This window comes from Stegodyphus dumicola, chromosome 4, assembly GCF_044657685.1.
Source record: "Stegodyphus dumicola isolate Sdum_Otavi_A_Nest chromosome 4, ASM4465768v1".
Classification (NCBI taxonomy): Eukaryota; Metazoa; Arthropoda; class Arachnida; order Araneae; family Eresidae; genus Stegodyphus; species Stegodyphus dumicola.
In genome coordinates, this window is record NC_140771.1 from 259757340 (window position 1) to 259829428 (window position 72089).

The 72089-nt window shown below is 33.6% G+C and overlaps 1 protein-coding gene across 2 annotated transcripts; it reads left to right on the forward strand.

Moving 5' to 3' along the window:
• Window positions 1-5721: 5721 nt before the first annotated feature.
• On the forward strand, window positions 5722-40977 carry LOC146997872 (uncharacterized). Of its 2 annotated transcripts, none has more exons than XM_085816240.1 (2): window positions 5722-5910; window positions 36928-40977. In XM_085816240.1, exons 1-2 carry the CDS (start codon window positions 5763-5765, stop codon window positions 36954-36956), a joined length of 177 nt encoding a protein of 58 aa, XP_085672366.1. In that variant the 5' UTR covers window positions 5722-5762; the 3' UTR covers window positions 36957-40977. The 2 variants fall into 2 exon arrangements, with proteins under 2 accessions (XP_085672366.1, XP_085672365.1); XM_085816239.1 differs by lacking the exon at window positions 5722-5910 and adding an exon at window positions 26319-29664 and having other exon boundaries at window positions 36928-40967.
• The last annotated feature ends 31112 nt before the right edge of the window (window positions 40978-72089 follow it).

The following is a 72089-nucleotide window of genomic DNA, read 5'->3' on the forward strand; positions in this document are numbered from 1 at the left end:
TAGTCGAAATTAGAAAATTGCAACCAGAAAACTATTTGTGTATTTGTGATATTTATAATGACGAGGAATTTGATTTAAATCATACGAAAGACAGAGTACATAGAGATGAAATACTACATTTAGTAAGGAATTATAAGCCGAATAAAATAAAAACATCTGCCCTGAAGATAAGGATAGTGCTGACAGATCAATTTCCAGTACATTGCATGCCGTGGTCCCCCCCCCCAGAGCAGCGTGAAATTGATAAACAGATTTCGGAATGGTTAGAGAAACAAAGGATATGCCTTTATCCATTTTTTGCAGCAATTCCACTTTTTGTTTGATGGACATTGAAACATGCTTTCGCTTTGTAGATCCTTTGGCAGCTCCAGAATCGGAAATTCTTTTTGACATAATCGAAAGTTCAAGCTTACTTTTATAAAATTGCTCTAACAGTCTGCAAAAAATAATAAGCCGGATCCAATTAGAAGATTAAGGAACAACACAATCTGCAACATTAACTGAAATAGATAATTAGATAATTTTAGCCTAGCTTATACCGTCCATTATACATTAAACACGCATGCGTAAACGTATTATGCGCATGCGTAAAGGTATTATGCACATGCGTAGATACATTATGCGTTTACGCATGCGCAGAAAGTTTGTAGGCTTTGAGGTACGGATTAAAGACTTGACTGTATATGAGTTTAGGTAATTCAGTGTAATTTTATTTCTTAAATGAAAATATTAAACATTTTTTAAAATTTCATTTAATTAAATGGAACTCAAGAGTTATTCAAAATCTTATTCATTAGTCTTTTTTAAATGTTCTATTTCAGCTTCTTTTTCTTATTGGATTCATTTTTAATCTATTTACAGAGTTGCCAACTTTCCCGATTTAGGCGGGAGACTCCCGATTTTCGACCGCTCTCTGGCCAGCACAATTTACAATAATTTTCTCCTGACTTTTTCTTATTCTTAAAATTTCTCACGATTTTTATGGAACTTGGCTTTATACTTCGTTATATGAACAAAAAAAAAAGTGATTTTTGACGTCTGAAAGCAATTGAATCATGGAGATAGGAAGTAAGATGGAGTAGACCTAAACAGGTTTCTCCCGTACCCTGCTGTGAAGCACCGGCGATCCCTACGTGGTGACCGAAACATTGGGTCATTTACCATTAAGTTCAATGGGTTTTGACGTAATCGGATGTAAATATTTTGTAATTAAATCGTAAATATACATATAAATGAATATATTTTCTTTTTCTACAACACTTCAGAGTCCTAAGTATATGAAAACAACATATTTTTAAACAACATTTCATTCTGAACGGAATTAAATGCTATACTTTTCGCAGAACAGTTTTCTCAGAATGGTTTAATTTGAATGAAATATTTTCACAAGTTTTTGTTAATTACATTAGAAAAAAAATTTAAGGTAATTCGATTTTATTCAGTTAAGGTACAAAAATTAAGATCAATGTTTATTGTATTATTAATATTAAAATTATGCATTATTTCTTTTCTATTTATAGAGTTTCTTCCTAAAATACTTTCTTAAATATGACATGATTTTTTGGCTTCTGAGGCATCTTTTAAATCAAAAAATATTTATAATTAATGCTCTATTCGGTTCATTTGAAATTAGAGAATTATTAAAAATTAGTGAAATACTTTAACCCGGCGGAAGGCACACCAAGAAAAGTTACTAGAACGGGCGTGTGGGGTATCACATACCCCAATATTTAAAATACAATAAAAATAGTATTATTTACTTTTAAAACTTTTTTTTTTTTTTTTTTTTTTTTGTTCTCGTGTATTATAAATAAGTGAATAATAATTGGGTTTCAAAAAATTAATTTCCGAAATAATCTTATAGTTAAAATTAAGATAAATGAAAATAATAAACATCATGCCTCTAAGTTTCATTGCATCTCTAGTACACCATGCTTTTTTTATTTCTTCACACTTTGAACGAAATACATTCATGTGTTCTTGGCACAGAATGCTTTCACATTTTAAACATTGCATTCATGTTCTTCTGTCCTTGGCGCGAGGGCAAAAAATTTAACACATTTTTCATACTTAGTTGTTTCTAATTTCATGTATTCGTTTTAATTCTTCATCGAAACTTCTGCTTTTGTTTCGCATGCAGTACGTCAATTTCTTGGAAAAGTATTAATCTCTGATCTTTGTTCCATTCTTTTTTTCATTAATTGTAATGCTAAGTCCTTCAAAAACGGACTTCTGTTTCTTGTTGGTGGATTAGCAATTGAATGTAATATAATTCAAGCATTTATTACAGCAACATTCAGTGCAGGAAAGAAAATTACCATTGGCCACCTCCTCGTTATTCTGGCAATTGAATAATTGGCTGACATTTTATCCCCCATATCCACTGCTCCTTTAGTCATATTATTAAAACATATAATTCCTAACGTTTTATTTTCCTCCAATAGTATCATCTATAGTACGATCATTATATAATGTTGAAAGCATAAGAACAGTCTTTCCTTTTTTAGGAACATTATGAATTAATGTTTTATCTCTTGCGAAACCAAAAACAGTGTAGAAAATATTCCTAGTTTCATCTTCAGTTTCCGAAATGCAATCTTCATCGCTTTCAAATATTTCTAATAAATCTCGCATGTGTTGCATCTCCAGTTCATAGGGACTCATTTTTTTTATCATAGTGCAGTTAGAAATTTTTAAGAATTTAATGTCAAGTACTTTACAATCACTTGCGAGTAGAAATATTTTTTGTTACACTCTAGAAATAAATTTCTGAACTAAATATTCAGTCAGAAAAACACTTACACGGACAGGCGCGTGGGTTGTGTCATACCCCAGTTCCAACAAAATACAGATAAATCTTTTTCTGAAACACACAGGCAAAGAAAAAGCGGTTCTGAAAGTCAACCACAACTAGAAACTCAGCTACTGAAAGCAGCACAGAATTTCAGTTTCACAAGTTAGGAATATTCCACTTTTATGTAGGGTTGGGGTATGATACACCCCACGCGCCTTCCTGCGGGTTAAATACAGTTAAAAGTCGTTAATTCGGGCACCCATGATCCGGAATGATCTATAATCCGGACCTCAAAGCTACAAACTTTCTGCGCATGCGCGTAAGACCTTTACGGCTGCGAATATGCGTGTGCGCATGCGCAAAATATGTCTACGAATGGGCGTTTAATGTATAACGGACTGTATAAGCTAAGCTAAAATGATATAATTCAGTTAATGTTGCAGATTGCGTTGTTCCTTAATCTTCGAATTGGATCCGGCTTATTATTTTTTTCAGACTGTTAGAGCAATTTTATAAAAGTAAGGTTGAACTTTCGATTATGTCAAATAGAATTTCCGATATACAATTACTAATATGTAAAGGATCTACAAAGCGAAAGTATGTTTCGAAGTCCATTAAACAAAAAGTGGAATTGCTGCAAAAAATGGATAAAGGCATATCCTTTATCTAAACTTTAACGTTTGTTTACCTAAACTTTGTTTATCTTTAACGCCGCGGCACGCAATGAATTGGAAGTTGATCTGTCAGCACTATCCTTATCTTCATCACATATGTTTTTATTTTATTTGGCTTATAATTCCTTACTAAATGTAGTATTTCATCTCGATGTACTCCGTCTTTGATATGATTTAAATGAAATTCCTCGTCATTATAATTCGCTTTCCGATAGCGAAGAAAGTGACACAGAGGTCACTTTCTTCGAAAACGAAAAAATTTCGATTGACAAATTAGTCGGTATTCTCGACACAGCAATTATAGGACTTGAACAGCGGAACTTTGTATTTGAACAAGAAATTATGTCTGATTATAAAATTAAAGAGAAAGTATTATCACATAAAAAACGAAGCAACTTAAACAACTTATATTGAAAGAAATGTTTAATAAAGTAAACAAATGAATATTAAGCTTTTTTTGTAAATTTTGATACCCTTTAGATCATAATTGTTCTTTATTTCATAAATTTCGGTTTCATATTTTTAATTTTATAATTTCTGCATGCCTTCTTATCGGATTTAAATTGAAGATCTATAATCCAGAATCGCCAAAGTCCCGACGAGTCCGGATTAACGACTTTTGACTGTAGTACTTAACTTTCTCTGAACATTTCTGAGAGGGAATAAAATAAGGATTTTTTTAATTATTTAAAACTTGTAACTGAGTTATTATAAAATGTAGGGGGAATAATTCTTTTAATTATCAGATTTTTTTTTCTCATTAATTTCAACAATACATATTTCAAAACTCTTTATTACTTTCTTAAGTGCGCATCTCATAGCATTTGCTTTACAATGTCTTTTAACAGATTGCTTTCCAGTACGAACAATTCTTGCTTAAATAGTTTTATAACGTATTTGTCAACAGGATTTCAATTTATGTTTACAAATTCAATATTAAGGTTATTATATATTTAGATAACATTTGTAATCATTATAAATTAGATACATTTAATAATTAGATTTCTTCACAGATGTTTATAAATGAATAAATTCTTCATTTCAAATACATTTATAAATAATTTAATGATGATTTATGTATTTTGTTAAAGGCAGATACATGCTTTTTGAAAGCACATGCATAAATACCCGTACATATTTCATATTTCTCATTTCTGGCATGTGCAAATCTTTAATTTCTGTGCATTCACTATATTTTATTTTTAATTAACCCAAATAAGTAAAACGTGTAAGCCCAAAGGGATTATTTTTCAGATATATAAAGTTAAAATGAGGAACAGTAAAGCCTCTCCTCTAAAAAATTTTAAAAGGTACATGTTACAATAATATATGGATGTGAAAAAAAATTATTTTATTTAAAACATTTTGGCGTTTGGAACATAAAATAAAAGTAGCGAATACTCTATCAAAGGTATCGAAAGACGTATACAATTTTAAAGGTACCGTAAGGTATTTTTCATTCTTTATGCATAACATTTTTGCTAAAATTTGTATTTTTGTAGTTCAACAGCTTAGAATTTTATAAAACAAATTCATAATCAAAATCGCTGTTGTTAGTTATCGAAAAATAACCAAGATGTGATTTTTGCGTAAATGTCACTAAACTATACAAATTGCTATTATCTATCACTCTATGAATGTTTCTGTCATGTGAAAATGTCCCTTTTTCTATTTGTATGGAACTGTCGTGTGTCGAAATACTATCAGATATATACACTGTTAAGCGAGCTTCTGAATGTAATCAAAGAACACCCCATCTGGTGACCGAAGCTTTGAAGCAGTGCTTCACTTTTAGTGCCCGGTTGGCCACTCCTTCCTTTCTTACCTCCATGGAAAGGACACTCACAAACAACTATGCTTTCCTGGATTTTAGACTCAGCTTATGGTAGCCAGGATACCGTTGAGATCGATCAGAGAGATAATTTTAATCGTAAATTTACTGTGATCTTTACAAAAGTAATTTGACTCAATTTATTATTTTTTTTTACCTCTTTTGTTTCATGAATAATTCACCTTTACAGTGAATACTGGTTATTACATTTATTAAGTTTTCTAATAAGTAATGAAAATTTGTAAACATTTTTTTATGCAGAAGAAAGCATGTAGAGATTCATATTGCTATATAATGCATTTTTCAATGAATATGCTTTTTTAAATTTTCACTGAAACTTGTATAACTTTACATTAATTTAAATGTTTTAACTTTATTTAATTACTTTTATTACATATTTTAAAATTTATTTTTAGCATTGGATGCCCATGTTACAAGGGGCACCATTATTGATATAGCTGAAATGGAAGAAATTAAAGCAGTCTACATCGCAGTGAGGTCTTCAGAACGTGTATACGTCCAATTTTGTTTAAGTCTAGGTTTAGATCCTGTCAGCGTGGACTCAGAAGGCCAGACTGCTTTGCACATAGCTTGCACAAAGGAGTCCTTGGGTAATATTAAAATTCCTATTCATATATTTGATTTCGCTGAATTATGAATTTAGTAAGTTCCAGTTAGAAACCAAATCTAATGTTATTTCTCATTAGATTTGAATTCTAACAGGAATTATTGCACATTACACTTGGTTTCTTACAGGAATTGTTTCATATTAGATCTGACTTCCATCTATGCAGTCAAAAGGATAAATACATCTACTGTTCTTGTCATAAAATATTGTTAGGTCAAATCTAAATTTATGCTGAACATGTTTGAGTATTCTTTCACATTGTGCAGTGAAACTGAGCTGAATGCACTGAGATTTTACTGGGCATCTTATGCACAGTATTTACTTTCGATTCCTCCCCTTTCAATCAATATTACTACTTAAAAATTGAAAGAGAAAAACGACGCAGTGTATGCAGTTTTTGAGAAAAGCAGCAGTGGCGGCTCATAGCTAAAATGAGTGGGGTGCTGTTCCAAAAAAAAAAAAAAAAATTAACATTTGTTTTAAAATTGTGTAAAAGGAAACTAACATGTATAAAAATAAAATTTATTTTGAAACTGCATGAAATCTTACAAGGAAAAAATAAAACCTTTTTTAATTACGTTAACCTAAATTGTTACAGTTCAAACTTTATCTAGTCATATAAAATTGTAATCCATTCTTCTTATTTTAATTTGCGCAAAAAGATGAATAATTTTCTCCTTGATATCTCGATCACAACTGAGGAAATTTTGCTTTATTGAAAGCAATACTAGGGCATTTAGTCTTCCTGAATTCCTACTGCTTCTTAGAAAAGTTTTCTTTTTTTTTTTTTTTTTTTTTTTTTTTTTTCAGTGTTGAAAAGCAGCATTCTGCCTCTGATGTAGTCATGGGAACTCTCAAGAGAATTTTTATCAGTTTCGTAATTTCACTAAAAACTAGATTGTTTTCGAAGATAAATTTCAGCAGCTCAATTAATTTGCAGTATTCATGGATATCAGACCTACCATAAAATACTTTTAGCTCAGTTTCAAGCTTTTCTTTGTCAGTCATTGGATATGTTTCAGTGGTCAGTACTATTTCTTCTACAGGATGTTCATTCCTAAAACTAGCAAAGCATTTCTTGTTAAACAATTTAGCAGCGTCTAAGTGTTTAGTGGAAGAATATTAGTGCATTATATCAGTACATAGTATAAAGTCACATATTTCCTTAGCTTCTGCCATCAGTGTTTGAAAAATTCTCACAGTACTTTGAGTTTCTTAATTCTAAAATAGCAGTTTTGAAATTTGTTATATATTCATTAACTTTAAACACACTAATTTCTCTGGATTGCATTTAGTTGTATATTATTTAAACATGAGGCATAATTTGATAAAAAAAGCTTTGATCATCACTTCAAATTATCATCATTTAGATATTTTAAAATTCCTGTTGCTTTTGCAATAGTTAGATCTGCATTTGATGTTGATTAAATTTCAGCAAGGTAATTTTTTTAAGGTTGCAAATTTTCATGAACTCTGTTTATGGTCCGTATGATGAAGGAATACTACACGCGCGGAGTAAAAAGAAATCAGATTTCCACCAACACGCCAGAATTTCGGCACTGCAAGAGCGACAGTGCTCTTCTCTCTCCCTTGGCTCGCGTACCTGCTTTCTGTGTGCGCATGCGCAGAACAGCCAAACACTACGTCACTGGAACTGTGAAACGCGCAGTTCCAAACAAAGACTTTCGTACCTTTTTTACATTCTGGGGATTGCTACTGACATTAAGCTTAAAGATTCTGTATTGTAAAAGTGAAAAGAAAGAATTAAAGACTAAAAGGGCTCACTATATTAAATATTAAAGATAATAATAAGTGGAATAGGGGGTGCTGCAGTTCCACAGTGCTTTTTACGAGCTGCCACTGAAAAACAGTAAAAGAATTTATCTGCTTGAAAAAACGTCTTTGAACAGTTGCGCTATTGCTATTACTGAATTGCTGTCTTTTCGGGAGTTCGGTTCTACTCATTTTGGCATATTTTAGCACTTGTAATTTAAATTTTGGTGGATAGCTGCAGCTACTATTTTTCCCAAAATGTTTTGCTGATTGGTCTTATATTAAATTAACAATCATATTTTGACAAAAATTAACCCCTTAACTGCCGCAGGCGTATATATACGCCTTGCTCAGCCGATGCGTTAACTGCCCGATGCGCAGCCGATGCGTTAACTTTGCGAATAATTTTAGGTGTAGCAGCGCAAAGCAAATGATAGCAGTTTGGAAGGACGTATATATACGCCTGGGGCAGTTAACGCATCGGCTGAGCAAGGCGTATATATACGCCCGCGGCAGTTAAGGGGTTAAATTTGGTTAACTTAAAAAATCCTGTTTTAAAAAAAAGGAGACGCGGATAACTAGGATTATTTCTAAATGTAGTTTTAAGGCAAATTCAAAACTTTTAAAAGCCAGTTCGCTGCTTAAATAAAATTTTAGTTTTTATCATACGGTTCGTTACACTAAAAATACAGGGTGTTTATAAAGTCCCGGACCCATTTTGATGTTTAATAACTCATAAAATAATAAAGATAGATTAAAATTAATAACATAAATGCTTAGATAGACTAAGAAAGTTTCATGACCCTTGTCAATGAACTTCAACGTGTGCCCCCTTCGTCGCACGGAGAATATCAAGTCGATATTCAATTTCACGCCAGGTACCGGCAAGCATGTCGGCATCCACAGAGGCTATTGTGGTTGTAATTCTGGCTTTTAGATCATCAATGTTCGACACTCTTCTCCTGTAAATGTTGTCCTTTACAAATCCCCAAAGGAAGAAGTCCATATATCAGGTGATCTGGGTAGCCAAGGAATTGCACCTCCTCGCCCAATCCATCTTCCTGTAAAATGGTCATTCAAAGAACGACTAACGATGGTACCCCAATGAGGTGGTGCACCATCTTGTTGCAAAAAGACGTGGCTGAAGTTCTTCTAGTTGTGGAAATACGAAGTTTTCCAACATGTCTAAGTATACAACTGATGAGACCGTCTTTTCTGCAAAAAAGAAAAGCCCAATGACTCGGTCGTGCCTTAGTCCACACCACACATTAACCTTTGGGGAATCCCTTTGTGCCTCACAGTATTCATGGGGGTTTTCAGATCTCCATATGTGCACATTATGGCGATTAACAATTCCGGAAACAAAAGAAAAATGCAATTAATAAGCAGACGATATTTAGAAAAGTACAGATATATAGACTGGAAAATGAAATTATCTGAAATTAACCACATGCGCAGATGATATTTACAAAAGTAAAGATATTCAAACCTGAAAAGGAAAATATATAAGTTATTCCATCAATACATGATATAAGTTTGTTTATATCTTTATTATTTTATAAGTTATTAAACATCAAAATAGGTCCAGAACTTTATACACACCCTGTATTTTAGGAACCGGCTGAATCTGCCCACTGTTTTAAAATCCATAGCATATAATTTTAACCAGTGGCTGGAAATGTTCTGTAGAGAGAAAAGACAGTGAGCTAAAATTCAACTTTTATTATTGTTTTTCTTTTTTGAGAGAAATACATTCATTCGTTTCGTGTATAAAGCTCTCTTATATACCGGTCTTTACGAATGCCTCCTGGATATATCATTTGTGTTGCTTCAGATGGCCAAACATTTATAACTTTTATACATTCGTCAGGTGTAACCAAAGTTCATTGGCCATTTAGCCGTTTTTTCACTGAGAACATTGCCGAGGGTGTACCAAGGGGCGACCAAATTATACCCGCGAGAATGAGAAAGCCTCGTGCTGGTTTTGATGACGTCTCAGAAGGGTCCAAGGGTCTCTCATCGATCTTCTACATCAAACCTCTTCAGAGGACTTCTCGTGCTAATAGTATTTTAAGTGCCTCCATGTCGAAAATATACTTACAAACACTCAAACCTTCTCCAGAACTCGAATCCATGTCCAATTATTATTTTATTTTGAAGAAATTTTGTTTTTGTAAAAAGAAAATACTTATTTCGATAGGTAAATTGAGATTCACATGAAAAAATGAATAATGATTTTTAAATTGTTAGTTAAGTTATTTTGAAGCAAGAAACGTGAAAAATGAGCAATGTCCTCACCAAGACCATGACCTTCGAGAAACAAGACCGTCCAGTTCTCTCGTGACGTCACGATGAGGAGTGTGAAGAAACCTCTCTTCTGCATTCCAAGCGAGTGAACCACAGCGTGCTAATTTATCAGTAAAAGCTAATTTTATGTTATTCTAATGCAAAGTAAATAGGAGATTATTAAATAAATGATACTATCTTAACATTTATTATATATCATGCTTTAAGACTTCAGATATCTGAGCTTATTTTTCTTAATGCTTGATAAAAATTTTCACTTGGATGATCAATAATTATTTATATTAGTCTCATTTTATTTTCCATAGTTTGGATAAACTTTAAAACACGTGAAAATGTTAAGCTTTGGAACTGCAAACAAAACATTACATATTATTTTTCATTCATATGTGAACATGAAAAATAGGAATAAAAAGAGTAAGACAAGAAACAACTTTTATTTACAGACTTTTTAAAATAATATATAATTTTCTTCAGTGTGGCGATAAAATAAAAGAACTAGCATTTTCGGTTATTTCTTTATTTTTTTAAAATTTAGTGTAGAAGATCTTTTACGAGGGCAATCCCCAAAAAAAGGTCTCCTATTTTTTGGGGACGTAGAGAAAGTTTTAATACGTTTGTTGGCAACACTGTTGTGAGTGATGCCTTCTCCGCTACCACATAAGCACGCAGGCGCTTCGCTCGGATGCTCAGTCTTGGCTTGGCAGCCATTCAAAATGGAGCTCCCGATAAACGTTACCGCCAAGTGCGAAGTGCGCGCAGTTATTCGATTTTTGAACGCAAAAGGTGTTAAACCGGTTGAAATTCACCGCCTATTGACGGAAATGTGTGGACAGTTGTCATGGATGTCGAAAACGTTCGCAAGTTGTGTATAGAGTTTACAGCCGGTCATACTGAAATTCATGACGAAGAAAGGAGTGGGAGGCCGTCAATTGCCGACGAGACAATCGCAAAAGTTGAGAAACTCATGCGTAAAGGTCGGAGGATCACTCTGGATGCTCTCTGCATTTTGGTTCCTGAGGTTTCCAGAAGCACCATCCACAGGATTTTAACGGAAAAGTTGCAATATTGGAAGGTTTGTGCAAGATGGCTGCCGTGTATGCTGACAGAAGACCACAAACGGCAACGGGTTGATTCTTCCCGCGAATTTCTTTGCCGCTATGGTTCTGCTCCGATGATGAGGTGAAAGATGAGGTTCAACTCTTCCTGAAGGGCATGGCGGCAAGCTGGTATGACATGGGCATTGTAAAACTGCCACAGCGTCTACAAAAATGCATTGACCGAAATGGCGATTATGTTGAAAAATAAAGCATTCTTCAATCTTTAAAGTGATGTAGCAATTATAGAAAATAAACAGTTCTTTGTATATCTAAAAATATAGGAGACCTTTTTTTTGGGATTGCCCTCGTATAATAAACTAAATATTAAAAAGAAATATTTCATCATTTATTTATCGATATAAATACATTAAAATTTATTTTTAATGATAATTTTTTATGTCAACATTGTTTTAAATTGTCAAATGGGGTTATGTAAATAACTCTGTTATTATTAAACTTGCAGTGATCCAGAGCAGAATAAAAACCAAAGATCTATTTTTAAACTGTCACAGAAAATCATTTTACTTTAATTTTGCCGGCTGTCTTTATTAAATAATTTTTTAATTGCGATATGAGTTCTTACTATTCTATATTACTCTTTAGCGAAATCTTGATATGTTCACGTTAGAGTTAATGAACACAATATAATAGTTAATTTCGTAGCTCTCTAGATCAAAAGTTGTGCCTGTAACTATGAGTTTTGATTCTTATGTTTTGGCACTTATTTGTATCCTTAAGGAATGGTAAAGGGGAAAAATAATAATTCTCTGAAAATTTAATAGCTATAACATTTTGAAAGGAACACACTGCATAATTATACTTTAAATTTTAAAATATGCGAGGTAGTTAGCCTAGGTTCCCACATCTCGTTACCGAAGTGCACGTGGTAGAGCCTATATCATATCAAGAAATTGCAAAGATAGGTATAGGATACCGGACGTTCCTAGCGAAAGCACTTCATTCTCCCAGTATAATCTTTTTTAATTGCTTATTCTACTGCATCCATTTAAAATATCATATACTCTATAGCTCTTCAAAAATTTAGCATTTTGCTAATGTATGAAGTTTAATTTTAAAAACGTAACAGCAAAATTTTAGGGGGGGGAAAATCTAAGCTTTATAAGCAACTGGTGTAACAATATTGTTTTCAAATTTTGATTATATATTTTTAAAAATATAATATTAATTACAAGTTTCACAATAATTTTGAAAATATGACTAAAAAAGTTTAAAAAAAGGGTAATGTGAAACAAACAAATTTGAATTTTTAAATGAGAAACATTATTACTTTTAAATCGTTAAAAATATAATGACAAAAGTAAAACTGAAATAAATTAGATATTACAAATCATTTAATGCTATATGATTAATATTGCACAGGGTTTCAGCAGTACATGAAACAAAATTTGCTATACATTAAATAATCCTATAGTATTTTTGACTTAATTAATTTATTGTTTACTTTTACATTTTACAATAGTTATTGTTTACTTTTTTTTTTATATTTTACACTAGTTTTTCAGTAGAAATCATTTTGGCTTAAAAAACAGACATATTAAACATATCGAATATTTAATCCATTTAAGTTTTCTTTAAATATCAATAAAGTCATAGTAATGAAAGTTCACCCTGCTGGTTTTAGTCGGAATGAAATCCTTCCGTTTTATTGCACGTATCCACTTTCACATCTGCATCAACAGGAAAAGCGAAAATATTTATTGTAATTTCAATTACATCGTGGCACTGAACACATGTAAGACATTATATTGTTTCTAGAACAACCCACAAATTGCAAAAAAACTCAAATTTAAAATGTCCAACTACGAAAAAAGCACGGTGTATACCAAGATTTTAGGTCAATAATTGCAGTTCAACCACTTCTTTCGTAGCAATGGCGACTAACAATAACCTTTGACCCAACGCTGCCCTTAAACCCAAAGAAGGGGTGCACTGTCTGTACTGACGTCACGCACTGTACGTCACTGAGCTGTAGGGCCTTGTTCTCTAAGGCCACGTAGAGACTCGAACATGGACCTCTCGAAAACACGTCTAATGTGCTACAGTTACACCACGAAGGCATGCGGAAAGGAGCGAAAAAATACCTTATAATGGAAGGATAATTTAATGATTTTTATGTTTTTCACTGATTTTAATAAATTATTAAATATTTTTTTCCCCAGAATGAAACTTAATTAACTGAAATTTCAATTTACATTATTTTTTTTGTTTGTTTTTACTACACAGCATAATGGTTCCGAAAATTGCTCATAAGCATAAAATTTTTTTATATTTTCTACATGCAAGTTTAATAAATATAATTTTTTGTAAACAGTAAATGAAAGTAAAAGATGTGTGCCAGTTTTTCAGATTGCTGCGGAAATGGGCAGTGTTGAGGCCCGTTTCCACTACTGCGTACGAACGCATTGCGTCAATTGAAGACACGCCTACAGCATCTGTACAAGCGTTTCCACTGCCGCGTATCCGTAGATTATTTTTATTTTCCGCCGCTAGGTGTCACTGTAATATTTTGGCACCAAATAACCAGTTTCCGAGTTACGACGCTGAACATCTGAATTTTTCCCGCTTAAGCGAGTATGGATCCTGACGTACAACGCAGAAAAGTTTTCTTTACTAAATTCCATGTTATTGGAAATTTTTATTTCTGCTTATGAACTGCGAAATAAAGTACGCTAGCACTTTTTAGATAAGTAAGGTTATAAAGCATATTATGAACATCACTAATTGCATAGAAGCTGAAGAAAATTTTAAAATTTTTTGCGTTTCTAGAATATGCGTTAAATATTAATGAAATAATATATATATATTAATAAAACTAAAATGTACTGTTACTGAAAAAATAAATAAATAAAATAAAAAAAGTTAAACAAATTAAAAAATAGGGTTAGAGTTGACTTTAAGGTACCCCCTTGTATTATCGCGAAGTTGTTGTATCATTTATGATAACCTGAGTAGTTGAATGTTATGGAAACCCTATTATGACGTAATCATTTGCATTATTCTGGGAAATTTTGAATCATGGGAAGTTTTGCAAGGGCTTTTGCGGTGTGTGTTGTTTAGAAGGTATATTGCTTGTTTCATTGTTTAGACGGCGCAATGGCTGAATGTAGTAGGATTAATTTGAAGTTTCTGTGCGATTTGGAATGAAAGGGCAAAAGTGCATTGACTGGTGTGTAAATGAAGGTTTACTCATTTACGCACCAGTCACTTAGTACACTACACACCAGTCAGTAGCCATACTCCGGATCCACGTAGTATATTTATTCTTCTTATTTTTGTGAATTTCTGTGGCGATGCCGATATATGGATTGTAGTTCAGATAATTTTAGGAAGTTTTTGGATGCTGTTAAGGAATTTTGTGTGCCACAGACTGCAGACGAACGAATTTCTAAATAAGGTAAGGAGATATTTGCTTTGTGTAGTGCTAAAATACATGGTGAAAGTGCAGAATCGCCCACTGCTTGGCGCGTTTTTCAAAATCGGCACGCTCTCGCGTCTTGTCTCCTGGATTTGCAACCCCTTCAGAAGACACTACGCAAGGCGCGACATTTACAATGGCGAACAGTTAAAATGAAAGTTGAAGCAAAATTTTGGAAACTGAAAAATCCTTTAAAAACAGCTTAATAATTTTAAAAAACAAACATGGTTAAGAAAACATAGTAAGCTTCAAAAAGTTAAAATCGTTACAAAACACTGAAGAATTAAAATACATTCACCTATAAAAAGTGCAGAATAACCCACTGCTTGACACATTTTTAAGCATTGCACAAACTCGGTATCCATGTACACATGGATCTATCTTCACTTAAAAAAACATCCTAGAACTGAACAAAAATGACATTGCGAACTGTCTTGATTTTACCCATGTACACATCGACTTATTGTCACTTAAAAAGCATCCCAGAATTGCACAAAAATGGCATTGCGCACTGTCTTGATTTTATCCATGTACACATCAACCTATTTTCACTACCCAAAAATGGCATTGCGCACTGTCTTGATTTTATCCATGTACACATCAACCTATTTTCACTTAAAAAGTAAAAGAAAATTGACAAGAATCCAATTCTTCTTACTCTTGTAAAAAGCGCCAAACAAATAAGTGGGAAATTTTTAAAACTGCAAATCCTTTCAAAAAGAAAAAAAACCTAATAACTTAAATCATTTCAAAAACATAGTAAATTTAAAGAACATAAAATCCTTATAAACCCTGAAAAATTAATACTTTCACTTTCAAAAAATTTTAAAATATGAAAATCCAGTCCTTACAAAAACATAATTTTAAAAACTAAAAATCGTTACATAATACTGAAAAATAAAAATACTTTCACTTACCTGAAAAGGGGTAATCTACTCTGCTCAGCCGAAGAACAAAAAGTAACGAATTCTCGAAATATTCTCGAATTATTTAGCAATCAAAACTTCTAAATTTTAAGCACGCACAAAAATCCTCCGAATTTTGCGCTCACAAGAAATTCTCAATTCAAAATACATACTGGGCATGCCCGAAAATGCGTTGAAATTCGCCTTCCAGAACGGCAAAATCGACTTGGATACCATTTGGCGCATTTATCAATCTCGTAAAAAGCGCCAAACACAACGCGCCAAATAAGTGGGCGATTCTGCACTTTTGCGCTCACAAGAAATTCTCAATTCAAAATACATACTGGGCATGCCCGAAAATGCGTTGAAATTCGCCTTCCAGAACGGCAAAATCGACTTGGATACCATTTGGCGCATTTATCAATCTCGTAAAAAGCGCCAAACACAACGCGCCAAATAAGTGGGCGATTCTGCACTTTAGCCAAATACATAATGGGTTTTTCCTTTTTTGTGTTATTTTATTGTTTGGTTTAAAATGCAGTTTATTAAGATTATGCATTTTTTGTTTGCCTCTACTGTAGAAATGTGTGCTCCTTTGACTTTTTAAGTGAAAATATATCAATGTGTACATGAACAAACTCAAGGGAGTGCGTAAAGCATAGTTTGTGCAATTCTTTGATGTTTTTTTATGTGAAAATAGGTCGATGTGTTCATGGATAAAGTCAAGGGTATATATATGTACAGGTTATGCTTCAAATTCGTATTATATAATTTTCAAAATTTTTTGCGAGGAAAATTTAAATAAATGAGATCATAAATAAAACATTATATTTAATGCATATAATAATAGAAATAAATTATAAAACACGAATATAGATCAAATTTGAACAAAAAGCTAAGAAAGTTGCAGACAGGGTGGAAAAAGTGCATGGGATTCGAACTCACGACCCCAAAAGTTAAGTGTTGTTACCGATCAGCCTTTACCACTAAGCTAGCATCACACGGGAACGATATGAATATTTTGGCTTATATACATCATCAAGTAAATCAATTTTTAAAACTAAATTCTTTGGTCCTATTTCAGTGTGCTATCGTCTAAAAAATTCACCAGAGTTTGTTCTTCAGCTTCTAGTACATTTCTTACAAAAAACATTATCTTTTAAAGTGGCGTTCTGATTGAAGTTAAACGGGCTGCTAAAAATATATTCCATGTGCTTACAAATATATGTTAGACAGAAATGTATATTTATAAATAGAGAAATACAAATTTAACATACTCTTTAATGCAGCGGAATGTTTAAAAGGCTATCAAATTTAATTTATAATTAATGTTTTTAGCTTTTACCTGTTTCAAAAGAAAAAATAACAAATCTTTTAATATCCGATTTGCTATAGAAGAAAAAATAACAAATCTTTTAATATCTGATTTGATATAGTCAGGCATTCATTTTCATTAAAGGTAAATATGTATGCAGAACTAGGAAATAATTTTCAGGACAAATTTTGCTATTTCATGGACTTGGAATAATAATTTTTGCACCTGATTTTCTTGAACTGAATTTCTTGAACGCCTGATTTTATCTGCGGACAAGTACTATAGTTGCAGTTTTCTTATTTTTCTTATCTTTTTACTTCCTTGTATGAAGTAAAAAGGAAGTATTGTAATCGCAAAAAGTTTCAGGCAGCATATTTCAACGAAAATATCCATTTTGACCGCTATCGAATGCAATTTAACGATGTTTTTGCGTGATATCTGTACATAACAGAATAAAATACTTTTTTTCCTTCAAAAAAATTATAAAACTGCTTTAAAATTAATTCTGAAGAGAATTTTTCGCGGCGTCTGTACGAACGTATGTACGTACGTATCTCGCATAACTCGAAAACGAGTAGCCTCGGAACGTTGAAATTTTGTATATAGGACTGCTATAACATGTAGATGTGCACCTCGTATATGTTTGTAAATTGTACATTTTTTGCTTTAAAATGATTGTATTATGTTGTTTTTATGCCTTTAATAAATCTGTATGCAATATTTTTAGAATTATCAACAATTTTAACCCATTTATGCCGAAGGTTTAAAAATTGGAATTTTTGCATGAAATTTCTATATGTTAAGTAAAAAAATATAATAAATAATGATTTGAAGAAGAAATTTTTTTATTTTAATTAGTTTACAAGTTATATGGTGTTCCAAAAATGGAACACTAGGCAAAACCATTGCTATAATGTTACAATGTATAAAATCATGGGTTTCCTCGAAAAATGTGGTTATTCCCATTATTCGGTATGGTAATTGGAAGAACACTTAACATGTAAAGCCATTTTCCACATCGAAAAGTGGTGTTTTTATGACATTGAGCACAGCGAGTTTGCTTTCCTTGCTTTACGATCCTATGATTTATGCCATCATAGCGTGAATCAATGTTTCGCTTCTGAGAGGGTTTTCCTTTCCTGCCAGGTTCTGCAGGATGACCATGAGTCTCAAGATAATGGCATGCTACATGACGACGGAATTCTAAAAGATCCATTGGTTTTGCATCATAAGTTTTGTGTAATTGCCAAGCATTTTGTAAGGCCAATTCGAAACAGAACAACAATGGACTTGATTACCATTTCTTTCCACGAATTGATGCTCTATATTTGTCAATGTTTTCGTCTGCTCTATCCACACCTCCCATAAATTGGTTATATACTTTTATCATGTTTGGCTGCTGAACTTGGATTTTCTTTTTTTGTTCTTGTGAATAACGATTTACAAGACACAGTGGATTTACACCAGCACCAGATGATGCAACAGTCACAACACTGTTGTCATGCCATCTACAGACAATATTGCCTTTGCCATCAACTCGATAACCGAATGATCCTCTTTCCATTTTCTTTAGGGCAATATCCGATTGCAATGGTGGTTTATCAATACGACCTTTTCTAACTGTGGCCTATTGCCTGATGACCCATTGAACCAAGTTTATCAAGCAGGGCAATACTTGTGAAAAAATTATCAAAATTAAATGATATTGCCCAGGGTGCTCCTCTGTTAGTGCATCCGTAAACCATAAGACAACAGAAGCATCAACATCATACTCCTTATATTTGTTTGCCAGATTTTTACCTTGATAGGGTTCGAACCAACAAATGTAACCTAGACGAGTTGCCGCACACCAAAACTTGTATCCAAAACGAATAGGCTTTCCTCTTATAAATTGTTTGCATCCGTGTCGACCAAAGTAAGGAACCATGGATTCATCAATGCTGAAATGTGTTTCATTTGGAACAAATTTCATGCACAGCTCATTTAGTTGTGTATAAGAGGTCGTAATTTAGCAAACTTGTCAAGTGGGTCTAAATTTGCATTGTCTGCAACATGGAGATTTGAAAATATTGTTTCAAAGCAGTCACGTCTCATGGCAATACTAACAAAGGCTTTTTGTGAATCGGTTCTTTGTTCCCAGAATATGCGCCATCTAGGAAAGACATATCCACTCAGAAATATAATCTCCAGGAAACATTTCAATTCAGCGTTTGTCAAGCTTGGTTTACACCCTTAGTTGAAGCATATAAATTTGAGTATGTTACAATGAGTTCCATGACATCGTCATTACCAACTGAGTAATTCTTCCTGATATGGGTTACACATTTAGATCTGCTTTTTCCCATTTTCATACAACTTTTTCGAGCTTTTTCTTCTTTGTTAGAGGTGATTGCTGCAAAGTAGAAGAAGTCGATGTAACCCCATCTGCAGGAGAATCAAATTTAGGGAAATATGAAGGATCATCTGGGTCAGACACAGCATCAAAAGAACCATGCCGAACAAGATAAGCAGGTGCGCGCAGCAAAGAACTAGGCAGATTATTTATTGTTCCCCCATCTTCCTCACCGGAGTCCTCATCAGAAACAGACGCTGTAGCATTTTCAGGTGGTTCTATGATTATGACACTTGCTTCTATGTTGTCACACGTCTCTAAAAGATCAGTTAACTCATGTAAGGCTATTTCGGACATCTTGTGTCTTGGAAAATTATTTTTAATTATTAAATTATTTTTATTATTTCAACTAAAAAAATATGAAGAGAAAATATATGCATTCTTGTGGTAGTGGTTTTGCCTAGTGTTTCAAAATGGAAATTTCAAGCCTATAACTAATTCATTTTCTTTTTACAGTAATAAAGTGTAACTAATTGAAAAATAACACAATTTTTTTTTTTTACAATTTTAAAGTATAATGCAACAGAGTTATAGTTATCTGTTTATAGATGAATCTACAAAAACCTTGACGAAAATGAAGACCAAAATTTCACAACATCACAGCAGCCAAATATCTGCAGGAGTAACAAACTCTGTGTTCTAAGCAAAACCATATGCCCTTACAAACTGGCTGACATCACAAATCAAACCATGTGTGCGACCTTGAACCCGTGGGCTAAAAATAACTTTTATGTGAGGGATGTTCCAAAAATGGAACAGTAGGCATAAATGGGTTAAAGTTGTCTAAGTGCCGCTGAGCCTTTTTTTAATGGCGGCCATTGATGTTTACATTTGAAACAGGAGACTAGTGGATTTGTTGCCAATCTAGAGAAACTTAGCTTCGCAACAACAAAGATAACGCATTCATTTATTATTGCCAATTAAATCATGCTTAATTCTTTCTAGAATTTTTTCGAGGAAATAAGTGTTTAAGATTTACTTTGTAATTTTTAATATAGATATTTTGAGTTTTTATTTATTTTTGCCTACTCGCGAAGCGAGAACTGAATTAATTAAATGAGAAATACTCAATCGTCTGTAAAAAACTGTTTCTTTTTTGTTTTGTTTGCTTAATTTCTTTTATAAATCATTCTAGCTTTATTATGGTATTTGAATAGAACATGTGGCAATGATTAGATAATTTTATTCTTTAAATGATATAAATTTTGTGCATTATGAGTTATAATATGAACGAAATATATAAGTTAACTGTTATATAATTATTGGATTATATAACAGTTAACTTAGTTTCCATTATATAATTATTATATAAGTTAACTGTTATATAATTATTAATACTGTTAAGTGAATCTAGCGCCAGAGTGTCGCTATGGTAAACAAATACTATAGTGAATTTTAAAGAATGCATTTATTCTATTGTAGTTTATGCGCTGTCGGCGAAGTAGATTTCATTCAATCCAATAAGTTTAAATGAAATGCAAGAAAAAATGCGTATAATTTAATATTCCAATACAAGGAAGTCATGTGGTGTACACATCAGATTTTTTAAACTAAATTCAGCTGATTGCTGTCTTTTTCCGCTCGCAGATTTCTCGCTATAATGTTAATTCAGAAATAAGTATTTTTTAGCAAAACATTCTTTCCTTAAGCCAGCGTTTATCGCTACTTCTGCCGCCATTAATTTTTGGTGATAACACCTGATTGCTCCTTTTTTACCACGTGACTCCAACGCATCCGCAGACATACGGATAGAAGTTGAACATTGTTGAACTCCATCTGTACGTCATCCGTCACCGCACATCGACCGGATTGCAGATGTCAATCAAAGTGAATTCGCTCGCTGATTGGAGAAACGCATACGCAGCAGTGGAAATGGGCCTAGATTGGAAAGATGGGCAGTGGTTGGAAAACAAATCCTGTGTGAAAAGTTGGGGATGTCGAAGTTCCGCGCTATGTGGTGTCCAGAACGTTGAAGCCAGAAAGAAGAAGCATTAAGTCCGAGAATAGCTCTGCATGATAAACGCCGATAAAAAGCTTTTATTGTTTGTTAGCTGGGAAGAGGGAAATGAAGTATGGTTCCACCACTATGACCAACAAAAGAAACAAGGAAGCGGGGTGTGGAAACATTAAGAATCCTCGACCCTATATGTATAGAATCTGGAAATCTGCCTGAGAGTTTTTAAGATGTCAATTTTGGGATAAAAAATTATCACTGTTTATTATTAATAACATGCCTTTTTGATACAATGAGAATAGGTTTTCATTATGCTAACCAGGCCCGCGCCGACAGCTCTACCCAACGAGATGGCTCCTGACCTAAGCTGTCCTGCAGGACAATGAGCAGGATGATGCCATTCCACAGAAGGAAGAAACCACTATCAGCGCACCACAGCGAAGGGCCGGGTGGCGGATCAGATGTGGTAAATTGAACGATAGTTGAAATGAAAGTTTATGTTATGAAGTCTATTGTGCCTTGTGCAGTAGGTGCTTCGTCCAATTAGAAAAAGAAAAATGATTTGGGATGAAAACGATGTCTTGAAGGGAAAATGTAAAAAGCATTGATATGAAAGTTGGTCATGGTTACTGGAAATTCGGACTTTGAGAATTTTGATTTAAAGAACTAGCATACACACAATAATAATCACGTTGATATGAAACACGTGTCAAGATGCAGAGAAGCATTTCACACACAAGATACAATTTATTGTGCACATGAAAATCTTTAAGAAACGGGAAAAAATCACATTTGTCACAGAGATAAAAGAAGCACGTCCCTCCACTATGACGGCTATGAGCTCACTGGCTTGCGCCGACAATAGGTGGAAGTCGCACGACGGCGCCGATTCGAAAAGGCGCAAAAATAGAATATGCAGAGGTAAAGATATTCCTTACTCCCTCTTGAGCTCACAAATTTTTATGCAAATATACATTTACAACTTTTAAAGCTTATGTCTGACCTAAAAAACTAATGTCAGGTATGTTCTCATTATTTTTTCCAATGACACAAACCGTCCTACTACTAAGGCCAAAAGTGGTGGTCATTTTATTATGGAGGCACCTAAGAGGTGGGCCATCTCCGCCTCCTATGAAAGGACGAATATACATACGCCCATCGATTCGAACCCGGGCCCTTTGGTATTTCAGTTGGCTTCCCTAGCCACTATACCGTCTAGGCGTCTGATGTTATCATTATATGATGATTTGTAGGTGCTTTCCCATAATCGAAAATTTGGATGTTGATTCCTTAACTATGACTTTTTACCACAATATTTTCTACTATTATGTTTAAAATTGATACGTTTTTAAACTGTTTAAAGCTGCGATGCTTCTTGCTGTTTTTTTGTCTCACGTAGACGACGTTTTCGCCTTGCGTTTTTCCCTTCTAGATGTGTTCATCTGTGATGTTTTTGTCATGATCATGTTTCCGGTAGGTGCCGCTTCAAATAGCGATAAAATAGCCTAGCATTTAAATACTTTATTGATTTTTGCCGTGTAGCTCACGCAACCAAGGGAATCCATTTCCCTTAGAAAGTCTTTCATGAAAGCATGCAAAAACTATCTCCACGCAAACCGGCAAATAATCTTCTGTGATTTTACTTAGTTAAACCAACGCTTTGTTTGGAGAAAACTTGAAATGAAGATAAAAGTTTGGTTCTTTGAAGTGCACATTTCTTTGTATTTATTTTTAAGGATTTTCTGAGATACTGTAGCTACGTTTTAAGGTTTTTAATTAAATGTTTTTAAATAAATTTTTAGTTTAAATCATTTATAATTTGAACTGTCTATGTGCGTTTGTCATGAAACACAATGAAAATGTGGAATTAAATTAGAAAAGTTATGCAGAAAATCCTGGAATATATTGAATGCTATTTTAATAGTAAATAAATATGTAGAGTCATTAAGTTAATTTTTGAAGGAGAAGATAAAAAATGAGCAATGGCCTCGTTGAGACTCGAATCTGGACCTCTCGAATATGTTACCGTTACACCAAAAAGGCATGCTGGAAGAAGGGAGAAAATACCTTATATACTTCCCCTTTTAAAGGGTGAGTGAGGAATCCAGTCTTCAAATTCTGGTTGTGACGAATTATTGTCTACCACCTTTTAGTTCGGGCGCCACTTGTAGAGTCATTAGGGTTTCTTCGATGCTGGAGACATGAAAAATGAGCAACGCCTTCGCCGGGACACGAATCTGGACTTCTCGAATACTTGCGAAGTTTGTTACTGTTACACCAAGAAGGCACACGGAAATTAGAGAGAAAATACCTTATATATATTGATATAGTAACAGAAGTTCATACTTAGGTTTCAGTTATTAATTTCTCCATAGAAACTTCATCTTGTAATTTATGAACTATTTAACAGACTCAGATGAATAAATTATTAATGAGTACAAAATATCAATATATTTGTTTGAAAACAGTATAAATGAAATTTAATCAGGTGGATGATGTTGCAACTTTTGATCTTTTTTCGTATTCTTATTATTTACATTTAACAACATCGATAAGTAAATTTTTGCTTATCTTTCTTGATAAATATCCACAGGAACGCTTGGAATTCCTTTTAATTTTTATCACACAGAAGCTTTATTTACAGCTATGTACAACAATTGTATGCTTACATTAGAACATTCAACATGTTTTTCGGGTTGCCACTACATCTATCTCAAAAATTCGCAATGCGGTAAGAAAAATATAACAAGTTTAAAGTAAAAAACGCTGCGCCTTCTCGTGGCCAACTACATAAACTGTAACAGATGATGCTTGATAAATATTTAATATTCACTCAGTTTCAGAAAATTTCTAGTTCTGAAATCGAGCCTTCATTTGTAATTACGCATAATAATTAAAAACAGGAAAAATTTGATCCTATACTGATAAAGAATATAACTTAAAAATTTTATGCATTTCATAGAAATCGGAAAGGGTCGCTCTTTAACAAGCTGCAAAGGTAGTGCGAATTTTCTACAGAAACATGTATCAATTTCCGAACACATTTTCTCCTGCAAAAAGAGGATCTCGCGTAAATCTACCTCAAAAACCTAATGGAAATCTGAGACAGCTTTCCTGAAAAATTCCTCCCTCGCGGATAGTTCTAGTCTGCTTTGCGTTCACTAAAATAAACCATCCAAATCTTCCTTGAGGTATGCAACGTTTTTCAGCAAACCTTTTTTACCTTTTTTTAAATTTCATTTTGACTAGCTTCACTTCCATAAGTTGTTCTACCAAAATGTAATCATTTATTATTTGCTCTAAGTAGCTCATTCATTTCCGTTACAATGTTTATATCTGCTTGGAATTTAAAAATATATATATATACATTCATTTACCTCTTCAATACCATTTGCTATTGAGTTTCAAAATAGGCTGTTTCTGCCTGCCTTAAAAATATAATTTCAAAAGAATGATAGTTTTCTTTCCTATGAATATTTTAAGGAATATGAGCTGCATAATCGCCCAATTGGCAATGTGCTTGGATAAGCTGCACGTGATAGGGATGCTTTTTTTTTTTTTTTTTTTTTTTTTTTTTTTTTTGCTGAGAAGCCTCCAGATACAGGAATGGAAAACTTCGACTGTGTGCACTTATGGAGGTAGGAAGTAAGGTGTAGTGAACGCAATGGTAGGAAGTAAGGTGTAGTGAATGCAATTCTAGAAACCTTTCCTACCTCCATGCGTGCACTACACTTTGCGTACTTAAACGTGGAGTTCCCTGTACCTGATTTAGGACATTCTGTTTGATGTCCGGAGTCTATGCTGATCGTGCCGATTCATGACAGCTCTTAGAAAGGAACCTGTTTCAGCTAACCTCCTGTGCAGCATTGCAAACAAATTATGGCTAGGTATACACCTCATAGCCTGTCGTTGTGCGTACAAGCGCTGTGTGGCTGGCCCACTACAGTTTGTAGCACATATACCAAATGCATATTGGCTAACTTCCCATTTGTATAATTATTCATTCTACTAACTATCTGTCCTGGTGCGAAGTGACGATTCCCTGCAAGAACTCCTGCGGAACTTTCCCGGAACGCCATCTACAGCGTCAAAAAAGCATTTCAGACCCTGCATTGGTATATGATTCAGAGTCATTGAGGCAAAGAATGTGTTCTTTGGCTCTACCCTTCCTAGAAGTTCTGAAACGTGGTACTGAGACCCCCTGTGTACATATGGAATAGAAATATTTAATAAACTATAACAACTTATACGAAATACTATTTCAAACGATACTTGATGATACAGTACAAAGTCTGTAATCCGGACGTCCATAATCCGGACCTCAAAGCTACAAACTTTATACGCATGCGCATTTAATGTATAACCCACGCTATAAGCTAGGCTAAAATTATCTAAGGCATTTCAGTTAATGTTGCAGATTGCGCTGTTCTTTAATCTTCTAATTGGATCCGGCTTATTATTTTTTGCAGACTGTTAGAACAATTTTATAAAAATTAAGCTTGAACTTTCGATTATGCCAAAAAGAGTTTCCAATTCTGGAGCTGCAAGAGGATCTACAAAGCGAAAACATGTTTCGATGTCCATTAAACAAAAAGTGAAATTGCTGCAAAAAATGGATAAAGGCTTATCCGTCTCAAAATTATGTGTGAAGTATGGCATTGGAAAGTCTACTATATATGACACAAGAAAAAGGAACTTTTTGAATTTTTTGTGGAAGAATCTTAAACAACTTACATTGAAAGATATGTTTAATAAAGTAAACAAATAAATATTAAGCTTTTTTTGTAAATTTTGATACCCTTTAGATCATAATTGTTTTTTATTTCATAAATTATGATTTCATATTTTTAATTGTATAATTTCTCCATGCCATCTTACCAGATTTAAATTGATGATCTATTATCCGGAAAACCCCGTAATCCATAATCGCTGAAGTCCCGACGAGTCTGGATTACGGTCTGGATTATTAATGTAAAGATTTTTTAGATTTAAAACATTTCTTCAAAACGGACATACTTGCTGAAAAGTATATGAAACTTTATGATTCATCGCATAGTTTTTTCTCTTTTATTGCTTTTGTTTTTGTTAAAGTATTTTAGTTAGCATTTAATACTAAAACTGGTTTTAATTTTTAGGTGAACCAGTGTTCAAGTCGTGGAACGACCCCTCTGTTGATGGCGGTGGAACGTGCTTCCTATACGAAACAATCCTCTTTTTTTTTTTTTTTTAAATATGTGAACAATTAAGGAAGAAAGGAGCGGATGTGAACGTAACCAACTCAAATGGACAATCCCCTCTTCACATGGCAGTAATTTCGAATCAAGAAAATTTGGTCAAAATGTTCTTGATTGGAAATAACTACATCGACATCTGTGGATCACAGGGGATTTGTTGCATTGTTTTATACCTGTCGGAATGGTAATCTAAATCTGGCAGAGTTGCTAATAGATTGTGCAAACCTTCACGCTCACAGCTGGGAGGATTGCATCATTATCTATGGCAATGTAAACAACGCTTCAGTTTTTAAAACAATGTCCAGAAAATCAAAGAATTGCGTTCAACTAAATAAATTATGTTTGAACGCAATTCGGAAGAACATTCGAAATACTAAAGGCATCAGCAGTTTGCCGTTGCCTACATACTTAGTCATTAAAATAACGTTTAAATAATATTTGAGGGATGAAAAGATTGCGGGCAGCGCAGCGAAAAAGCGTAGTGTAGGAGATAAGCTAAATAAATTCCTTTTAGACCGTGGACTTCGTTTATAGTTTATGTATTTAAAACGCGTGTTTGAAGTATTGTATCATACATTAAGGTTTTAATATTATTCTTAAATATATATATGTGATATTTCGGCAGGCGTGGTGAAGCTTAGCATCAAAGTTCGTGCATTTCTTTAGCAGAATGGTAGCTTTTAATCACCCATTTTTATTTAACTCACCGCCCGGCTCGCATTCGATTCTATTTACGTGTCGAAAACTGCAGTAAAAATTAATAATGTTTACAATTTTTTTTTCATTTAGAGTGAACTAAAATTGTCCTGAAAACGACCTTTGTTAGATTTTCTTCCCCTCTCCTTGTAGCATGGAGGTAGGAAGTAAGATGGAGTAGCCCTAAGCAAGTTTCTCCCGTACCCTGCTCTGAAGCACCGGCGATCCCTACGTGGTGACCAAAATATTGGGTCATTTACCATTGAGTTCAATGGGATTTGACGCGTTCGGATGTAAATATTTTGTAATTACGTCTTAAATATACATATAAATGTATATATTTTCTTTTTCTACAGCACTTCAGAGTCCTAAGTATATGAAAACAACATATTTTTAAACAACATTTCATTCTGAACGGAATTAAATGCTATACTTTTCACAGGACATTTTTCTCAGAATGTTTTAATTTGAATGAAATATTTTTTCAAGTTTTCGTTAATTACATTAGGAAAAAAAATTAAGGTAATTCGATTTTATTCGGTTAAGGTACAAAAATTAAGATCAAAGTTTATTGTATTATTAATATTAAAATTATGCATTATTTCTTTTCTATTTATAGAGCTTTTTCCTAAAATACTTTCTGAAATATGACATGATTTTTTGGCTTTTGAGGCATCTTTTAAATCCAAATCTGTAAGTCAATTTATAATTAATGCTCTATTCGGTTCATTTTAAATTAGAGAATTATTAGGAATTAGGGAAATACTTTAAATAGTACTTAACTTTCTCTGAACATTTCTGAAAGGGAATAAAATAAGTTTTTTTTTTTTTTTTTTTTTTTTTTAAGTATTATTTAAAACTTGTAACTGAGTTAATATAAAATGTAAGGGGAATAATTTTTTTAATTATACTTAGATTTTTTTTACCCTTCATTTCAACAATACATATTCCAAAACTCTTTATTATGTTCTTAAGTGCGCATCTCATAGCATTTGCTTTACAATACCTTTTAACAGATTGCTTTACAATTCTTGCTTAAATCGTTTTATAACATATTTGTCAACAGGATTTCAATTTATGTTTACAATTCAATATTAAGATTATTATATATTCAGATAACATTTATAATCATTATAAATTAGATACATTAAATAATTAGATTTCTTCACTGTATTTTTACAGTTGTTTATAAGTGAATAAATTCTTCATTTCAAATACATTTATAAATAATTTAATGAATATTTATGTATTTTGTCAAAGGCAGATACATGCTTTTTGCAAGCACATGCATAAATACCCACACATATTTCCTATTTTTCATTTCCGGCATGTGCAAATCTTTAATTTCTGTGCATTCACTATATTTTTCGTGTAAAGTAATTTACACTAATTTAGCATACACCCGAAATTTTTACATAAAAAATATATATGAATAAATTTGAATAAAAATTATATGCATTTTTTTTAATACCCACTCAAAGGTCAGTTTTTCTTCAAAATTCCTCCACGATGGCATCTCTCTCTTTAGGCAAATAACCCTTGCATGTGTTACTCTATTTAATAAAAACTTAATCTGACCTATGTGCCTAATTACAAATAAAATATATAAAATTAAAACAATGAGTTTAAAATGAGCAGCAGTAAAGCCTCTCCTCTAAAAATTTAAAAGGTACATGTTACAATAATATTTGGATGTGAAAAAAATTTGTTTTATTTAAAACATTTTGGCATTTGCAAAATAAAATAAAAGTAGCGAATACTCTATCAAGGGTATCGAAAGACGTATACAATTTTAAATGTACCGTAAGGTATTTTTCATTCTTTAAGCATAACATTTATCTTAAAATCTTAATTTTTGTAGTTCAACAGCTTAGAATTTTATAAAACAAATTCATAATCAAAATCACTGTTGTTAGTTATTGAAAAATAACCAAGATTTGTTAGTTATTGAAAAATAACCAAGATGTGATTTTTGCTTAAATGTCGCTAAACTATACAAATTGTTATTATCCATCATACTAGGAATGTTTCTTTTATGCGGAATTGTCCCGTTTTTTTATTTGTATGGAACTGTCGTCTGTCGAAATACTATCAGAACCGTGTCAAGCAAGCTTCTGAATGTAAACAAAGAACACCCCATCTGGTGACCCAAGCTTCAAAGCAGTGCTTCACTTCTAGCGCCGGATGGCCCCTCCTTCCTTTCCTACCTCCATGAATTGAATTTTCTCTACATTATATCTAAAACAAAACCTTGCGAATCGGATGAGAATTTCTGGAGATTTGCCTTAAGCCTCCATGGGTGAAGGTTACGCTCTCTTCCGCCGCTTTCATGGCGAGCCATGATCCTAAGTCGAACCATGGTGTTCTTCCTCTGGGTAAAAGCTTTTCCAACTGGAGTGTGCCTATGGATGACTTCAGTGATGATACAACGACCGCTACTGAATATGGACCTTCTGTTGATTGAAAAACTAAATTTGGAAATCAAGGTATTGGAATCAAAAATTAACACAATCAAGGGTACGAAAAAACAACTTGACACTACTAGACCTGTTACTGAACTGGATAAATACACCAAGTCACTTGCAAAGGTGTTACGAGAAGACACGCTGCAGAAGGACTACCTAATAGGTAAGTGAGATATTTTAATTTCTCAGTGTACTAAACCCTTTCCCTCTAAATCGGCTAGTAATGTTAACTCGCAACATCTAAAAAGGAAAATATTAGATAACTCTGATCTTTCTGATAATAACTCAACTCAAAATGATGGATTCATTAAACCCACTTGAGTAGCCTAAATAGGAAAAAAAGAACACGTAAAAAAATCCCATAACTACTAGCAATAAATTTCATACCTTAAATGCGGACAATGCAAAATATCATCAGGATAACGATAATACTCAAAATACTCTTCCTAAAGCTCCTGAGGATCAAACTACTCTTCCACTAAAAAAAAATCTGTACCTCCTATTATGGTAAAACTCCCAAGCAACATCAAACAAAATGTATATCTGAAGCAACTTGCCCCTGAATCCTCTTCTAAATTTTACAGCAAAAGTAGCGGTGAATTTCTTAAAATCTTTTCAAACACTTCCAATGATCACAGAACTCTCACTACTTATCTTAAAAATCATTCAGCGGTGAATTTCTTAAAATCTTTTTAAACACTTCCGATGATCATAGAACTCTCACTACATATCTTAAAAACATTACCTCATTAATGCACTACACAAAAAAACAATTAAAGTCGTAATACGAGGATTACCTATTGACATGGACACCACAAAAATTAGTGACATTCTAACTGAACAAGGATATAACGTACATAAAGTAGTACAAATGACATGTTTATGTACACAACAACCCATGCCTTTATGTCAAGTTCAACTTCTTCCTACACCAAATATTGACTCTCTATATGACATTACACATTTCTCACTATTCATAGTTGAAATTCAAAGGTACATAAACAAAAACCTCATTTCACAGTGCCAAAAATGGCATCACTCTTCCAAAAACTGTTTCCTAGCCCCATGTTGCGTCAAGTGCGCAGGAGAACACAAAACTTCACTATGCCCAAAAACAGGTTTCTTAGGAAATCCCATCTGTGTAAACAGCAGTAATTCTCACTCTGTTTCTTATTGTGCTTCCTTAGAATTCCCCAAACCCAAAACTATTAGTGCAAATCAGAAAAAAAAAAAAAAAAAAAAAAAAAAAAAAAAATCCTACTATGAGGTACTACTCAATAAACATCAAAATTCTGGACCACAGCATATAGAAAAACTCCAAATCAACCTTATCCCACTCTTGAACTCGGTGAAAACCGAAAACCTCCAAAAACTCCCCATCAGCCTTCATAGAATTTTTTAATGCTATAAAAGAACTTGAAACAATTTTCAGTATTCGCTTATCTAAGCTAACAATGCTCATCAACCAAAAATTAAACAAATTAAGAAACGCTCAAACTGTTATTGAAAAAATCTACATAATCTTCCTAATCCTCTTACAGGCTAATAACTCAAATTCTAATTAACTTAATATCCCAACAATTAACTAATTCAGATGATATCTCCTAATTGCAACTCTTCTTCATTTTAATTAAACTTCTATTAACTCCCATGTCTTAGACTAACTCCTCCCCTTGCTTTCGGCTTCCCTTTCAAAATTGCATGGCAATGAAAAGAGCCCCCCTGCACACTGAGAATCTCTCGCCCACCTACCACCTTCTTCCTCCTTTGCACATGACTGCTCTGACTCCTCAGTTTCAACACCTCCTGAAATGGCCAATAAATGGCACCAGGTTTGCTACTTTTCCCCAAGCTCTCCATCCAGCTACACACTCAGTTACAGCTATCTCTTGAAAGTGAATTTGCTTGCCTACTCGGTGCTTATTTTTAGAACTCTTGTCGTCAACATCGACTCATGGTCACCTTTATATCAGACTTGCAATTACTCATTCCTATACAATGCTCGTCAACATTTGAAAAATCGAAAAAATTGTTCTGCTGGGATAGGTTTTTAACCAGGAGCCCCAGAGCTTAAATTGCACTGGAGCTTAATTGCACTGGAGCCCGGCTCTGGTACTTCTCAGTTTTCGTGATAAATTATAATTTCAAACAGAGTGCACCGTTAATCGTAAAAGATGCCTTAAAAATCAATTCTAACTTCTGAATGTAGGCCTGTCTTTCCTTTGCACTTAAGCTTTGCACAGAGGTTGAGACTTTTAAGGAAAGAAATGCCCCCAATTGTATGTCAAAGGCTTATTCTCCAGGATATGATATGAATTTATGAGAGTGGGTAAATGTTATGTTCCTCCCTCAAAGAACTAAAAGTGGTGCCCAGATCGTGAACGTTCCGCGCTAGTGACTTCCTCCTGCAAAGATTCTGTGTGCTTTCTGAATGATGTAACCAAATGGGGTTACCGCTGTTGTCACTTGTACCGAGAAGTCTTATGTAGTGCATAAATGTTCATTCGTTTTCACGAAGAGGATTTAAATATGGATATAAGCATAAGAGATAAATGTTACGTGTGTAACAAGCCATTTAGTGCGATGACAAAAATGTATATGTTATCTGTGCAGAAGAGTGGCCTCCAGTGTTTTGAACATATGTTAGAAACAACTTTTACTTGCTTTTGCAGTAAGCACTTGTCTCTGTAGCTAGAAAATCTCATTTGAGGTCATGTCTAGAATTTTTTCACAGGTTGACAGAATATTCATATAGTAAAATTCTTAGAAATCAGGTAGGCAAATCTGAATAGTGTAAAGCATACTAGTGAACCTGTAGAAGAAACAGAAATTCACATTTGATGAAAATAAATTATAAACCATTTATTTGTTTCCACAAGATGAAATATTCAATATATTTTGACATGATAAGTGTTCAATGTTTATATCTGCTGCATAATGAAGTCTGGATAAGAACTTCAAAAACTGAAATTCTAAATGGTGGCTAAATGTTTCATCCAATATATATGCTGTAAATTATTTGTGTTTTGCTTTAAACTGTTTCTGAATTTCACACAGTTACGTATTACAACCATGCCATTACAGATAGTAATACCATTCTTGGTACCTGTCATGAAAACTATATTAGATATTTCCACTCATCCTGAACAAGTATTAAAGACCATGCCTGTTGGGCTCCAGTATCAAATGTGTTAGTGTATAAAATTTACAAAATTAGTGCAGCGTTCCATTGCATTGTTAGAAAAGTGAAATGAAATCTCCAACATTTTCAGTCAAATCTTGGACATATTAAGATCAGTGACACCAGGTGTGTAGTGTGTATAAGAAGAAATTTGTGTAGCATCATATCTCTGCATGTAAGAAATCGAAGCATGATAGATATTTATTTTGAAAACTTTTATAATTTTTCATGTAATAGATAAAGAAAGCTAAAGTAATTCAGTTGTATTTTCTGCTATCATATTATAAGATGAAATTGTTTTCCATTTTAAGAACTTAGGAATGGTTTGTCTCTGAAAAATAAAATAAAATAATAAATGCTATAAAGCACACATGTTAAAAAAATAAACAATTTAATAAATGTCATAGGCAGTAGCTTTTTTGCTAGGTGCTTCGGAAAGTATGGAGGTTTTGGAAGTACTGAGCAAAGGTAAAAGTATTGTTGAAATTTATTTAAGATTAGTTTCATTTCTATCTTTAATATTTTTTCGTGAGAACTGTATACTGTGTAATTGTTTCTGTATATTTAAATGTGTATCAGTTTTCTATGTAAAATTCACTTTACACTTTTCTGATTTCTTTTCTTTTCAAAATTCACAAGTCTTGCGTCTGTTTGCTCGCACAGAGTTTGTAGGGGTGCCTTTTCGATTAACTCACATACTCAGGATTTAAAGGCATATGATTTCTAAAATATGTGACAAAATGATTTAAGTCTTGTTAGCATTATCATTTAATGGTCATATTTTGTGAGACATTTTTGATGAATATCTTATTTTTGGAGAATTTTTTGAAGGACATTGAAAACAAAATTATTTGAATTTTTTATTTTTGATTCTGAAAGTTGGTCTCTTAATATGTTTAGGTTGGTGTAGACTGAAGGGTACCCCATGTATTATCATAAAGTTTTTGTTTCATTTATTGCCAAGCCAAGAGAGTACACAATGCCAAGTTTGAGATTCTCTGATATTTTTTTAAGTGAAAATAGGTTAATATGTACATGGATACTGAGTTCGTGCAATTCTTCGACTTGTTATTTTGTATTTGTGTAGCAGCGATTTTTGTTGCTAAAATAATTTTTGGCGCTACACAAAGCCAAAATAACAAGTCAAAGATTCGCACAAACTTGGTCTCCATGTACCGCCAAAAATTGCAGTTTTTGTCAAGGGGTTACCCGTAAATATACTTTTACCCATGTTTATGTTCTCTTTACTTTCTCTTCATTAGACACCTGTACCGAAAGTTGCAAAAGTAGTTCTAATCTTATTACATGGAGAGCTATCTGTACAAAAGAATTTTTGTTATTGTTCCGTTTTGAGGACCGTTAAAGAATTGCAGCGCAAATGCGCCCATTTAACAGCTCGCGTAATCTAGCGTATGCACTGATTTCAGATTGCGTAAGCTTATATAGTTCTGTATTTCTTAAGATGCCATTGAAATACTAGTTTAATTTTTAAATCCTTTTTTGATATCCTATGGATTTAACAATATGGGAAATGCCCATGATGAAAAGTCTGCAATAAAATTTTGGGTGAAGTGCAGAATCACCCACTGCTTGACACGTTTTTAAGAATTGCACATACTCAGTATCCATGTACACGGCGACCTATTTTCACTTAAAAACAAAAATCCCAGAATTGCTGAAAAATGGCACTGTGCACACACCCTTGACTTTATCTATGTACACATCGACCTATCTTCACTTAAAAAGTAAAAGAAAATTGACAAAAATGCAATTGTTTTGACCCTTGTAAAAAGCAGCAAACAAATAAGTTGGCGATTCTGTACTTTACCGAGAATTTTTTCAAAGAAAAGGCATAATTCATTATAGAAAATTATGTTTGAACAACCAACGAGATGAAATTATACTTTAGCGATAACTGGGTAGCGAAATAGCGATGCAGGCATGCATTCAGTTATGTTTAGCAATTTTTATATAAATTATAATAATGATCTGGAATAGTTATTTACTCTTATGCTTCCATTCAGTCATGTTTAGCCTTTTCTATATAAATTATAATAATAAAAAATATTATATGAAATTAACCTTTCATCTAAATTAAAACATCAATCTTAGATAGTTATTTACTATTATACAGTACAAATTCCGTAATCCGGACTCGTCGGGACTTCGGCGATTCCGGACTAGAGGTTTTTCCGGATGATAGATCATCAATTTAAATCTGGTAAGATGGCATGCAAAAATTATACAATTAAAAATAGGGGTACGTTTCCGTTTTGCCGGCGCAATAGATAAAGTCGCCAATAATGGTACAATTGATGCCAAACGGAATATCTTCGCTGATAACCTTTTACGCCTCATTTTCAAAACAAGTCGCAGCCATTTCTTATCCGATTGATTATTTCTTTCAATACTGGCATACAATTACGTAGAATTTTTACAAGATAGTTAAATTTTATGCCCTAAGGCCATTCATGGTTAATTAAGTCAATTAGAATGCAATCACACTGCGCACCCGAAGGCAAAAATATAGAAAAGGCAAAATCAATTGTTAAATTCATAAATTCTAATGAGAATGCACTAGCGAAGTAAAGCACTGCGATTTACATATTTTCTGGGTAAGCTATTCGTACAAATTGAAATAATTCTTGCATTTAAACTTGTATTCCAAATTAAGATTTAAGTTGAAATTAATGTAGATAACTGCTGAGAGAATTAGATTTTTGTAGCACAGTTTACGTGAGATGAGATCACTTGAGGTCACGCGATTTAAACCGACGAATCAGGATGTAGAATCATGAAAGCATAGTAAATTCTTAAATTAATGTATTTTTACAAAATGTTAAACCATAATAAAATATTTATGCCTTCAAAATAAAAAATTCTTAGAATTAACATTTGTTAACATTTTTTATGTGTGTACCGTATGATGTCGGCAACAAAGTCTGCTTGGAGAGTTTTGTGCAAGCGAAGCTGAAAAGTACCAAAATATGAAACCGTAATTTATGAAATAAAAAGCAATTATGATCTAAAGGGTATCAAAATTTAAAAAAAAAAAAAACCTTAATAGTTATTTCTTTACTTTATTAAACATTTCTTTCAATGTAAGTTGTTTAAGTTGCTTCGTTTTATGTGCTAATACTTTCTCTTTAATTCTATAAACAGACAAAATTTCTTGTTCAGTTGCAAAGTTCCGCTGTTCAAGTCCTGTAATTGCTGTGCCGAGAATACCGACTAAATTGTCAGTCAAAATTTTTTCATTTTCACTAACCTCTCTGTCACTTTCTTCATGCCTTTATCCATTTTTTGTTTGATGGACATCGAAACATGTTTTCGCTTTGTAGATCCTTTGGCAGCTTCAGAATCGGAAACTCTTTGACATAATCGAAATTTCAAGCTTACTTTTTATAAAACTGCTCTAATAGTCTGCAAGAAATAATAAGCCGGATCCATTTAGAAGATTAAAGAACAACACAATCTGCAACATTAACTGAAATAGATAATTAGATCATTTTAGCCTAGCTTATACTGTCCGTTATACATTAAACGTGCATGTGTAAACGTATTATGCGCATGCATAAACGCTACGCATGTGCAGAAAGTTTGTAGCTTTGAGGTCTAGATTATAGATCATTCCGGATTATGGACTCCCGGATTAAACACTTTGTACTGTATTTATAATTATTTGATTATAAGGAAAGTGTCATTTTACATTATAAATCATATTTAAATAAATAATATGATGAGGTATATTAGTTTAGGCAATTCAATGTAATTTCATTTTAAATGAAAATACACAATTTTTTTTTAAATTTCCTTTAATTAAATGGAACTCTAGAGTTATTCAAAATGTTATTCATCAGTCTTTTTTAAATACTTCTTTTCAACTTCTTTTTCTTGTTCTAGTTATTTTTTATCTATTTACAAATCTGTATTCTTAATTTCCAACCAAATTCCACTTATCATTTAGGTAAATATCCATACAATGCATAATTTCATACTTTCTAGTGAACCTTAATAAAGTTTAATTACTGTTTTGTGTTTTTGATAAGTTTAAATCAGATTTATATTGTGTTGTGTTCCAGATTTAAAAAATGAATTAAAAATATTTGTACACCAATTTGGATAATTTCTCGACTTTATTGTTGGCTTTACATTGTGTTCAGTTTTGAAAATTCAAATAATATTTCAGAACTTAAAAGTAAGCTTATTTTGTAATTCTAGATATTTTCTTATTTGTATTTACAGTTTGCAAGAAATGGCATTATGGTGATTAGTATAAAAGCGTGGTTCAGCTAAAGTTTCACAAGAACAGAAGTCATGCAGTATGAAACATTTGAAGATTAAATATGAGATATCTCCTTGCAAATGCAGCATTTTTTAATAAACTCCTTAGCTAATTCACTCATGCATGAAAATGATTTATTGCATATAACTTTTTCATGAGATTAAATAAGCACATGTATTGCTAAATAACCTTTGAATTTAAATGAACTGCTATATTTAGCACATGTTTATAGTTTCTCACCAGCGTGGGTAAAAATATGTGTGTTTCTAACACACATTTGACTGTGAATATCTAGTTACAAATATCACATTCATGTCATTTCTCATTGTTGCTGGATAAGTATTTGTCTCTTTAATGCACTTGTGTGTGCGGATGATTTACAAACATTGCATTCATGTAAGTTGCCCTCAGTGTGTGTAAACAATTTTATTTTAATGATGCAAATAATTCATCACATACAACTTGTTCATGTGTGATAAAGATTTAATATGACTTTTGAGTATAAATGGCACAAATCCACTCATGTTGTTTTGTACCTGTGCGGAAAGCAATATGTGCCTTTAACATACTTACATGTGCAAATAACTTACTATATATACCTGGGGTGGCCAAACTTTATGACGACAGCAGCCTCATGGTGGATTTCATGAATGTTCAAGAGCCGCAAATCCATATTTAAACCATTTAAAGAATAATAAGACATGTTTTTGATGGAAAGAAATGTTTGAAGTAAATTAAGAGTTTCACATTTTATATGCGATTCGCATGGTTACATGTAAATGTAAATAAATATTTTTTTTTCCTCTCTGTCCTGTATTCAGGAAAGTAAGTCCCAATAAAATATAAATTTGAAATTAGTGTACTGTGTAGTTGAGCATTCATCTTTCAGACAAAAAAAAAAAAAACAAACATATTCTTTTTGTTTCCTCCTCCTTTTATAACTGTTGTTTGATTTCAGCAGAGGTAAGCTAAAATCGGAAAAATATGTATTGTTCTTTAAGAATACAGTTATGTAATACATTTTTCGTATGAGTTATAAATAATTAATTTTAAAAAAGTGTTTTTTTCTTTAACTCAAAATCTTTTAGAAAATAAATGAAGAAATGCAAGTCAACACGTATTGCAGAGAAAACTTTTATTCCCAAATAGGCAATAGAGTGCATTCCAATGAAACTGTCATTTTATGTATACCAGTAGTGTTCAGATTTATCACAGTGTTACCTCTTAAAAATGCAAACCTCAAAAAACAACTTTACTACCCAAATCGAAACTCGGACCACATCGTTTATAATTTGAAGATTTGGTAGAGAAATGTTCATAAAAAGAATTATTTTGGCATTTTTTTTTTTGATAAACTTATTCCTATTTATCTCAAATCCACAGCCAAAACCACCGTGTTTTTGGAACATGAGGGCATGCAGTTTATACACTTGCTATATGGAGAATTCATCGAGCTCTATGCAAGCGTTTTGCATTGAATGATCAATATAAGTGTTTTATTAATTAACTTGTAAGTTGGAAATTTTGAGACTGGTCATTGATGATTATTATCAAACATAACTTATAATCTCTAATATTATGCGATTTGTTTTAATTTTATTCTTTCCTGCTCCCTTTTTCTTTTTTTTTCTTTTTTTTTTTTTCTTTTTTTTTTTTTTTTAGAATATGATTTAAAGATTGATGATAGTAACAATGTAAAATGTATCCAAAGATAGAAATTATTTTGTGTAAATAAAAGAAATGTTGTTGAAATTGATAAGACCATTGAAATAAGTGACATAATGCACTCGTGTTAAAAAAATAAGTAGCAGACACTAAAAGAAAATGTACGAATGTAAAGAGGAAAATGGAAACATACAGTTAACACATGAGGTAAACATTGGATCACCGAATGCAAATAGACAACCAAAATTAGCATAAAACGCAATCGTGGAGTCATACCAAAATTATTAAAAAAAAGGGGCATTCTGGACCTATGGGTCAGCTTGCAAGCAGCGATACCATTATCTTAGTTGTGTGTCCAGCTTCAGCCTTGCGATTTTAACCAGATCATCTTGGAGTCAAAGGTACTTGGTATTATGGTGATTAATATAAAGAAGTATTATGAAAATCAGCCGAAGTTTCACAAAAACAGAAGTCATGCAACATCAAACATTTGAAGATTAAATTTGAGAGATCCCCTTGCAAAGGCAGCATTCCTTAGCTAAGTCACTCTTGCATGCAAATGATTTATTGCATATAACATTTTCGTGTGTTTTTTCATGAGAGTAAATAAGCAATTGCTAAATGACCATTGAATTTAGATGAACTGCTATATTTAGCACATGTTTATGATTTCTAACTAGTGTGGGTAAAATTATGTTTCTAACACACTATTTAACTGTGAATAACAGGTTACAAATATACATTCATGTCATTTCTTATTGTTATGCATAAGTGATTGTCCTTTTAATGCACTTCAATGTGTGGATGATTTGCAAACATTGCATTTATATAGTTTTTCCACAGTGTGTGTAAACATGCTTATTTTAATGATGTCTGCATGTAACTTGTTCATGTAGTTTCTCTTTAGTGTGATTAACATGCATATTTTAATATACCTTTTGAGTATAACCTGTGTGGAAAGCAATATGTGCTCTGAACATACTTGCATGTGCAAATAACTTACTATATATATACCAGTCGTGTGATTTCTTATTCATTTGGTATGCATGTCTTTCTAAATTGTTTTCAATAAAACTGGCATTTATGTATACCAATAGTATTCAACTTTATTTTAGTCTGACTTCATAAAAAATGCAAACAACTGCAAAAAACAATTTTACTACCCAAATCAGAGCTCCGACCACCATGCTTAGAATTAGAGGATTTGGTAGAAAACTGCTCATGAAAAGAATTATGTTGGAATTTTTCTTGATAAATTTGCTTCTGTATATCTCAAATCCACAACCAAAATCAAGAAAAATTAAATAACCGTAATAAAGATCAATATGTTGAAACAAAAATTTGACTGTTTTTGGAACATGAGAGCATGCAGTGTATAACTCGTGCTATTTGGAGAAGTCACCCACCTCTATGCAAGCATTTTGCATTGAATGATAAATATGTTTTATTAATCAACTTGTGAGTTGGATTTTTTAAGACTGGGCACTGATGATTGTTATCAAACTTCAGTTATAATCTCTAATATTTTGTGATTTGTTTTAATTTTTAAATGTTTTCTATTCTTGCATACTGACTTGTCTTTTCTGTTGCTGTAAAAAAGAAAACATATTATGAGAAAAAAAATCATTTTGTCTTTATAGGATAGTCTATGAATCCTTTGTTCAAATCTTCATAGCTCTCCTCTGGTTAGATACAAGTAGTTGTTTATATGAATTAAACAGAGGCCTTTTCAATCATACTAACGTTTTTCTCTTCTATATTTAATACAAATGACTTGAAATTATATTTACTTTTTCTTTCCAATAGCAGCTTACAATATGTCCTTTTAAACAAATAATAACACACATTTCTCACATGCGATTTTTATTTTATAAGAAGGGCAGGGCCAGATAGAAGAACAGATGACTTAAGGTCAGTTTACACCTGTCAGAGCGGCTCGGAGCGAGTCGCTCGTTCCGATTACTTTGACAGTGTAATCGCTCATTTCGACGGAGTAGAAATGTAGGGAAGATGAGTCAGCGCTTCCGTTTCTACTTTGAACCTGTTGAAAAATCTCTCCGAGCAGCGTTCGCAGGGACGTCGTGACAGTGAGTTCTATAATGCCGAGATTAAGTGATAGCCAAACCATGGCACTTTTTAATGCATACACATCTTATGGAGTGTTTTAGGGAACACTTCACTGCTTCATTAAGATGTTGCATACTTCTATAATTATGTGAGCTTATATTCATTTTTTTACAAGCATCCCTATATGAAGATGCAATAAATATATATTATAAACTATAAAAATAAAAATGGAATTATGAAAAAAAATATGTAGATCTGTTTTATTGTGGATATTTAAATTTCTTGCTTTGTATAAAAACATTCTATTCGTTACGATTCAGCTTGGATGTGTGAGTGTACTGAAGGTGTATTAAGGTTTATACAAATTATGCTAGATGAATTCTAATCTTCTTAAACTATCCGTTTTAGTATTTTAAAAGTAAAATATAATCACTATATTTAACCATTATTAATTTTGTTGATATCACTTTGTGTGTTGTACAGTAACACAATTTCAGTAGGATCCAAAAGTAAGAATTTGCGATAAATATCTTCCTGTTGGAACTATGTCATAATATATATATTCTTTTACCTGTGGTAATATATGTAATGCACCCAAGTTTTTTGCTACTTCTTATTTATTTAAGATTTTCTGAATAATTAGGTAGATATTATACAGCTTACTTCTGCCGTGTTAATGGTAGCTTTGAATAAATATTCCATGTGTTAATTTTGCATTCTTCTCTATAAATAACACAGTTACAGTCAGAACTCTGCATAATTAATTACATGCACAGAGAGCTACTGATTCTGTGGATTCTGGATGAATAAATATATTCTTTCTATTAATAAATAATAAAACACATTATTACTTTTACATTATTTTGTAAATGATTAATTAGGTGCAAATAAACAGTTGTATATAGTAGGAAAAACTTTGGTAATTGGAATTTCAGTAACCACAGTTGACTAAACAACTTCTCTCAAACTGAGTTTCTTTTAAATTCTTGTTTCTGATATGCAATAACGTTTTTGTAACTTTGGACATTCTCGTCCGAAATTCATTTAATAGTTCATTTGATACTCCTAATTCATCGCGGAAAGCTACCCAGTCACGTACCCATTTCTTTTTCTTCTTTTTTTTCCCCTCGCAAGAGCAGAAATTAATTCGTTTGAAACTGCTTCCCAGACTTCAAGCACTGTAGCCAAAGAACATCTATGTATGTTCAAAACCAAAATTAAAATAAAGCACGGTCCTGGAGTCACAATTGCTAAAAGAAAAAAGAGGGCATGCTGGACCTATGCATCTGTATGCAAGCAGCAATACCATTACCATTATCTTAGTTGTGTGTCGCTTGTCAGTCTTGTGGCTTTAACAAGATCATCTTGAAAAATTCAGCTGGAGGTACTTTGGATAAAAAGAATGAAGTCACCTAAAAGCCGAAGATTAATCATAAAAATTATTATGAGATGATAAACTGTAGTCATTGCTTAAATTTAAAATTGCAGTTGAGAATGATATAAAAAATCTCCAATAGTAAGACTTTGCATTATTTACAAAAACATAAAGCAGAAATAAAAGAATTTTGGATAATTAGTTGTACGAAGAAGCTTGTTTAAATATGCATAAGTAAAAATATGATACAAACTAGAGAAAAAGTAGGACCTCGAACTCTGGATCTGACCAGAGGTGAGAACTTTGTGTTGTGCTAAGTGAGTGTGGAGAAAAGTTGAAAATTCAGGGTAGTCATTCAGACTTCAGGTTGAGTTACGATGTACAGTGCAAGGTTGTTTGTACTTCTGCATATCTGTGTGGTCGGAATTTAAAATCTCCAAAATTTCAGCTAAGTTAGACGTGGGCACGGTTGTGAAATGATTTTTCGCAAGACTTTGAAAGCTCCTCTTCAGTGGTGGTGATTTTAAGGTCAGCATGGATGATACTGTTTCGTAAAACCCATGGGGCATCACAGATGATGTGGAGAAACTTACTATATTGTAACTTCTTTCGGTTTCAGTTTGGAGTCCAAACCTTTTTTGTGGCTGTATATGGAATGACAGGGTCCATCGTACATAGGGAAATAACTCTTTTATTTTCAATGCTTAGGTGAGAGTTTATTTTTAATAAGGGATAAACTGCCATGAAAGCTTTCTGTGCTTTGATTCAAATGTTATTTACATGCTCCTTGAATTTTAATTTATTGTCCAGATACACTCCGAGATATTTTACCAATTTGTTGAGCTGCACTATGATATTTTTTATTTGTAAATTGTAGCTTTTTTTTCTTTATGGTGAAAAGAATTGCAACAGATTCAAAAGGGTTGATTTTAATGCACCAGTTATCGACCTCATTATGTGCATTCTCAAGAATTTGAAAAGCAGTGTCTGGCCTGCATAACCTGCTAACAGAGTTGTGTAAAATGCAGATTTAGGAAAAAGAGTACGATGAGGATTAGACATGTCATTAATAAAAATATTACAGAGAATAGTTGAAAGAACAAAGCCTTGTGGAACACCAGCTTGAACTGACTTAAGAGGAGAGAAAGTTCCTGATTTTACTCGTAAATTTTCTACTTTGGACGGAACTATTAATGATTTTCATGACGTAAGTAAGAAAATTATAATTTATCATTTTGCGGATAATTCCAGGATGCCATACTTTTTCAGAGGCCTTTTTCAATGTTGAGGAAGCAGCCAATAACACATTCTTTATTATTAAAACTTATGCTGATGTGATAATGCGAAGAATTTCATGAGTAGTAGAATGTTTTTTCTGGAATCCAAATTGGGTAGGAGAAATGGAGTTAGTATTTATCAATTCTTGAAGTCTGGTAAAGATGATAGATAAGCAAGGGTAGTTCCGCGTAATCCGATATGCATGTTCCTAACATGTACTTGCAGTACCCCTGTGGAGAAAATGCTAAATCATTATAGGCTGAATGACTCGTATATAATAGCGTAAGTTGTTTGGTCACGTGACAAAAACAATTGCATGTGAGATGAAAACGTATTGTGGAACATGTTGTAGAAGTTAATTTATTCGTTGCTGGATAAAAAAAAATAAACTTTGTATGCATATTCAATTTCAAATTAATAATAAACCATTAAAAGTTATAGCTATCGAGGAATATAGAACACAGAGCTCTTCAGAGAAGTATTTTAAAAGAATATAGTAAAGTTAAATTTGCTTTTTACGAATAGAGAATGTTTATTAAAGACGTAAAGTACTGAAGAGAAATTTCGTTGAACAAAATATGTAATGATATGTTGTAAAACATTATATAGCCTCGAAATTTCACAACAAATTAATGAAAATAGAGAGCAAAATGATTCTTCTTACCTTGTATCCAGCGCAGCATCAAGCGAGATCGTACCTAATTAACTTGTAATCCAAAAAAGGTGTAGAAGGAAATTGTAAGATCACAAAACACATTCTTTATTAATAATACATGAAAAATAGATAAAAATTCATTAGTATTCCAAATACATATTGAAAAAAGGGGTTATATTATAGAGTGTCATATCACTGTCCTTTCCTGAAGGAGTGAGAAAAGTAAGTATAAAGAATAAGAGAGTTACACAGTTAACTCTTTTGCAGGGTTTCCAGTTCATACAGTTTATCGCGCTATTGGCGACAGTCCATCACTATATGCTAACCAACACCCCTACTTGATGGGTAGGATCGTCATTTGCAGCGATTCTCGAAGTTTCTCGAACACAGGTTTGCCTAGTGGTTTGGTAAGTAGATCCGCAATCATGTCTGAGCTTCTGCAGTAGTCTAGGCTCAGGATCCTGTTTTGTTGAAGTTCAAGCAAATAGTCGTATTTCACGTCTATATGCTTTGTTCTGGAGCTATTTTACTCCGCTTGTGATAGTTTGATGCATGGTTTGTTGTCTTCATAGAGAGTAATCGGCAAATTTTGTTTTAGTCGTAGATCTTTAAGCAAATTTAACAGCCACTGTGCTTCTTGTGCTGTATTAGCTGCCGCAATATATTCTGCTTCAGTTGAAGATAGTGCAATGCAGTTTTGACGTTTGCTGCTCCATGAAATGCAGTTATTTCCTAGTTTGAATATGTATCCGCTAATGGATTTTCTTGTTGTTTTGTCATTTGGCCAATCTGCATCCGAATACGCAGTTAGTATAGGTTCTTGAATTTTGTTAAAGACCAACTTAAAGTCTTTAGTTGTGTGCAAGTATCGAATTACTTTCTTGACAGCATTCCAATCTACATTCCTAGGTTTTTCATTTCTTCTACTCAGTAGATTGACTGCACATGATATATCTGGTCTGCTGATTGTTGCAATATATAATAATGCCCCTACTGCTTGTCTATATTCTGTATTATCCTCTAGAAGGTCATCTTCAGCTTCTAGTTTGCAGTAATTTGTTTCCATTGGCGTATATGTTGGTTTTTCGTTCTGAAGTCCAAACTTTTGAACTATTTTTTCGATTTTATTCTTTTGGTTTATGGCAAAAGCTCCATCTTTAAATCTTTCAATGTTTATGCTGAGGTAGTAGGTGACTTCTCCTAGGTTTTTTATTTCAAATTCAGTGTTCAATTGTTGGATTGTTTCCATTACATCTTCTCTTTCACTTCCTACAAGCATATCATCTACATATAATATTATATACGTGAATTTTCCATTGATGTTTTTGAAAAACAAGCATGGGTCTGCTTTGCTTTGTTTAAATGACCTGTTTAGAAGTATTTTTCCAATTTTCAGATTCCAAGCCCTAGCGGCTTGCTTTAAACCATATATGGATTTCTTCAGCTTGCAAACTTTATTTTCATTTCCAGCTTTTGAGTATCCTTCGGGTTGAGTCATGTAAATTTCTTCTTCCAGTTCTCCATGAAGGAAAGCTGTTTTGACATCGATATGTCTGACAGACATGTTGTAAGGATCATAAGTTTTACTAACGTTTATTTTATTTTAAATCTTTACTATCACTTCTTATTTTCTACTTCCGGCCAGAATTATAAGCGTGAAGGAGTTTATGCAAAGTTGTCTGGCGAACGCCAAGTATTTAAGTGTGGCCTTTTTGCCAAGCAGAAGAGAGGAAGCCGTGAGTTCGAAGCAGGCCGCTTACCTTAGAAGTTACGCAGTTGCTACTTTGCCTTCCAGGCCAGAGGTTTTAATCCTCTTGATAAATTAAACGTATTGTAGTGTTCACAGTCTCTGTGCTACATACGCTTCCTGTTATTATAAGGCCAATCTTATTCTAAAGTTAAATTAGAGTTTAGTTTTATTTTGATATCTTTTAAGTTAGACCCCGAGTGGAGGGTCATTGTATTCCGAAGTACGGAAGTCATTGTATATAAAGAAAAAAAATAAAGGGTTTTGTATACCCTTCGTCTGTATCCTGTCTACTTACTACAATTAGTGAACATAGCTTTAGTAAGCTCTCTGTTCTAGTCAGGTCATTGTATGTTTCCGAAGAAGGTTAGAAGAAACATTGAACCTGATAGTGGCGCCCGACGAAGAATAACCATGGCCGAGTTTCAAGAAGAACCTGTGCTGCCTGCAGAAACAGCTCAGAATCCAGAAATGCCAGCTGCCGCCCTGGAAGGATTTGGGTATATTGTCCAGACCATGCGCGCTTCGATGAAACCAGAAGCAACGTTTAATGGAAACTCACAGGTAACCAGTTTTTTGGAAAAATTGGATGACCACTTCATGCTCTACCCCGTGCACGAGTTTCAAAAAGTTACCTTAGCTACCAGCGCTTTGAGGGGCCAAGCGCTTAACTGGTTCAAATGTATCGGCAGAAGTCTCTTGGGTCAAGCAGGAAGTCCCACCTATACCTACGAAAATTTCAAGACTGCCCTACTAAAAGCCTTCCCTGTTGTAAGGGATCGTGCGAAATTAGAAACAGAACTTTTCAGTATATATCAACAAAGAATGGAAAACCTCTCGAGTTTTATTTTAAGAAAAATTCACGTTTTCAAGCTCTTGTATGGAAACCGTCCGGATCCTGAAATAATTCAAGTGATTTTGCCGAGGCTACTACCCCAAGTGCAAGACTTTATTGAATTGAGAAATCCGACTACACTGGAAAAATTATTTGAGCTAGCAATCCAGTTTGAAAGTAGAAGAACGGCGGACGTCGAAAGAAGACGCCAATATCAACAGCGAAACCAATTTGGTACGCCAAGACTACAGCAAACTCAAGCACATGGCTACGGAGAAAAAGCGAATCAGTGGGCAAGGAAACCCGAGCATTCAAAAACAGCCGGCGAACGTCGACAGTTCAATAGCAACCCAGGAAAAAAGTCTCAAGGCCAGTGGAGAAAGAAGGAAAGCACCGAAAGAAAAAATAATTTAAACTAAAACGGATTTCTGCTGACGAGAGGGTGCGGAAATCCGAAGGCCACGAAAACCCCTCTTCCTACAAGTTAAATACAGTAATGGTGAAAAATTTAACTCTTCCGAAGATTGAAGTCTTGGTAAATAATATCCCGGCCACCGCACTCCTGGATACCGGCGCGCAGTGTTCCTGTGTGGCAGAAGTCTTTTTTAGAAAGTATTTTCGCAAATACCGCATATATAATGCGGATAATACAACAGTATTAGCGGCGCAAGGAGAACAATGTAAGTGCGTAGGTAAAGTACCTTTATACATCCGTATCAAGGACGAACAAGTAAAGGTGATGTTTTTTATAGTAAAGAATTTGCAAGCACACTTAATACTAGGAATAGACTTTCTTTCAGACGCACAAGCTACACTGGATTTTAATGAAGCGTCTCTTAAGCTGACGATGAAACCAGTGCGTGTAGAAAAGGTTGAACCGCCGAGGTTAAATCTTGACCACCTGCCTAATGACGAGCAAGATAGAATCCGACAAGTGGTAAGTGAATTTGCTTCCTTATTTAGTGATATTCCAGGATTTACCCAGGTTACTAACCATAGTATTGACACCGGAGATGCATTGCCGGTTCGTCAAAAACCATACCGGTACGATAAGAATAAGGAAAAAATTATAGAATGGCATATTACCGATATGCTACGTAAAAAGATCGTAACGCCTATCTCAAGTAGTTATGCTAGTCCGGTGGTTTTATGTAAGAAAAATAATGATTATCCTTTGGAGCATCCAAAAAGGTGGAGATTCGCTATTGATTACCGTAAATTAAATTCCATAACGAAATATCCGGTATATCCGTTACCGATTATAGAAGAAATTTTAAGGAACATAAAATCAACAAAATTTATGACAACTTTAGACTTAACGAATGGTTATTTTCAAATAGGGATCAGGCCTGAGGACGTGCCTAAGACTGCTTTTATAACCAAGTCTGGCACTTATGCATTTTTGCGAATGCCGTTTGGCCTTTCAGGCGCCCCAGCAACATTTCAGCGATGCATGGACATTGTGTTAAGACCTGTTCTCGGAAAGTCCACATTTATCTATTTAGACGATATCATTATTACTAGTGATAATCTAGACCAACATGTACAGGATTTAAGACAGGTGTTTTCTTTATTAAATGAGGCCGGTCTAAAAGTTAATGTCGAAAAGTGCAAATTTGCAGCCCCTGAATTAAAATATTTAGGTTACAAAATATCGCAAAAAGGGATCGAGACAGATGAATCAAAAATAATCGCTGTACAAAAGTATCAGACTCCAAACACGGCAAAGAAGCTCTCTTCTTTTCTAGGACTTTGTTCATATTATAGGTCCTTTATAAAAGATTTTGCGGCTATCGCTGAGCCATTGTTAAAATTAAAAAGGAAAAAGGCAAGATTCTCGTGGACGGCCGAAGCCAATAGTGCTTTCAAAAAATTAAAACAAGCATTAACGCAAGCCCCTGTGTTGAAATTTCCTGAAAAGGATGAAAATTTAGAAATTTCAGCGGATGCTTCGGATTATGCGGTAGGAGCGGTACTTTCGCAAAATCAGCAGCCAGTGGCATTTTTTAGCCGAACTTTAAATCAAACACAAAGAAACTATTCCGCGACCGAGAGAGAGGCACTTGCAGTTCTGTTAGCAGTGCAAAAGTTCCGAGTCTATTTTGGAAAGGCGCCGATAACAGTATATTCTGATCATGCGGCGGTAACTAGATTGTACTCTGGAAAAAATTTATCCCCAAGGTTAATAAGATGGGCACTCAAGCTGCAAGAATATAATCTGGTAATCAAGCATACCCCCGGAAAGGAAAATATCGTAGCAGATGCCCTGTCACGAATTAAATTAGACGAACAGGGTAATACCGTAAAAGTTGCAATGCTGACAGCGTGTACAACAAATTCCCGAGAAACTGTAATAACCGAACTGGGTAAGGATCCTGAGTTTGGAAGTATTTATGAGTATTTGAAGGATCCTGAAAATTTTAGCCACCAAGATATTGTGGCGATAAGAAATAGGGCGGCCCATTACGAACTAATAGATGGTCTATTATTTTATACAAAAACTACGAATTCCAACAACGAATTTCGACCTGTTATCCCAGCTAGTCTTAGATTAAATATCCTGCAAGAGCTCCATGACAGCCCTTTAGCTCTCATGCTGGTATTCGAAAAACTACTCAACGCGTACGCGAGGCAGTCTACTTTCATGAACTGCAAAAGTTAACAAGGGCGTATGTCCAGTCCTGCCCAACATGTCAAGCCGTTAATTATGTTAATTTCCGCCCGGCCGGGTTTCTAAATAGTATTAAATCCGAATTTCCAAATGAAATAATCGGCATCGATTTATTGGGCCCTTTCCCAAAAAGTCAGTTAAACAAAAGTCGCTATCTCCTTGTTATAGTTGATCATTTTAGTAAATGGACCGAAATTGTTCCCTTAAAACGAGCCTCCGCGAAATTAGTTACCGATTCTATTTTAAATAAATATATTTTAAAATACGGGACGCCCCTAAAAGTTATATCGGATAATGGTCCTCAATTTGTAAGTAATATATTTGAAGACATGTGCCAAAAACTGGGCATACGTCATTTAAAAATGGTCCCGTATCGGCCGCAATCAAATATAGCGGAACGGGTCAACAGAAATATAGTGAAAATTATCCGTAGTTATGTTAAAAATTTTCATAAAAGCTGGGATAACTATGTCAATGAATTTGCTTTCGCCCTTAGGACCGCAAAACATGATACAACGGGCAAAACTCCTGCTGAGTTATTTCTAGGCAGAAAGGTTATAACACCGTTAGATAAACTATTTTACGTGCAACAAAGAGCCCCAGAATTTAAAATGGGTGATATAGAAAAACTAATAAAAGAAGCAAAAAAGAATACGGAAGTAGCACAAAGAAAACAAAAATTGTATTATGACTTGAAACGACGGGGAGTAACTTATAAAGTAGGGGATGAAGTACTAAAAATTAAGCATTCACTTTCTTCAGCACCAGAAGATAAAACTGCCAAATTTTTTCCACGCTTTGAAGGACCATATGTTATAGAAAAAATAACTCACGCTGTTGTAGTGTTAAAGGCAAGAAATGGTGAAACCTGTTCCGCAAACATTGACCAGATAAAACCATTCTATGACCGTAATAAAATGCAAATCTTTTCAGATCTTTTGCAGGATCCGGTACGGCAGACACCGCAGGTACAAGTTCCAGAGGTGGGAAAACGACAAGTACAAGGGCAAGCCAATGAGAGACAGAAGCAAGTGAAAAGAAAATTGCCCCGCCGAAAAATTGAAGGTACAAAGAAAAAGAAGCCGTTCCACCGTCTAAAAAACAGAGTTCACGAACACCCCCAGAATGAAGAAGGGAGAAGGACGACGTATGTGGAAAAGACCGGGAGAAAGGACGGCAACTATAACCCGGCTGTGAAACGGAAGATTGACTCATCCGACAGAACTCTCCGCAGCAAAAGTCGCCGAACTGCGGAAGGGCCATCAGCGGCGGAGGAAAAAGTACAAGAAAAATTTGAACGGCCAACAACGAGGTCCAAGCAGGATCACGACAGAAGTTTCCCGGTTCCACCAAGACCAGCTGCCTTCAAACGGCCAAGACCACAAGCAGAGGACAGAAGGAAGATGTTCAAGGGTGGCCGTAGTGGTGAAAAACGGAAGCTTCCAGAGGAAAGCACTGAAGGGCGAGCCCGTACAAGAAGGAGGATCAACCAAGCTACGGTCTGCAGCACCTTTAAAGACTGGGCCCAGAAAAGGATGTCTGAATATTACAAAGATAAGTAAAATTTTATGTTACTTTACAAACTTAAGTTAATCTTTCATTCTTACTGCAAGTGGCAGATTTCAAGAAGTTTTACCTCATGCGAGGTCTACCTTTATCGCCAAAAGGGCGAGAAATGAGTTGTGACCGATTTTCTTATTATGTTTTTCAATTACTCGCGCGTAAAACTAAAGTTGATGTATAATAGCGTTGTATAAAGACTTAAATATTGTAAAAAGTTATTGTATAAATTTTATTTAAAACATTCTAACAAGAAAGAAGTTTTAGTCTGAAAGACTTTTTGAAATGTAGTATTATTTCAATGTAGAAAGAATTGGCACTTGCTTTGAACAGAATAGAAGTTAACAATGTACTACTAATGTATGTTTTCAAATGTGTAAAATTAACGGCATCTTGATATGTTCTTGTATACATGTGAACTGTTATTTTGAATGTTTAGAAATACCGTGATATGGTAAAAGTGAAAGTAATGTTAAAAATTTGTTATTCGTGTGACTGTAAAGATTAAATCATGGTGAATATGTGTTAAAGGTTGAATGATGTAGTTAGGCTCTCTGACGCTACACTTTAGAGTTAGCCACTTTCAGAATAGTACCTCAGGGTCTAGAGTTGAAATTAGGGTGTGTTAAGAGGTCTCGTATGTTGAATTTTAACACGTTAGTGTTTTGATTGTAGGAGGAAGTGTTGAACACATAGACAGAAACACATTCGTGTTTGGTGTTTTTACAACACATGTCAGAGAGCACGGGGAGAGATAATTAAAATAGTCATGAATGAAATAAGAATGTTAAGAAAAGTATATTCTATATGTTATTTTCAATGTCATTCTGTAACATTTCAGTAAACTAGTTTTCCTTCCAGATCTCTGGAAGGAACCAGAATTGAATAAAGCTCCTGTTTAGACGCAGTACAGATGAAAAAGAAAAAAGATTGTTGTATATTCCGGGAGCTGCTATTGTAACAAATTTCTTTCTTTTAAAATTTTCTAGTTTCTAGCTAAGTTATGACTGTAAAAGGTTGGCCTCGCGTTAGTTTCTAGAGCTAAAAGTTTTCAACAAGGTCGTTTTAGACCTCAGTTTCAAACTAATTAACTCTGGCGGGAAGTATGTAAGGATCTTAAGTTTTACTAACGTTTATTTTATTTTAAATCTTTACTATCACTTCTTATTTTCTACTTCCGGCCAGAATTATAAGCGTGAAGGAGTTTATGCAAAGTTGTCTGGCGAACGCCAAGTATTTAAGTGTGGCCTTTTTGCCAAGCAGAAGAGAGGAAGCCGTGAGTTCGAAGCAGGCCGCTTACCTTAGAAGTTACGCAGTTGCTACTTTGCCTTCCAGGCCAGAGGTTTTAATCCTCTTGATAAATTAAACGTATTGTAGTGTTCACAGTCTCTGTGCTACATACGCTTCCTGTTATTATAAGGCCAATCTTATTCTAAAGTTAAATTAGAGTTTAGTTTTATTTTGATATCTTTTAAGTTAGACCCCGAGTGGAGGGTCATTGTATTCCGAAGTACGGAAGTCATTGTATATAAAGGAAAAAAATAAAGGGTTTTGTATACCCTTCGTCTGTATCCTGTCTACTTACTACAATTAGTGAACATAGCTTTAGTAAGCTCTCTGTTCTAGTCAGGTCATTGTATGTTTCCGAAGAAGGTTAGAAGAAACATTGAACCTGATAATGTTTTTATACGAAGCTGCACATAGGAAGGCTCGTAGTGTTGTTTTTTTTTACTACAGGAGCAAAGGTTGCATCATAGTCAGATCCAAACTTCTGGCTAAATCCATTTGCGACTAATCTGGCTTTGTATCTTTCAATTTTTCCTTCTGCATTCAGCTTTTTCTTGAAAGACCATTTGCATCCTATTGGTTTTCTTCCTTTTGGTAAATCAACTAATTCCCAAGTGTTGCTTTCTTCTAGTGAATTAATTTCTTCTCGAACAGCTGTTAGCCATTTTCTTTTTTCATTTTCTTCCAAATTTTGAATTTCCTTCCAGGTTTTGGGTTTTGAGGAGATTAGATATTTGGCATGAAATCCGTAGCGATCAGGAGGTTTACCTTTTGTGAGTCTGTTCGATCTTCTGAGTTCGAAAGGTTCTTCTTCGTGTTCTGATATTTCTTCCTCTTCGGGTTCTTCTATTTTTATTTCTTCTCGTTCTGAGCTTTCTTCCTTAGGATTTTCTTCATCCTGTTTTAAATAGATGCTTACAGGCTCGTCAGTTTCAGTATCTTCAATAAATCGTACAGATCGACTTATTATAATTTTGTCTCCAGGAATTAAAATTCTGTAGCCTTTACTTCTGCTGTCGTAGCCGACGAGTATTCCTTCTATAGCTGTATCATCCAATTTACGTCTTTTAGATTTATGGATGTAAGCAAAAGCCTTGCACCCGAAAGTCCTCAGATGAGAGAGGTTGGGTTTCTTATTATTACATAATTCGTATGGAGTTTTTGCATTTGGTTTTGTAGGCATACAATTCTGTAAATAATTTGCAGTCAGCACTGCTTCGGCCCAGTATCTGTGAGGTGGACCTGAGTCAGCTAAAAGACATCTTGTCATCTCCATCAAAGACCTATTTTTGCGTTCACTGACTCCATTTTGTGCTGAACACGGTACAGTAAGCCGGTGATTTATACCATGTTTTATAAGAAATTCTTCAAGTTCCTTACTTGTGTAATTACCACCGTTATCACTTCTTAACGTTTTTACCTTTCTCCCGAATTTATTGTTTGTAAGAGCAATAAATTGTTTTAGTTTAGAAATTACTTCATTTTTCTTTTTCATTAGGTAAATCATTGTGAACCTGCTGTAATCATCAATAAAAGTTACTAAGTATAGGTATTCACTGACAGACGGTGTTTGTACTGGTCCTAAAACATCAGTGTGAACGAGTTCTAGCGGTTTAGATGCCCTGAATTTCGATTCTTTGGGGATACAGAAAATCAGTTAATTTACATTTTATGCACTGAATGCATTTGGTATCATGTTTACAATTATCTAGTTTAATTCCTTCAGCGAGTTCTTTGCTTACAAGTTACTTGAATGCATCATCGTTTCTGTGGCCAAGGCGTCTATGCCAAAGTTGAACACAGTTCTCATTTTTGCACTGAAATGCTACATGAGCTGATGGTTCATTATTCCTGTCTATTGGTTTAATTTGGTAATGATTATTAGTTGCATAACAGTCTAGAATAATCTGATCTCCTTTCATGATCATACATTTATTTCCTTCAGACAGAACCGAAAGTCCTTTTTCCGTTATTTTCTTAATTGAGATTAAATTCATATCTAATTCAGGAGCGTATAAAACTTCCGATAAGAGAACTTGTTATTTTTTGTTTAGCATTTAATGTTTTAAAACGGACAGTTCCTATCGCCGTTGATTTAATACATTGCCCATTCGCAGTTATAATATCTGACGGATTTACGGGTTTATATTCCGTGAAATATTTCTTATTATTTACCAGGTGGTTACTTGCTCCGCTGTCGAAAATAAAACTCTCGGATCATTCATGTACGGTATAGTTAATAGACAGAGCGACGCTGTCACATCTGGATTCGATTTCCGGTGTTTTAATTTTTGTTTGTTGTTGATTCATCGCGAGGTTACCGACATTCTTCTTGGCGTGTTTTAGAATCCGCGTATGTTTTCTTTGAGTTTTGGCGCGGTTCATTTTTTTTGTTTCGATTTTAGATGATAACACTCTGATCTAAAATGGTTATTTTTATGACAATATGAGCAAAACTTTTCTCTCTTTTTCTTGTTTTGAAATGAGGCTTTAAATGCCTTTGAATCTGATGAATTATTTTCACCTCTCTTGTTAAATTCTTCAATGAATTCCCTTTCAAGAATTCTGGATTCAGTTCCGATTCTGCTTTGGCTGCAAGAGCCGTAATGAGCGTATCCTAAAAACTAGGCATTGAACAAAGCAAAAGTGCCGAAACGTGTTCGTATTTTATGTTTTCACCTATTGATTTGAGTTTATCGACTAACTCCATGTATTTATATGTGTTTGCATATTTCCGTTTTCTTCAAGCTTCAAACTGTAAAGCTTTCGCAAAAGAAATAGTTTACTAGAAAGATTAGACCTTTCATGTACCTGCCTGAGTTTTTCCCAGGTGGCTTTAGCAGTAGTTTCATGTTTAATGTAAATTATTTGGCTGTCTTCGATAAATAAATTTATGTTCGCGCGATATAGCCGAGCCCGTTTACTCCATTTTTCTCTAATGGGGCTTGGAGGTACATATTCGATTACATCGTAAAGATCCTCCTTTATTAGTAGCATTTGCATTTTGAATTTCCACGTTGAGTAATTGCTGGAATTTAGTTTTGCAATTTGCATTTGACTCGAATTCAACATTTTTGTATCGTCGAACAATTTATTTTCGGTTTTAATATGAAACTACAGTTTAGCTTTTACAGTTTTTTTTTTTTCTTTATTATTATTTAATTAGCTATGATCTTTTCTTCAGTCTCACAATCTTTTGTTGTAAAACATTATATAGCCTCGAAATTTCACAACAAATTAATGAAAATACAGAGCAAAATGATTCTTCTTACCTTGTATCCAGCGCAGCATCAAGCGAGATCATACGTAATTAACTTGTAATCCACAATAGGTGTAGACGGAAATTGTAAGATCACAAAACACATTCTTTATGAATAATACATGAAAAACAGATAAAAATTCGTTAGTATTCCAAATACATATTGAAAAAAGGGGTTATATTATAGAGTGTCATATCACTGTCCTTTCCTGAAGGAGTGAGAAAAGTAAGTATAAAGAATAAGAGAGTTACACAGTTAACTCTTTTGCAGGGTTTCCAGTTCATACTGTTTATCGCGCTATTGGCGACAGTCCATCATTATATGCTAACCAACATGATATACAGGAAATTTCATTACCAGAACTTAAGTATTTATAATTGGACTTCAGAATACTGCCGAATGTTTCGTATAAAATATCAGAAATGGTGAAATAACATAGGAGATTTTTTTCAGTTTTTGGAGAGCGGGAGCTTGAGATGGAGAGTTGTTTTTTTTTTTTTATTTATTTATTTACTTTATAATAAAACAAAATTGGTTTTGCATTTTTAAAAATTTTTGTTAGAAGAAGGGGTTAATGTTTTAATATTTCATTGGTATGTCTATATTTTCTGAAAATATAAAATGCAATAGTATTAACATTTACATTAAAAACTGAAATTCTGAAAAAGAATATTGTTTTTGATTATTTGAAAATATAAAGCAACTTCTAATGATGTGTGTGTTTTCAGAAGGTATGTGAACGCAAACTGGAGCATTATTTGGTCACCAGTAAAGTATAGAAAACCAATGAATGTTCTTTTTATATGTGGGCATTTGGCTGCATGCAAAGTTATGCAAATAACAGGAAAAATATAAAGCATTCAAAAACTTGGAAATGATCATTATGATATTTTTAGACAAAGTTGACATAATGAATTAATAATTTCAATTATTGTTTAATTCGTGTTAAATGGTTATTGAATAATAATACATCTGCATGAAAGAATTTATATTATTGATTTACAGTTATCTAAGAGATTTCATAAGACAATAGAATTTTATTGTATAAAAAATATGAATGCAGTATTTATAACCTTTAATATATGATAGTTAACTCAAAATTTAAAAACATTGTGCCATCTATGACGTTGACCACTCATTCATTACATAATTTTTATTTATACTTTTCCCACATACCAGTAGATTGCAACTAAAAAAATGTGACTTTCAATCTAAAATAGCTGAATTGTCCTGACATAAATATAACAATATATCCAAAGCAAAAGTAATTCTGTTTATGTGAAATATGAGCATGACACTTTACATAATTTTATTTTATATTTTCCTCACACCAATAGAGTGCAATTAAAAAAAGAAGAGGCTTACAATTACAAAATAGCTGTACTGTCTTGAGATCACCATACTGTCCTGACTGTCCTTACTGGTGACCATAAACTTTAACATTACATCCAAATCTAAAATAATTATATATGCATTAAACTGTGTTACCTCAGTATGTTTTATTATAAATACCAGACTGGCTTGGATCATGTTAATAGTTTAACAGATGGAAAATTGAGCTTGACAGTATGATAAGCAACTGCAGTTTTTCACCATCATAGTAGTAGGGATAACTTTGAAGACATAGTTTATGACATCATGTGTATACGTTACAATAAAGTGAAGATCTGAATTCAAGATATGAATCTTCGAAACATATTGAAATAATGCCTATTTGTAACATAACATGAGGTAAAATTCTGAGAAAAAAAATCTGAACATATTTTAATGAAAACTTAATAAGAAACACTGAACAGCAGCACTAGTTTTCAGAAAATTACAATGTGAAAGAAAGAAATATTAATTAGGAGATACGTAAAATGATATGAAAGTATATGTGCGTGACAAAAATGCATAAAACCTGACAAGTTAGGTAAATTGTTTCATCAAAGAATAAAAGTTTCTATTATTGATTTACTGCGAATGTTTTAATAGTACTATTTATGTGTACATTTGAGAAGTGTGTGCAAAACATTAGTTCAACACACAATGCTTTAGTGATATTAACACTTAATGCACGTACCATAATATACACAAGATAAGAAATACCTTGCAGAATGAAGTGGGTGAATTTGAACAACATAAGTACATTTCTTTAGATCAAATATTAGAAGAAAATGTTAATTGCATTTTCTCGACTTTGTAGTTTTCCACCGTCGGCCTGCTCCACTGACGTCAATGAGGGAGGCACATTAACTTCATCGTCGTCCGTAACGCGTGTAGCGCGTTCAAGTGAAAGTTCCGCAGGGTGGCCGCGACGCGGCTCAAGTGTTCTCCTACATTTTAAAACTTTGAAACGTTTAAAGCGCTTTCTAAGTGTTTACTTGTTTGAGTTTATATTTTTGTTTGTCCTAATACCTCCTAGAGAGTGGAACATGGCTGGGCTGCTGGATGTCCTCGTTTGTGGTTATGACTCGGCGCTTCTCTAAAATGTCATTAAATCAAGTCGATTAGGAGGACGGGGGCTGCGCCCTTTTCTGTACCTCCTAGAGCGTAGCACTAATCAGGCATTCTATTTCTAAATGAATTTTCCCCGGGTTTTGTGAATATTCGCGCCATTGTACATAAGATACAAGACAGTGAGAGATGATGTTGTGTAGCGAATTTAAAAGGAGCACAGTTAAAAAAAAAGATAACTATTGAATAAATTAATACATCAAATTTAATTCAAACTTTTCTATTAGACACCATGTTTTTTAAATGGCTGCATGGGTGCTTTCATGGTTTTCCCCATATATAACGTGTATACGAGTCATTATCCATTAGAAAGTCCTCCACGAAGGCATCCCTTTTGTTTGGCAGATAGCCCTAGTGGGTATTTTCATAATAAGCTTAACCGAAACCATTTTAAGAAGTATGCAGCAAGCACTTTTATTGACGCCTTCGAAGCTTGTCAGAAGTCCTAACGGTATACATCAAATAACAGCTTCATTATTCCAGTGAGACAAATAAAATAATAAAATTATTCGTTCTCAATATGGATGCACTTAGCGATTTATATCTTGCGTTTTTAGTCGCTTTGAAACAAATCTGAGTTTAAACATTTTGAGGGTTTTGCCTTTCAACAGAGAAAAATTAAAGAAGGAATTTGCTTAGGAAACCAAAATTGTAACTATTCGGTATTCCAAAGGTCCGTTGTTCGATTCCTGGCGAAGGCGGTTGCTATTTTTCATCTTTCCTGCTTCAAAAAATATACCTAATGTCTCTACAGTAGCGCCCGAACTAAAAGGGTGTTGGATAATAATTTCTCCTCACCCAGGATTTGGCGATTGGTCCCCTAAAAACCCCAGTCGCCCTTTCAAAAAGAAGAGTATATAAGGTATTCCTCCCACTTTCCTAGAGTGCTTTCGTGGTGTAGTGGTTCTACACGCTGGGCCGGTATTCCAGAGGTCCATGATTCGATTCCCGGCGAAGGCGTTACATATTTTTCCTCATGCCTGCTCCAAAAAATACCTAATGTCTCTACAGCTTTTAATGTTAAATAGCCAGCTCTATCAACAACCATTTTCTATCTGCACAATTATTCAGAAATAAAATTTGAAATAAATGAAACTAATATGAAATAATCCCTACTTTTGATATTATTTCATAAAACATACTGCGTGATATTAAACGCATATCGTATGCGAAATAGCAAAATAGTTTTCTCCTTAAGAAATAACCTTATAAGCTAAGCTTCAAACTCATCTCGAACTCAAAACGAAGGATAATTTTCTTGTCTCACATCTTTTTCATTCATCTTAGCTTCTCTCAGCCCTCGACAAATGAGTCAAGCAAACACTACCAGTTAGTTCCATAAAAATTTTTGCTTAAATAAGCAGTTTTTCAAAGCAGTAGCATGTAGTGTGTTTTGTGTAATTGATATTTCGCTTTTAATATAAACGGTTCGAGACGAAATGCTTGTATTCAAAGTTCAAACGTTGCAGCATTCACGTATACGCGAATGAAAATATCGTCTGATTCTTAATATGTAAGTTCTGTTCATATTCTAGAGATGAATAAAATAAGTGACCATGCACCGCTAGAGAATGCAGTCAGAACTTTGAACTCAAACAGCGGGAAAGGGAACATGGGTGCCGATGTTCTCTAAGATCATTTGCGAAGGCGCTATCAGTTAGTTATTCAACATAAATTCTGCATTCTATAAAAACGCGTCAAGGAGTTTGCTTAAACTGAAATTTGGAATATTAATTTTCGCTAAAATTCAATAGTGATTAAAAATGTCATATAATTTGCACTATTTTAAGGAACTTTCCGATATAATATAAAGCTCTAGAGTAATAATAAAAATTAAAAACTTGTTATTGATAATGGGAGAATATTTTGGGACCAAAGCTTTAAAGGGATAAAAGTAACGTAAGGTATTAAAAGATGAACGTAAGGTATTAAAAGATGACGATAAGGGAGTTTATCATGACTATTTGAAGAACACAACAAAGTGTTTTGCATGAGAGAAATGTTTCGGCAATAGTATAAGACAGGACGCTTATATGCTAATATTATTGTGGGGACAAAATCGACTTTTTTTTAGTTGTACTATAAGGTATTTCTCCCACCTTCTTGGAATGCCTTCGTGTTGTAGTGGTCAGCACACTGACCGGTATTTCAGAGGTCCGTGGTTCGTTTCCCGGCGAAGGCGTTTGCTCATTTTTCATCTCTCTGGCTTTTTCAATTAATCTAATGTCTCTACAGTACAATTTAACTTGAATTGTAATTAAGCAGGAGTGAACTTTTAATTTTTTACTTTTGCCCGCATGCTTATTGTAACCGCTGCGATAACTCGGAGACAGCAGAATTACCGTTACAGAAGCATAGCTTGAAAAATACTTCAGCAGCAGATTTAATAAAGAGCTAATAAATAATAGAAAAATGTCAAACAGACATATATATTTAAAAATTCCTGAAAATATTTCTTTTGCCGGGAAAAATTCAAATGAAAATAAAATTCCCGATCAAATTTTTAATATTGATTTAAGCAAATATTAGTGTCATGTTATCATACTTACACATATGATATAAATTTTAACCTATTAAAAATTTTTATTGAAATATAGCTTTTGCCCACAAATATAATAAATTAAATAATGTGCTGAATAGAACGTTATAAACAAAATGTACCTCCTAATAACGTTGAGTTAAATATTTAGCCTATTGCATTCCAGGGAAACAAAGCAAGGCATGAAAAATCGCTCTGTTTGCTTTGCATTTTTATGTAAAATTATAAAATTGACGTTGAGAAAAGAAGGCGTTGCTCATTTTTCATCTCTCCTTGCTTCAAAAATACCTAATGTCTCTACAGTGGCTCCCGAACTAAAAGGTGGTGAATAATGATTCTTCACCATCAGGATTTGGCGATTGGGTCCTCTAAAACCCCAGTCGCCCTTTAAAAGAGGGAGTATATAAGTTATTTCACCCCTTCTTAGCATGCCTTCGTAGTGTAGCAGTCAGCACGCTCGGCGCGTATTCGAGAGGCCCGTGGTTCGAGCCCCGGTGAAGATGTTGCTCATTTTCCATCTCTCGTTGCTTTAAAAATGCCTAATGCCTCTACAATGTGATGAAAGGAAGTTGTCTCAATATGGATTAGAAATAAGGAGGCTAATTAAAGAAAATAACCTGTTTCTGTTATAACGTGTTTCTCCCGCCTTCTAGCATGCCTTCGTGCTTAATGGTCAGCACACTCGGGGCGTATTCAAGAGGTCAGAGGTTCGAATCCCAGCGAAGGCATTGCTCATTTCTCCGATTTCCTTGCTTCGAAATAACCTAACGTCTCCACAGTGGCGCCTGAACTAAAAAAGGTGGTGGATGATGATACTTCACCACCAGAATTTAGCGATTGGGTCCCTTAATCCCCAACCGCCCTTTAAAAGGAGGAGTATAAAAGGTATTTCTCTCACCTTCCTACCATGCCTTCGTGGTGTAATGGTCAACACACTCGATACGTATTTAAGAGGTCTGAGGTTAGAGTCCCAGCAAGGGCATTGCTTATGTTTCACGTCTCCTGCTTCCAAATATCCTAATGTCTCTACACTGTCAGGCAAACATCATCTTAATGAGTCATCTTAATGAGTTAAAAATAGCAAATTAAATAATACTTGTAAAGTAGATTACAATAGCAATTAGTGGCACAGTAGAAGTTAGTTTATAACTATAACACGAAGCATGGCAAGAATTTTGTCCTGTTAGGGAAATAAAAATTTTAGATTGCCTATTTGTGCAGAATTTCATAACATAACTGTCATTCAGTAAAGTGATGGTCGAGAGTTTAATGTTGAATCTCGCTGCTAGAAAACTGAGATACATTGAATAATTTGATGATGAAACATTTTATCGCATTTAGTATAAAGTAATTATTAAAGAAGAAGGGTGAATTTACTGAGAAAAATACGGTAGTTCTTTATAAAATTATCTAAACGGCGATCTGCATCACACTTGTTTGACCGTTTTATTGCTAAAGGCTTGGACGTTCACAGCTGGTGCCAAATTCATCTTATAATTCCACCGTAATATTTTTCCATTCTTGAAGTTATATAAACAACGTCGTTTTTGTACCACTTCTGCTCGAAATACTCGTATGTTAGTGTTACGACAGCATGTTCGGATAGCAATTGAAATTTTACTCGATTTGAAATTAGACAAAGCAACAACCATAGTGTGGAGTAGATTTCCGATAGATCTCTATCGGTCTCAAGTCCCTTTTTATCAGGAGAAAAAAAAAAAATGCGTCTCCTGAAGAAGACAGACCCGTTTCTGATCGTCCTCGAAATCGATAGGGTTTTATTGAAAACCTACGCCAGACTAATGCTGCTGTTTTACCGAATTGTAAATTTTACATTGGTATTTTATCTTCCACCCTTATCTTTATCTTTATTACATTGGCATTTTTATCTTCCAGTTTGTTTAAATCTGTATTTTAGAGAGGGAAAAACTCTCCAGTTCAGAGAATGCGACTAACCTCGTTTAGAAAAACTACCCATGGTTCCAGATGATTTTTAAATTCTGCAGAATTAGTTTTCTTAAAGAAATGATGTTTGATTATTAATGTTCATTCATTATTGTCAATCAATCATCCAACAATTAGAATGTGTTTTCAAAAAGATTGGTGACTCTCAAATGGAATTACTGCCTCTAAAATTTACTCACTGCTATTTCATCATTACTTACAAGCATTTTCACAGTATTCTTATCTTTGATGTAAATTTACATTATTTGATAAATATCTGGCAGAAAAGGAAACATTATTAGTACTTTAACATTATTTTTATTCTCATTTGAGTAAAAATAGAAGTTTATAGGTGAGTTATCACTGCTTGAATTCCTGCATACTGAAAATCAAACACACGAAAACGATTCTTCACACGTTTTGGATACACTGCGTTGTAAATTCCCTAAAGAATGAAGACCCACCAGATAAGACTTTATTCGTTTTCCGTAACGATGAAAGTTATAATAATTATCATTTAAATTTCTTTTATCAATCCTCAGTGTTATCGTAAATAAAACTCGCAGGAAGCGCGTGCGTAATACATTGTATTATAACCATATATGGAGGAAATGGAAACACACAAACCTTGCCCCGATACCGCAGAACCGAGGACTATAGTAACATGGCCAAATAAGGTTAATGAAAAACACACTTGTCCTTAATCCGACACCGCATTAACGAGGACTAGATAGTATTGTGACCATATTTGGAATGCGCATGTTCACTTCGAACATCAGTAAGGGGAACTTGTTTTTCTGGCATGGAAGCGTGGGCCCAATTTTTGCACAAAGATGCACAGCTCATACACAGTTTTACAGAGAAATAAACTACTTATATTCATACCGAGGACATAGCTCAGATTTGGCTCATAATTGCTTTCTACATGGATCCGAGGTCCCTGATTGCGATTCTGGCATTATGTCCAACCGAGGATGTCCTCGGTTAGAAGGTGTGTATACATATTTCCGTACTCGTTTTACACCCTAGGCGAACACACACACAGACTCCTTGTTTTATTATATGTAGAGATTTGAGTTTCTGTTCGGAACAAACACATTCAAACATTAAAGTCAAGATATTCCGTACGGATATTTTTCTGCTTTCAGGTCATTTTCAAATCATTTCACTCCTAGTCAAAGCTGATTATTTTCTAAACAGAGAAAATGTTGTTAATTTCCGCATCCGACTGCATTTTTCGTTAAAACAAGTTATAAAATAAGTAAATATTTCCTGAATATTCAGTACCATTCATTTAAGAAAGTTAACATTGAGTACCCTCATTTTCAATCATGTAATGATTCTTTTCCTACCCCACGGCTAAATTTTCTATCATAAATCCTTGCAATTTTCAGTTCTCAAGGAATTAACCTGAGAACAAGCGCAATATTATATTTTGAACCCATATTCTTTAGGAGATTCCTTATAGATAACTTTTTGGAAACTTCGAAAATGTTACCTCTTATTCTCTTTTTTATATTGCTATCGCTACTAATCATCACTTTTTCAGTTATTTTCTTGTAGTTCCTTATCTTTTTTAACATTGCTTTCTAAGGAGACCGGAAAAAAGTTTATTAAATCAATTGGTGCATTTCATAATTTTTTACGGGTTTGGTTGATTCTAATTGAGTGGAATTTATATTAGTATTACACTGCGATGGATTAAAATTTCACTGACGGAGATACTATTCCTATACAAGCAAATGTGATCTGAACCTATTTCATATGGACTTCGAATAACAGACATGTATTACTATAAAAAGAAATTAGATTAATTTAATAAGAATTAAGTCCAATTAAATATCAATAACTTCATAAGAAACATCAACTTCCTTTTAATTAAAATTATTAGGCGAGTTAGAGTCATTATTTTGCAAAACGTTTCTCTTTGATTCAAAAATTTCTTCCTTATCATATTCGGAATGAACTATTAAACTTGCATAACAACTGTCTCGCATTGATGGATCAGCTTACATTTTACCTTATTTTATTATACGTCAAACGAAAAAAGTCCTGCGTAAGTAAAGTAGTACTAAGTCACGGTCCTCAGCCGGCGGAAGTGACGTCATAGAAAAGGGGCGTGGTCTCCGCCATCTTGGATCACATGACAGCCGTAAGTGACATAGACGAGTTGGATCGTAGTCTCTATAAAATGCCCCACCAATGGCGATAAATGACTTTTTGTAGCAACCATATTCTTGAGAATTCAATTTAGAAAGAAGGGACAGGAAAACTCTACGCAATTCGTGGATTACATAAGAAGGTCTTCAATTAAATGTCGCGCAGTTTGTATCCTATTGTTAGTAACTAACTTGAACGAAATTTTAGGTTATAAACCTACGAAATCAGCATGTCAATTTATATTTGTAGAACAAGCACTTAAGAAATTACATGTTATGATGAATATTGCTAGAACATAAATTAAGAAGAAAATTTCAACTATTATTGAATGCATTAAACTTTGCTGTATGTGCAAGAAAATAAATTAGTTTTATATTAAAACATTCCAATAAGACATAAAAAATCAGATACTTTTTATATAAAAAGACAAAGAAAGTGAGATAGTTTTATAACACATTTGTCAATTAATAAACCCAGATCTACGTGAAATGACACTGCAATAGAAGCCCTGATGTTAATTGAAAACATTACTCAACCTTCGGAAATAAAACATTAAATTACATTTAATTCTAATATCATTTTGCATTATATAACAGAATGACATCATAAATCAAGTCAGTGCTTCTAATGAATGAATGAAAAAATATTGAACAATTTATCACACTAGAAGTAGTTACCCGTACCATGCAGGACGTATGAATTACGTGAGATCCTTAAAGATTAATGATAAATATTAAAACTGAATATATCCGCCTGCTTAATAGGAAATCTAACAAACGTTTTATTTCTCTATCTGAAGAGAGATATATTACAATAATTAAAATTTACTAAAGTAATCATTTAGATTTGATAACTCTCGAATACCTCTATGAAAACCTTTAGCAATCTTGAAAAGAATCAGAAGGGAACTGACAAGTACTGCACACAGCAACAACTAGGACATGTATAAAAGAACGTCTATGTAAAGAAGGAAAGGCTCCATTGTCGTACTGTAAACCAGTTTGTCTTTTACGCCGCTAGAAAAAAAGAGGGAAAATTCGCCAAGGGATTTGGCGACGGAACCTGTTGACGAGAATTTCCTCTTCTGTGATGTACCCGACCTGGCCGACATTTTTCTCCTCCGCTACGTGTACAGGAAATTGAGAAGCACAGGTCAAAATGAATAAGAAAATTAGGAAGTTTCACTTTCACTAGCCGTTGAACTTGCATTATCCATATCTCAGTTTGATGTCTGATTTTATATCATACATATACATTCTGTCAATATGGAGGGGGAAATGTGTGACTCCATTGAGTCATTTAAAGCTGTGTGACTCCATTGAGTCACACAGCTTTAAACTCTTGATAAAAGTGACCGTCGAACTTCGACGCTTTGGCGCTTTTTGGCGACAGATATTTTACGCATGCGTAACTGTTTTCCTTTTCGTTCGGAGGGAGCCAGTTCTGTTGTTGCCGAGTTTCCCTTCTTAACAATACATATTCTTTGAATGTATATTTTCAGTTTTACATCAAGTATTGTGCTTTCGGTTGTGCTGTTTATAGGATTTTGCATAACGGACATCGATTTGAAGACGGAATGTATGTTAAAACAAAATGATTCAATTTTCTACTTATTATGAAAAAAACTAGTATCTAATTCTTGTCCACCAGGTTCTTCTTGCATAAAACTCTTATAAAAATTTCAATTACCTTTTCCAAACACATGACTTTTTCTGTGTGCACATCTCTTTTTTTAAACAAACTGCTTTGCTACATTTAGGCAAAGCGGTCGCTTTACTGTATATTGCAATTCACTCATTTGTATGTTCTAGTGTTACAGCTCCGTGTTTTAACATGTTATCCACCGCAAAATGTTTTCGCAGTTTAGTCGTAATTTTGAATTATTATATGTGTGACAAGAACAGACCATTTATACTTTTCCCGACCGTTCGGACTTTTGAGGGAAGAATTTTCAAATTTTTCTTCGATTCTGACACATTTGCTTTTAAAATCTTCCCTTAGGTATTTTTTCTTACTGACTGTTGCAAATATCCTTATCACTTCAGGCATTCTGCTATTAATACAACCTACTACATCGGTGTCCTTATAAACATCTTCCATCTCGCAAGTAAGAATAATTTTGATATCAATTATTCAAAGTACAAGACCGTGATGTTGTATGTTAGATGTATTATGGACTACAACAGCATTATTTCCCTGAACGCTTTGAAACTTATGAAGTGTTTATGGCGAAAATACTTCTGAAAATTCAGCTTTTGCTTTTTATGTCGCGGATGAAAGCTGTGTATGCATATATGAAAAAATTCCACATTATTGATTTAAGGACTGCTCAGGAAATCTAAAATTACTAAAATTCATATGAAATAGGTTCCCGAAATTTCGAAGAAGGCATCTACCGTTAAACCAAAATGTGAATTAATAGGACAGCTTTTTAATAGTGTGTACAGGATAGATGAGTAACCTATATTATAATTAACAGAAAATAATTAGAAAATTCCTACATTATTTTTATCATTTTTGCTTCGAGTGTAAGTTTATTTGTTTCTGTAATCTAAATCAGCAATAAATATAAAAACACATATTAAAGCAAAAAGAATAAAAAATTCTTTATATTTTCCCAGGATTTCGAAAGCAGTCAACGAGCAACAGGATTTAATAGTCTTAGGATGTTTTCGGGATTTTGGAATTTTTTAATGGATGATAAAACAACATTTAAATACAGCAGGTTCGAATGATTATGTATCGCCCGCATGATCAAATTACGCGGATGAAAACAATTAAAATCATAAGCATTTTGTTATTATCTGCTGTTACTGTAATTACTAAATTAATTCCATTCATTTTGTCATTTCACTTGGGAATATGACTTCTTTCTTATAATTTGTAACAGTAATTTTTAAATTGTTTCCTTAGAAACGTAGCTCAGCTTCAAATGGAAGAGAAAAACAGCAAAGCGTAATCTGAACAATTTTTCACGCTATGTAATGTAATAATGCTACAATCGAACACGAAGCGTATAAAGAAGTAACTTGCTTCTACCGAAGTGCATTCCTATTTATAGATCTTTAAACCTTCTTGCACTTATATGCGCAAATAAATAATCGTCTTACAGGTATATTGGGAAAGAAATCCAAGAGCTTGGTTAACTGGAAATTTGCTTAATAACAGATTTGTGCGAAAAGACATTTTCATCTGTAACAGCAGTTAAAACTCGGTACAGGTCTCGGCTTAAATGAAAGTAGATCATCCTCTTGCAGTGAGATCCCTAGAACCAAAAATCCACAAAGTGATTTCAAACAAACAGGAAAAAATACCACACTAAATATGTGTAATACCTAAATTAATCTAAATTTTTCATCTTTAAAAAATAATTACTGTATAAATTTCCTATTTTTAATGGCTGCATTTCACATCAATAAAATACATTTTTCTGATTACTATTATATAAATGTATTAACCATTTTTTTCAAATTCATGTAATCCGCCAATGAGAAATTACACATTTAGTGGTCCATGAAGTTCTAAAGTTTGGCAACCACTGCCTAGATTACATAAAGCTCTGGTAATAATCGAACGCATCACGGAGACAGTGCTGAAAGAACGTTCCTACGAAACTTGTCTAGTAATACCTGGAGACATTATTTTTGTCGGGAGAAGTTTTGAAGTGCATTTAGAAAACCTTAGCAAGATGCTTCATAAACTGAAAGAAGCCAATCTAAAGTTAAGTGTCACTAAATGCACACTATTCAGGCAGGAAGACATGTGGTCTTGGACATGTGGTCTCTGCCGAAGATGAACCTACGAATTCAAAAAAGTGGCCTGCAGTTAAAGATTGGAGACGCCTGGGAAATGCCCATTAGCTGAGAAGTTTCTTGGGGTATTTGACGTTATACAGGGTATTTGTGAAGGACTTTTCTTGCGCCGCAAGATACCTTCAGGAGCTGACTGGAGGCATGCAAAAATTCTTGTGGAAGAAGGAAAGTGAGGATGCATTTGGAAAGCTAAATGATTTGACATCAGGGAGAATCCTTACCTATCCTCAGCTAAACAAACCATTTATTCTTCTCACAGATGCGAGGAGCTAGAGACTCGCTGCTATTTTGTCCCAAGAAATTATCATTGAATATTGGAGTAAGTGCCAATGTAAACATGAGAGGAATTACAGTGAGTCACAGTGAAAGATTTGCTCACCATAATTAAAATATTACAATATCCTGTTCACCATCTGTGCAGCAGAAAATTCCTGCATCCAAACGTCAAAGTTGCGAATTTAACATCGTGTGACCCAAATCAATGGAGTGAAGCGTCACTCTTGTTACAAAGCAAAGATTCGAAACATAACGCGAAAACATTTGGCAGCCAAACGCAGTATGAACACTTTTAATTAAAGACAATTTGTTACCTAGAAAGCAAATAATGAGCTAATCTATGTTCCAGACCACCACTTTGCTTTAGAGAAACAAAGCAGTTTCATTAAAAAAAATGCGTCTTTCGGATGTGTTATTAAAATAAATAACTTAAAATTTTTATATACGGCAAGGGATTATGAGAAAACTAGTGATGAGCAATTTTTTGTATTATATTTGATTATAAATTTTACTTCTTCAAATCAAAATTTACATCGAAAAATTCAATTTCACATTCTTCTTCCAAAATAAAAACGCGTGATTTAAAAATAATTTTATCTGGTTTTTCATACACCAAACAGTGTAATTTTGCTTGTCTTTCGTTATATATTAACAAATTAATTACATTTCTTACATAGTATATATTTATATACATATACAAAAATTAAAATTTAAAGCATTTATTGTCGAAGCCTTCATGAATATGCTCCACTGTTCGAAGAGCTGGTGAGTTCTACAGTATTTGTTTTCCGATTTCAAACTTTTTATCAATATTGGTATTTAGTTTTCGATGGAAAACATTCCATATGTTCAAGCGACATAAGTTCGTATAATTTGATAACGAAGACAGGTCTACTAGGTCTGTAATTTTGAGGATTTTAATTGCATTGACCAGGTTTCCATTAGGTAATATTAATTCACGTTTCTGAATTTCTGGAAAATAGTGATGTAGTTTATTCGCAATGAACATTATTACGGAAATAATAATGCTAATTGCTAATTTTTACATAAAGTTGATTAGCAGTTATCATTATCATTGGAACAGACAAATTTATAGGGAATGTCTTTGATCATACAATTGGAGGTAGAGTCCAGTCAAGGTGCATTTCTAGGCTCGTGTTTAACAATACAATTTCTAACCTCAAAAAGAGAAGATACTATTATTACCTCTATTATTGTTTTGGTGTTTTGTTAATTTTTAGATTGGTTATTTTGGTTTGGGTTGACTGCAGAAACGGAATTTGGCGTGGGTTTTCCGGCGACTCCTTTCTGTCCTTATTTGATTTGATACTAAACGAAATGTGATACACTGGCACTTATCAAAATGAATGAAGCTTCTCATAAATTAAAAGTTGTTTGAAATTTCTATCATTTGCTAAATTTTAAGAGTAAGTTAAGGGTACAAAAAACAATGATATACTTCGAGATCTCAAATAAATTAAATTAAAAATTCATAATTAAAAAATATATTAATTAGTAAAAGTTGGATTGTTCTAGATGACATAGTTATACTTTTATTCCGTGCGTCGGCTTTTACATGAGGCTTGCAACGAATATTTACTTCATGGGGTAATAAAAAGCTATCGAACTTGAGAAAATTTATAAATAAACCCGAAGGTAATCGTATCTTAAGACGCTGCTTAACAGATAAAATAAAGACCAGAAGAACAGAATAGAAGTAAACAAATAGTAGCAATTATCATGATCTTTCTGTCCTAGATATTTTAAAATGTCCTGTTATTTATAAATGCAATTAATACTATTTTACTTCATTTCTTGCTGATAACATACGACTGAGTCCACCGATATGTCTTTCAGATCTGTTCTCAAAACTAAACTAAATATCTGCCTACAAGGAATTTCTTAGAGAAATTAAAGGATTTTGAGAGGAACTTTAGTTTGTGGGTTAGTTTTGTGAAATAAAGACACATTTCACCATTTTCAACTTTAGAATACCTAAAAACTTATATTATTATTGGAGAAGAATTATGCAATGGCGTATGTTCGCATCTCAAAATTCTGGGGTCACAATTTAAGACTTCTTTTCCGAAATGCAAATATATACTAATTTTCGTGGATTCCTAATTCTTTTCATTATGATTTTTAAAGTGAAGCTTATATTTATCGAAAATCATTTTTATTATTATGCTAACAGTATTTGTTTAATTTTAATCCCATTCATTACATGAAATTTCACAGAACAAAAAAATTTGTTGCTTCCATTAATTTCCATTTCTCTATATTTTTGCTGTCAGAACTAGGATACAGACAGTCTAACAGCATTTATTGCCTCTTAAAGAAGGCAATCCAGTCAGTTCTCAAGATGTCTGAGAATCAAAGAAGTATACATATTCGGAATAATGGTATATTATTAAATTTTATTATTTCGAAAATTGTATTACACATGCGCACATGAGGTTTATTTTTTTATCATTTATTTTTCCGCAGGCAAACTTTGACACACCAGTTAAGATGCAATAGAACCTGCATCTGATATCTGGCTTGCATTGACTGCTACATTTTAATCCTTTCTTTATCGATAATATATTGTTAAGGCCTATCCTCCGATTCTCAAGTATAGTCGCTTCCAAGCTGCAAGAATAAATTCCAAGGCTGTTGAAAGATATTCAGTCTGGATGAAATAATGCAAGTGAGTATAAAAATTACGGAAAGTGTTGTCTTTCCTTGATTCTTAAGTAAGAGACTTAAACAGTGCTTATTTTATCATAGTTTATAACACATGAATGATACCTGAGAGTAGTATTTCTAAAAGCTAACGTAATAAACGTATGAGCCGATAAATATCCATTCATCTAACGTTCTCTCAACTTTGCATGCCTTTTCAAAACTAAGTCTTGATTATGGTTTTTGTAAGCAACTGACAATATAATTTGGTTTCCCATTAAGGCTTCATGAGTTATAGTTTCCTCCAACAGGTACAATATCTGTTTACAGCTTGCAGTTTTCATAAAACGGTGCTGTACTATGCTGGATTCTTTCATTAGTATAGAAACAAAGCTATTTAAGTGTAACTACTGCCTTTCAGTGATGTGGCAGCTTTCCATTAGATGAAAAGCTCATTCTTATTATTACCTTGGAATAAAGCACGAACTTTTTAAAGTGTTTTACGTGTACAGCTGAACTTGAGGAAATGCATTTAGCCTCGTGCGCAAAACTCTATTTAAGCATATAATTAGCTAACGAAAAATAATTTATACGAGAGGATTCTAAAATACGTTACAGAAACGTAAAGAGATATAGGTTAAAACAAAATAAGAGTATTAATAGAAGGTTTAGGCGAAAATGTCATGTCGGGATGACAAAGGCTGCATTTGAGAACTATTAGCTTAATACCGCCCTCAAACGTAAATCGTAGTTACTTCTACATGCGAAGTGTACTGCACAAAATATTCCAAAGTCAGCCGCTAAACATAAAAATGGCAAAGCAGGGTATTT

Bases quoted from the DNA above. Each gene is read 5' to 3' on its own strand.
- LOC146997872 (XM_085816239.1), top strand. From the start codon at position 29,376: ATGATCCTAAGTCGAACCATGGTGTTCTTCCTCTGGGTAAAAGCTTTT. The intron at 29,665-36,927 runs GTAAGTGAGATA...TTGTATTTACAG, and splicing joins GCAGAAGGACTACCTAATAG to TTTGCAAGAAATGGCATTAT.